The sequence below is a fragment of the Bidens hawaiensis genome, unplaced genomic scaffold, assembly GCF_021521415.1.
Source record: "Bidens hawaiensis isolate Kalapana, Puna unplaced genomic scaffold, B.hawaiensis_p1.1 tig00012479_1, whole genome shotgun sequence".
In the NCBI taxonomy this organism is placed as follows: domain Eukaryota; kingdom Viridiplantae; phylum Streptophyta; class Magnoliopsida; order Asterales; family Asteraceae; genus Bidens; species Bidens hawaiensis.
The window spans coordinates 1-54,839 of NW_027492022.1; the positions used below are offsets into that span (position 1 = coordinate 1).

Consider the following 54,839-nt stretch of genomic DNA (forward strand, 5'->3'; position numbering starts at 1 on the left):
CACGTAATGAGTCTTAACTCTAAAAACGTCAGGGCCTTAGCCCAAAACAAAGAGCCTTAGCTCAAAACACTCACAAACATCCATCTTACATCCCGCGCAGCCTGATCATAAAAATCCTTAAACACAACTAAGGCAAAGTACATGCCATATCATGTTAAGGTCTCAGGTCGAGGCCGCGCGCGGAATCATAGTGGATATCTGAGTAACACAAGCTGACATGTAATGGCTAAACTCATACTTCCATACCGCGCGACAACGACGCGCGAAAAAGAAAATAACAAAAAGTTAGCGCGCATGTCAGCATGAGCAAGATACTGCGAGAACCACAAACAAAATAGAACAGAGGTTAAGTGAATAATTTCCATACAACCTTGTTCTTATTTTAACGTGCAAGCATATCTTATATCTATACAACCAAACATGAAGAGATGAATGGAAATGCGCAAGATATGAAAACGAGAGAACAAGTTTCATTCCATTGGATCGAAATTTACAAGTATGATGAGTTACAAATTACAAGTATAAAAAATAAATATACAAAATTTGATGAAGGGCTTCTCAAGTCTCCACGTCGACGTCAGCCGCTTCATCACCCTCATCATCTCCCGCAGCATCTGGCGCGATCTGCTCCTCATCCCCGAACTGACCATAGTCAAGTTCTTCCTCCTCATTGGAGTCTTCGATCACAACGGTGTCACGAGCAGATTCTTTCGCCGCGCCAGAGCCGCTGGCAGGGGCAACATCCCCCGCGCCACCATCATCGCCACCAGCCCTCTCGCAATCATCAAGCAACTTCTTTAGCGCGCCGAGGTCGGGCTGGTCAGCAAGCGCAGCTATCTGTAAATCATTAGAAAAGTAATGAGTACAAAACACTTAGAAAAGTTAGTCAAGAAAAACTCATCATGATCAAGGTACCTGCATAAGGATGGGGATGGGAGTATTCATATACTTTTCCCCCACCGCGGCCATGTCCGCGCAGGCCGCATCGCTCTTGTAAGGGTACTCGGATGGGTTCTTCCTCAACATGCCATATTCATACCCATCCGTAAACCCTTCAGCTCGGCCCACCAAACGCGCGGCGGCATTGCAGTCCATCACAAGGGCTTGAAACTCGGCGGAATATTTCATCGCCAAAGCGCAGCGAGCCATGCCCTGTGACACCAGCCATTGGCGATCCTGCGCGAGGCCAGAGCAAACAGACGTCTCGAGGGCAGGAACCTGAGAGTTTAATAACTCAACAGTTTCCTTAGTCTTTTTTAGTTCCTCCTTATCAGACGCTGCTGCCGCCAAAATTTTTTCTTTCTCCGCCTGCGCAGCACCAAGTGCTTCCTGGCTAGACGCCGCCGTCGCTAAGGCCTCATCTCTATCGGCCTGCGCGGCCGCCCAATCCCTTTTCAGGCGCGCAACCTCGCTCTCCAGTGATGATTTCTCAGTGATACTCTGGACGATAGCTTGGTCACGCGCCTCGGCCTGCTGTTCCAAGACACGCACTCTGCGCGCGTACTTGGCAACTTCGGCCTCCGCCAACTGCTGCTTCTCCCGCGCAGCTTGGAGCTCATGCCCGCGCTTGATGTATGCGGTGTTGGCACTTGCTCTGTTTTCACTGAGCTCCGCCTGGAGTTTCTCAGCTCGCGCGGCGAGCATCAGACAGGTTCCAGGCGGCCACCTTAGCCTCTCGCTGGGCTTCCACAAGAGCGTCGCGTACTTTAACATAATCACGACGAAGCTCTTGGGAAGCAGCGAAGAAAGCCGACCCAGCGAAAACATGGTCGTTCAGCAAGTCCGCGCGGGTGCGCTCCTCCTGATACCTCCTTTCAGTAGGAGGCACGGCATGAGCCCAGAAGTCCTCGCATACGCCCATGGATTGAAAGGAACTCTCTTCATTAATATTCCATCTCGGGCGGTAAACGGGGACACCTTCCTGCAAAACACAAGAAAAGTTCTAAGTCATAAAACATACTTATATGGAGATACGCGCAGCGGACCAACAAATCAATACATACCTGCGGGGATGAAGCAGGAAAGTCAGGCAGCCCCCCACCAGAGGTCTGCGCTGCGAACACTTGCGGCATCGCAGGGCTGGCGCGGTCTCCCAAGGAGTCTTCAACTTGAACCCCCTCGTCCTCCTCGTCTTCTTCAACAGGCCTCTTCTCCTGCGACCTGGAAGGCTCCAAACCAGCCTCGCGGGGAGGGCTGCGTGCAGGAGGAGGCGAGGGAGGTCTCGACGCCGCCAGTTCGGCGCGCAATACGGTTTCCTGCTCCTTGGTAATCCCAATAAGGGGAGATTCAGCACTAGCAGGAGCAGGACCAGAACCAGCGGCGCCGGAAGTGACGCCAGGAGTATCACCAGCAACTGTTGCGCCAGCTACAACTCCTATGAACAAATAAACAAGGAAAAATTGTTTATGACTGACTCCAAAGGGAAAAATTTAGAAGACATATGTGCAAAACTTACCTTGGCGCAATTCTGTTCGCGCATCGAACATCGCCATAAAATCCATTCTACCCTTTTCAGAGGGTAGAACAGGGGACTTCGATGGAGTCCCCGGCGCAGACGTGGCACCTTGTGGCGCCTGCGGCTGATCTGTTACCGTCGCTGCCTCTGCAAACATTTAAAGGAGCAAAGGTTTAATAACAATTCAGCCAGATGAAGGTAAATAAAGTATACCTGTTGCAGGCGCGGCACTGCTTCTCTCTTCAGCCGCGCGAAAGGAGGAGGCGACGCCACCATACCTCAAGTGGACAGGAGGTCTGCCCACTCTCACAGGCAGAGAAGCTAAAGAAACCTTTGTGGTAAACACCTGGGTTTCCTTAGGTCCCTTCGTTTGAGCATGGGGATGAGCGACAGGGGTGTCCTCTTTCTTCTGTTTCTTACTGGCCCCTGCGCCAGATTTCCCCTTAGCTTTGCGCTTTAGTAGAGGCGCCTCCTCTTCCTCCTCCTCCTCTTCCGCGAGCTCTAGCTCGTAGTTTTCAAGCGCATCTACAAAAACAAGCGACAGAAATGTTAATAAACTTGGGTATTCTAAAGGAATGAGCAGCAGTGCGAAGGCTTACCAGGCGCGTCACCGTCAAAGTCAAAATCCAGATCTACTGGGATGAACAGGTCATCGAAGCGATCCGGGAAACCAACCTCCCCAGCGCCAAGTTCGACGGAGCCGCCCTCCACATGTTCATCATAAGCGGCAAGGATGTAATCCTTGGTGACTGCGCAAAGCCAAGTTAAATGATATCAGCAAAAGAACGATGTTCGCGCAAATATAAAAAAAAAAAAAAAAAAAAAAAAAAAACTTACACAACCCGTCGACTTGGATAACGGGCTCAAGCGCACTGTCGGCCCAGAGCCTGCTCATGCCGACCCCAACCAGCGCCTCCTCGCAAATTTTCTTCGCAGGGGATGGTTCGGCGGTCAGTTTCTTAACCCATGCGCCAGTTGGGTTCTTGAGGACACCCTCATCCGCAGGCGCAGAAGTGATAGAGCGCATGGTCATACGGATGGGGATCACACCGGCCTTAATGTAAAAAAACCTCTCAGACCAGTCATGAAGGCTCTTGAATGAAACAGTGGAGCACTTCACTTTCTGACTGCGAGGAATAAAAGAGATCCAATTGTCTTGGATCTTGGCCTTATAAAAATATTGAAAGCGCCGAGGAGTGGGTTCCTCGCGCTGGGATTTGCACATGAACTCAAAGTGAGTCACGCGCACGAGTCCAAACGGATGGACTTGGGATATGTGAATCCCATAGAACTTCAACAGTGCACCCACAAACCTTGTCATCGGGAGACGAAGGTTGCAGTGGGTGAAAAAGTGGCTATATAGGGATATATAGCCGGCAGGCGGGTCCGCCGCCGTTTGCCCGGACCTAGGCAACATGCAGCCAAACAGGGTGGGAAAGCCCTGAGAGGTGATCAGGTTGTCGAGATCTGCCTGCTTCAATTTGCAGGGGATTTCATTCCACCTTTTGGTGGCCTTGGTCCTCCCTACTTCCTCCGATGTGGTCTCAACAACCTTCTTCCCCTTCCCCTTTTGCTTCAATGTCGACATCACCACAGATTTCACACGGCGTCTTCGAGAGGCAACGGAGGTGATTGAAGGGCTAGACGAGTATGAACTATCAGACATACAACTGTAATAGCCGATAATCGAGGATTCGAATCGATGTAAACACTCAAATCAGAATGTGAAAGCAGAAATTTGAATTTTAGCAACAATGAAGATGAAGATAAAAATTTCCTAAGGGCCTGCTTTTATAGGCCCAGGAGAGAGAAATGTGGCAGCTGATCGGGTTTCACGCGCCCCCACTCGCAGGGGCAACCCAACGAAGGCGCGACACGTGTCCCTAACAGCTGTGTGAGGGGACAAAAAGATGTAACCGACCTGCCACGGAACAGAGACGCGCCCCCACTCGCAGGTACTAACCAATGCGAGTGCGACACGTGTTCAAGACAGCTGTGTGAGGGGACGTGAAAGGCAACTGTAGCACCTCGAGCACACGAAACGTCTGACACGTTTACGGCGCACGTCATCACCAACCAACCACGTGTTTGGACCTTTCGTTTTCAACCAAATGGATAGAACTTCGCGCGACGATGGAAACAACCAAGAAAACGACAAAACCCCCTATAAAAGGACAATTCAGTGAGTCTAATATCTATCTTACCACGCTCGCGCAAGATAAGACACACATTAGACTGGGGGGGCTTGAAGAGGTATGTACCCGCCTCAACACCAAGCAAGGCGGGTCAACCCACAAGATAAAGACATTATGAAGGCACAAAGCCAAAACCCAGGCGCATCGCGCATACAAAACATGCTCAGGCATCATATGCTCGCGCATCACATATGCGCGCGGCGCATATCGCATGCTCTTGCACATCACATATGCTCGCGCGTCACATATGCGCGTGGCGCACCAGCGCGCGGCGCATATCACACGCTCGTGCATATCACACCTGCGCATGAAATATCTGCGCGTGAGAATAAAAAGAAGACTTCGCGCATTCTCAGGATGGGCGCATATCACACGTACACATAATCAACCTCGTCCTTATCCAAATCAGGATCAGGGCAACCTTGATTGTGCACGTCAGACACTCTTCTAGAAGGCATCTTTTTAAGGAGTAAGAATATGCTGATGTTGACAGCTGCCAAATGAAAGGTCGACAACTCAGCATGACACATGTGCTACCACATGATTTCAACCAACGAGAAAGCGCCAGGTGTCCCAGAGGACACGTGGCGCAGTGCGATTGGAGGAGGCCAACGAGGCTGAGCCCAGCCAGTGGAAACCCTAGCACTATAAATACAGCATCAACTCCACTTTGATGACACATTCATTCACACTCAATCATTGACAGTTACAAGCAGTGATATCACATTCAATCATATTGAATTGTATTCACTCACAGTCAGTTACAGAAAACACACAGTCACATAATCAAGAGTATTCAGCGATTCAGCAATACTCTTGAGATTTCACTGACTCACACTTTATTATCTTCTCCACAAAGATACTGATTCTCACGCCGGAGGGTTACCCCAAAGAGGACCCCTCTGTCCCTTTCTGAGGGGTAAGTAACGGCGCTGTTCATTTTGTAGGTGGAAGAACACGGATTCAAAGGAACCATCGGTGAAACAGTTTAATCATACCCGAGAAAAGCAGATCTGCTACCAGTGAGTAGATCCACGTTTCTTCACTCTAGGTTAGATGATTATATTTGATGAGCTGTCGTTTACTTTTATCGAATGGATGGGGTTTAGGTATTAGACGAGTAAACGTCAAATATCCTTTATGGTTCCATTTAGAACCATAACTACAAAAGATGCATACAATTTCTATATATATCAGAAAGCAGAACCTGGTCAGTTTATTAGAAAAAAAGTTAGTAGGGGACCACCGACTTTAGACTTCAAGTCAACAATCCAATTACATGGATAGACATTGGAAAAAGCATTTGAGAAATATTTATTGGAACGGGTAACTGAAAACGTTTTCACAGTTCTAATTACGTGGTAATCAACTTATTGAAAACAATATTTTATAATTACATGTCTTTTAAGTGGTAAACGAACACACATTAGATATTCCAAATTTTTAAACTTAGTTGTGCAATTTAGAATTAAACATCTTTATATGACGGTTGAATAAATTAGGTGGATTAGACAATCACCTTCTAAGCTAGACAAATTTAAGATTAACAAACTTGTTAAATTTATCTTGGCTAGAAGGTGATAGTCTAATCCACATAACCATCTACCGAATGTTTAATTCCATCTTGCACCACTAAGTTTAAAATGTGGGTTAAAAGCATCTCATATGGGTCCATTTACCATTTAAGAAAGACACATGTTGGAATTATGAAATATCTGTTTCAAAAAGTCGAGTGCCACGAAATTAGAACTAGCGTTATCAACTAAAGTTGTGAAAATGTTTTTAATTCTATATTCTAGTAAACATTCATCAATTGTTTTTCCAATGTCTACCCCACGATGACTTCTCTCAAATTCTACTTGTTGTCTATGAATGTATGAAGTGGGTGTTTCACATGTAACTGAACTGTTACCTAAATTCCAAATGTCAATAGTCAAACATTTTTTTTAATCTTTACAGTGTTACACAAATGGCACACATCTTTTGTATACATGCAACTATGAAGGATGGCTGACATATGTAATACTTAAAACCCATCCTCGAAAAAACTAAATTGCAACTCATCAGGTATAATCATGTATGCTAGAGTCTTCCTAATTTATTTTTGATTAAATTTCTAGGAAGTCAATATAGTTTTTACAAAAACATTTGTGTTTAACCACTACCATTTTTGCCATGTATGCGTTTCTTTCCTTTAAATGACCACTAAGGGGGTGTTTGGCCTAGCTTATATTTTTGTGTTTATGCTTATATCTTTTTGAAGTTTATAGCTTATTTTATATCATTTGATAAGCTTTTTTTAAGTGTTTTGATTAACTTATATTCTACAAGTTGATTATACATCTTAATAAATTGTTAAATCCATCATTTTTCATTTGTTATAGTTATAAGTTATTTCAATATTATTAATCCATCACCATTTAAAGGCAAATGAGTAATTGACCCCCTTAAGCAAATAAGCTTCTTCAAATAAGCTAAAAAACCATCTTCAAATAAGCTTCTACAAATTAGCTTATATAAAGCTTATAAGCCTAAGCTAAAAAAGCTAAACCAAACACCAAATGAAGCTTATTTTATAAAAAAAAAAGCTAAAAAAGCTATAAGCTTTGCTAAAAAAGCTAGGCCAAACACCCCTTAAGATTAGTTATACCTAGAAACCTGGTTGTGAACTCTAAATCCTTAACTCTGCATATGTGCCAACTTCCTGATCTTGATTATGTGCATGATTAAGGTACGACAAGGGCATGCCAAGTGTTAACATGATCATGCCAAATCTCTTAAAAGTCCTAACTTCAGTTTTCTTCCAATTCACTTTTTTCTTTCTTTCAGCCATCATTCTATCTTGGAAACTAATTGCAAATAAACAATCAATTCACATAAACTTGCGTTTTACTTATCATTTTAATCACATCTACATCTAATTTTGTCCTAAAATGGTTGAAAGTTCAATTTAACATCAGCATCTAATTTTTTATTTTTATTGTAACATCATTTTTTTTGCTTACCATTACGAATCTAAAATGGGGTAGTTAGTTGGAATGAGTAATGGGGATGCTTTTGTTAATCTGGAGTTCACTAAGGGCAGAGGAACACGATGGGACTTTCAGTTTAGTGTAAGGATTGCTTGAAAATGACAGAAAAGTGCAGGATCATGAGCAATCTGAAGGGTTTCGAGAGGGTGGGACGAAGGCAAAACTTAACCCTATCTATCTAATCCCACATCACTTATCTTATTCAACTTTAAGCATCAAGGGCAAAACAAACCATCTATATATACCCAAGAGAAAAGTTTGATGGAAATGCAATGAGGGATCAAAAATATTATGTCACGAGTGAGCAGTGGAGACCAATAATGAAACAAATGTAACTTATATACTATACTATAATATCATACATTCGTTGTTACTATCCGTCTAATTCTTTTTTTATTTTATTACATTTGATTTCTTTAATAAAATTATAAATATTATATTATCTTCAAGTTTAATATAAGCTAAGAAAATAAATATAAAATACGATCCCCATGTGAAAAAACGAGTATGTTTATAAAGAATCTATATCTAAAATAATATATATAAACGAAGACATAAAAAATCCTACATGTCGCGATGTTGTTGCTCCCTTTTTTTTTGGAGTCACCAGATTTGCTTGATTTTTAAATGGAGGCTTCTCATGCATTTGACCCAAATTCATGGGTATGGGTCTTACCAAACCCAAATATTCCTTAAACGGGTTATAACATCTCATTAAATTAAATATTATTCTCACCAAATTATTGATATAAAAATCCTATAAAATAGGATATACTAAAAATTAATATCTTATTTATTTTAAAAAAGATATATATATATTATTTAAATTAAAAGCCAATTTGATAGTGAAACAAAGAAACGGGTCTTGGGTCTCATCAAACCATAAGTATATTATTAACTTTCATAAATATGATTTATAATTAAAAAACCAATTTTATAGTAAAAAAATTAATGGGTCTTGGGTCTCATCAAAACTATATAGCTTTTAAACCGGGTTATAGCATCTCATTTATTTGTGAAACAATTTATCATCAAATCATAAGTATATTATTAACTTTTATACAATAAAAAAAATATAAATTCAAAAAAATTAAATATTAGAACAAATAATATAAAACAACCCCCGTAATACGGGGGATAAAAACTAGTTAATTATATATAAAGATACTATATATATAGGGGTGAGATCTAGAGAGAACTCCTCTTAAAGAGAGAACTAGAGAACTACTAAAGAATTATTTTTAACTATTTTTAAAAAAATATTTTGTGATTTTTTTTCTTTCCTCCTAATAAGATGAAAAAAAAAACTTGTCAGTGTATTACTGTAGTGCATATGTGCACTAATGCCTATTTCATATATACAATAGTGTTTTATTGCATATAATACAACACAATTATATTATCCAATACACACTATTAAATATATGCAAATACGACACTAATAATTGTATGCAAAACACATTATCGCATATATGTAATACAACACTAATGCACATATGCACTATATCGATTTTTTTTTTTAATTTTTGTATATAATATAACATTATTGCAAATATACAATACAAACAACTATATATATGCTATTCAACACTATTTCAAATATCAAAATGCACACTATTGCACATATGCATTATAAAAAAAGTCGGTGTATTGCATATATGCATTACTCGTTAATTTTTTTATTTTTTTGTTTTTATATTTTTTTGTGGTGAAGAATAACAATATATAAGAAGGATGAAAGAAAAAAAAATTAAAAATATTTTTTTTAATTAAATTAAAAATACTTCATTATTAGTTCTTTAGTTCTCTCCATAAAATGGAGTTCTCTCATATATATATATATATATATATATATATATATATACCGTTTCAATGATGGTTGTCTGGCACACACAACATCCGAATAGGTTTGCATTTTTTATTTTTATCTTTACAGACGTTTTTAACAATACCACTCAAATTAAAATAACATCATCTTAACAATTAGGGTTGTTCACGAGCCGAGTTGAACCGAGTGAATGGTTGCTCGTTGCTTGGCTCGTTTACAATTGAACCGAACGAAACGGCTGAAATTCGAACCGAGAGAAAACCGAAACGAACCAAAATCGAATCGAGCATTATTCGATCGAACATCGAGCAATTTCGAGCATTATTTATTTATTTTTCATTTTAAAACTTTTAATAAGAAATAAAGTTGAAGGTTGTAAATAATATATTTTATAAATAAATTAATAGTTTTTAAGAAAAACATGTAATATATTATAAATTTTTATTAAAAATAAGTTTGAAGTAAAATATAATGATCATGTAAACAAAATTCTAGTATTCTAAAAACTTGAATCGAACAAATAAATTTATAAAATTGACGTAATATGAAAATTTTTAAGGGGTAAAAATAATTGTATGCTTATATTTATGTGTTTTGTCTATATATTTATATATTTGTTCATATATAATTATATATAAAATAGATTAAAAAAATTCGAGCTGAACCGAACCGAGCAAACATTTGCTCGTTGCTTGGCTCGTTTACAAATCGAACCGAGCATAGCGGCTCGTTTTCAACCGAGCGAGCATTTTTCAAGCAATTTCCGAGCGAGGGACGAACAAGTTCTAGCAACGAGCGGTATGGACGCCCTGTTAACAACAAACATAAATAAAAATAAAAAAAAATCAAGTGACACAAGTAGTTATTTGGCCAGAGCGACAATGAGTCACAACCGCATATATCTTAATAATAATAACCCTGGAAGGATACGTCTAGTATGTCGGCTAGTGCAGCCGCTGACGTGGTAACCACACAGCATGGGGGCCCACATGGGACGCCGCCACCCGCCACATGAATGAACGACACCCCCATCATTAATCCACACAAACCAACACACCCAACTAAATTCTCTAATCTTCTCCTCTTCTCTTCTCTTCTCTTCTCTTCTTAAAAGTTAAAACAATAAAACAACAACACGCCGCCTCCGACTACATTCCGGTTACTCTCAACTGGATTTAGTCGTCGGTGGTGAAAACTAAAAATTTAAAACCAATGGGCATGTCATCGGACGACGTCGTTTTGATCGAGGAAGGTAAGACTTCCGGTGAGCCGACTGTTGTGACGGTTAACTGTCCCGATAAGGCTGGCCTTGGGTGTGACCTCGTACGGAATGTGTTGGAATTTGGACTCTATGTCACCCGTGGAGGTTAGTTAATAGTTAGTTAGTTAAACTCTTATCTGATTTTGTGTACGTTTTTCTGTTTATTGAATCATTTGTGGATATCGGTTAAATGATTGCTTATTTTTGCATCAATATGTTTAACGATTTTGAGGGTTTAATATGTTTTGTGTTGCTTAGTTTTTACATAATTTTGGTGGCCGTCCTATGTTACATACTTCTTGTTTTATAATTTATATATTATACTTCTTTACTATTTACTTTCTTTGTCATACTGATACATGTTCACTGTTTTACTGTAATTGTTAGCTTAATAATACTATATTTTTTTAATAACTTTTGCTATCTTCAGTTTAGATTCTGTTTAGATTGAATCATGAGAATCTATATTTTTTTTAGGGAAAATTCCCAAAATAGGTATTTATGATTAGGGTTTTCAGGTTTTAAGTGCCATTTTCAACATATCCCCAAAATAGGTATTATAAACTAGTCGTGATGAATAGTTTATGATTATTCACGAGTAGTTTGTATAACCAATTAAAACTTGTCACGTGTCTATAAACTAACCGTAACGACCTGTTTCACTAATAATCTACTCGTAAAGATTAAATAAGTTTAAACCCTCGTAATCAGCGCCACACGAGTAAATAAGATATTCTTTAGTCGCGACGAGCAGATTATAAAACCTTAAGAGTCGCGAGTATTTTATCAAACTAACCACGACGATGAGTTTGATTACCAAATGCATCTAACTGGTTTGTTTTACAAAACACTAACTGGAATGGTTAGTTTGTTTGGTCAACTAGTCTTTACGAGTAGATACAGGTCAACGACTACTTTATATCCATTATACGAGTATTTTGTTGGTAACTAACACGTCTCGATAAGTTTATCTGGTAAACATTACGCTTACGAGTAGTTCATTTGTAGTTAACTCGTCGTGACTAGTTTACCTTGTTTATATTCCCAATACGAGTAATTTATTGTTAATCAACTCGTTCTGATAAGTTACCAGATTTACATTAACCATACGAGTAATTTATTGGTAGTTAACTCGTCTTGTCTATATCTTGCTATAAACTAGTCGTGACTAGAGGTGCACAAATCGGGTTTTTTAAATACCCGGGTTCGGGTATGGAACCGGGTTCGGGTATTGAGAAAACCATAGTAACGAGTTTTTTCAGGTTTTTTCCGAGGTTTTTTCGGGTATAAATTGGATTTTTTAAAAGTTTGAACTTTTTAGGGGTATTTTTAAGGTATTTTTCAGGTATACATCGGGCATTTGAAATACTTGGTTTCGGGTTTTGGAAAAACCCGGTTCCGAGTATGGAACCGGTTCAGGTTTTCGGGTATTACCGGATACAAATCAGGTCCAGTTTGGGTTCGGGTTTTAGTGCCAAAATGCATTCCCTATCAGTACCCTACTGGTAAGGTCGGGTACGGTTTAGGTATTAAAAACCCGGGTATTAAACAAAACGGTTCCGGGAACCGGGTTCGGGTTAAACTAGCCAAGATGAGTTAATTACCACTTAACTACTCGTATAGGAATGTAAACAAAGTAAAGTAGACAAGACGAGTTAACTACCCATAAATTACTCGTATGGTTAATGTAAATCTGGTAACTTATCAGAACGAGTTGAGTAACAATAAATTACTCGTATTGGGAATATAAATAAGGTAAACTAGTCACGACGAGTTAACTACAAATGAACTACTCGTAAGCGTAATGTTTACCAGATAAACTTATCGAGACGTGTTAGTTACCAACAAAATACTCGTATAATGGATATAAAGTAGTCGTTGACCTGTATCTACTCGTAAAGACTAGTTGACCAAAGAAACTAACCATTCCAGTTAGTGTTTTGTAAAACAAACCAGTTAGATGCATTTGGTAATCAAACTCATCGTCGTGGTTAGTTTGATAAAATACTCGCGACTCTTAAGGTTTTATAATCTGCTCGTCGCGACTAAAGAATATCTTATTTACTCGTGTGGCGCTGATTACGAGGGTTTAAACTTACTTAATCTTTACGAGTAGATTATTAGTGAAACAGGTCGTTACGGTTAGTTTATAGACACGTGACAAGTTTTAATTGGTTATACAAACTACTCGTGAATAATCATAAACTATTCGTCACGACTAGTTTATAATACCTATTTTAAGAATATGTTAAAAATGACACCTAAAACCTGAAAAACCTAATCATAAATACCTATTTTGAGAATTTTCCCTTTTTTTATATAATGTCCGGTTATATATGGTTTAGAGTTTACTGCATCCACCCTCCTTAGACGCCATCAATAGCTTTGGTATAAGTGAGAAAAAAATCGATTTAGTTGTTTACGTTTAGCAGTATATTTTTTATTTAAACAACTGACTCAATCCTGAACCACATGAGGAGGAATTGAACACCTTTGCTACAACTTGATACCGCAAGGCTACAAGTTCTTTGGTGTTTAACGATATATATTAGATATAATATATTAGTTAGATTTATTGTAATTATTGCGATCACAATTGTGAGAATTGATTTAGTTTGTAATAGATCTCATTGAAATTATATATAGTTGATCAATAGCATACAATAACTTATGGGGTTTTTATTATTCTATATCTGTGTTACTAGATTTCTCTACAGACGGGAAGTGGTGCTATGTCATATTGTGGGTCGTTTCACGTCCAATCTCACTGAAAGTCGACTGGGCGAGCTTGAAAAACAGGCTCTTATCTTGCTGCCCATCGTTTCTGCCCTCATTTTATTTGAACCAGTTACCCGATCGTTCTACATTACCTCCATTATATGTCTTAAAGGTCTTCTCCCTCGATCGCCAAGGCTTAATTCACGGTAAATAACTGTCAATGTTATTGTTTTGATTTCAATTTCAATTTTGAAACTTACTTCACTTATTTTAATACAAAAATGCAAATTCACAGATGTCACAAAAGTACTTTGCGAGCTCGAGTTAACAATTCAAGGTTTAAAAGTCATGACTACACCAGAAGGCAAGGTGTTGGACCTTGTCTTTATAACCGATCATTTGTAAGTCTCTTTGTATATCTGTTGGTCTTGTATATTGATTCTAAACTTATAATATAGACCCTTAAATGTAGGGACATGTTGCACACGCAAATTAGACGAGAAGAAACATGTGAGCATCTTAGTGGTGTGTTAGGGGAATGTTGTATCAGCTGTGAGCTTCAGTTAGCAGGCCCCGAGTTCAAATGCTACCAAGGGTTTTCTTCAATATCAGAAGAAATTGCTGATGAGTTGTTTAGCAAAGAAGTTTCAGATGTTAAGAAGGCGGTTATTAATGTGGATAATCTAATGAGCCCGGCTCATACGTTGCTTCAAATACAATGCCTTGATCAGAAAGCGCTCATTTATGATATTTTGAAGGTCTCCAAGGACTGCAATATTCGGGTATTCTATTCCCGCCATATAATATTTTAAATAGGTGGGGTGGACGGGTTGGGTTATGGGTCAGGTCAATATGTTGAATTTGTGGTTTGGGTCTAAATGGTTAGAGTCGAAACCAATATTTTTGGAATTAGTCGCCTTACTGGTTCACTGGTCAGACCGGTTTTAAAAACCGGAAAATGTCATGAATAATAAAAGACATAAAATGTATGCATATATCTAATAAAAATATGAAGATTATTATGTTTTGGTGTTAATTTGTAATTTTAGTAAAATATAAAGACTTGAAATTAATAAATAATAAATGATTCATAAAATGAAATTTTTATATCAGTCATATGCCTTGCACGGGATTTTGGTCATTTTTACTTTCAAATGAATAACTTCCATACTTCTTATTCAGATTGCATACGGAAGGATCTCTACTAGTGTTAAAGGGTACCGGAGTTTGGATTTATTTATCCAAAAAGATGACGGGAAAAAGATTATAGATATCGAGAACCAGGTTACATTTTGTTCCCGGTTAAAGGAGGAAATGCTACATCCACTGAGAGTCATCATCACAAACCGTGGCCCCGATACAGAACTTTTGGTCGCTAATCCCGTTGAGCTTTCGGGGAAGGGAAGACCACGTGTTTTTTATGATGTCACATTTGCACTGAAGACACTCGGAATATGCATATTCTCTGTGAGTAGTAGTTTAATCTGCATTTATAAATTAACTAAAAAAGAAACGGATATAAATTATATATTTAATGCATACCGCCTATAAATAGTTTTGTTCGAAAATTTAGATCACCATGGTAATGGCTGATGATATAATTTGTTGATCATATTAAATTTGAACACTATTACCTTTTCTGGTTACAGAAACATGTACCAAAGTTTAGGCACTGGTAGCAAAAACAATCACCACTTTGGACCGTTACCCAATTCATATAACCGCCTAATTTGCCACTTGGAACTTTGGGGTGTCCCATGAAACCAAAAATGTCTTTTCTAGGGATGTTTCAGTTTTTATGGTTACTCCATAACTTCCACGTGCCAATTTTCATGGTTGAGTAGCGTGTCAAAAACATGTATTTTGTCGGATTGGGTTGACCTTAAATACGTTCGGTCACATTTGTACAGTTTTTTTGTAAATAATTAGCGTGCCATTATCATTAGATAATTAAGTAATAATATAAACTTCGAGGGAATGCCGTTTAACATATATTATTAAATTTTCGTCAAAACCGGCCAACTGGACCATGAACACACACCCCCCTCCCCCCTATTTAGGTTTAGGAGGTTTAATAAACAATTATTGTGTCTACAATTTTTTGACTTGTTGAAAAATAACCTTTGTAGTTGTTTGGTTGTGTTACAGGCTGAGGTTGGAAGGCACTCAACATCAGATCGAGAATGGGAGGTGTACAGGTTCCGCTTGGATGAAACCCGTGGGCATCCGTTAACCAGCAACCGAGCCAAGCTGGATATAGTTGATAAAGTCAGAGGAACACTGATGGGATGGTGAATGAAACCACAAGCGTCCGTTACATGTTTTAAGTTGTCCACAAGATTTCACCTTGAAAGTTATCTTGGTCTTGCTTTATCATTTGATTTCCGCATACTGTTGAGTTTTAGTATTTTAGTGTTTAATTCTTTTGGAATATGATAATGGATGTGTAGATCACAAAGATATATTGCACGTACGACAATCAAACTTATCATTTCAGACTAAACTGAACTACAATTTGGTTTTATTTGTCAGTTTGGTAAGTATCTTAAAAAATAACCGCAAACTTTAAAATACTGCCATGAGCTAAAGTTGTTTTATCGTAAAACTCGAGATTGACATGCTTAAGCTAGACTCGTCTACTTTAAAAACTCAAGACAAACATGTCTAGTAGTGTAGAGCAATATCAATAAAGATTGATTTTGAGCTGTGAGAGTTCAAGTGTGACTTGCTTATTCAACAACGTATCCATAAAGCTAAGTTATCTGTGGATCCAGGGTATACGAGAGCTGCCTCGACTTGAATTTAGCACCAAAGTTCTATGATCAACCTTTATTCCTTATGAAATCCAAAGTTCTATGATCAACCTTTATTCCTTATGAAATGTCTAGTAAAATATAATTCTAAAATAACTGCCTGAAGATCATTTCTCAAAAATTCAATAAAAATTGAAAATTAAAGGGCCCAACCGGGTTCGAACCGGTGACCTCTTGATCTGCAGTCAAATGCTCTACCACTGAGCTATAGACCCTTGACAATATAAAATGCTGCTCCGTTACCTAGAATTTAAGTAGTTATTTGTAGTTCAAAAAGCCTTTATATGTCGTTCTTAATCTTTCTTTTGATTTGATGATTAAACAAATGTTGATCAGTAGAAGATTACAAGAATAATTAACTATCCAGAGTTATTTTTTATAAATTTATGGTGATTAAATTGTCAATATACTTGTTTTTGTTGTCAAATACAAGAACATTAGAAAAAACGTAATTAAGGTTTGCAAAGTTTTATACACTGATTGTGATACACAAAAGAAGCAGCAACAACAACAACAATAATAATAATAATAATAATAATAATAAGTGTTATCTTGTAATTTCAAAGACACTATAAATGAGAAGCGAGAAATGTGTTATTATATATATCTTTAAAAAATCTTCAATTTACTTTTAAAAAACGGATCAATATCATCTATGCCTAGACTTTGTCGTCTTTCTTAGATTAAAAACAACTTAACCCGTAAACCCTATTCTCACACAAAGTAAATGATGAGGTAGCTATTTTTGAGAAGTTCTAATGAACATACTATAATACACGTAACGCCAATAAACTATAGCTATAGTGGGAGTTTCACGTGTCTGAAGAATTGGATCTTCCTGCCCAAAATTCACTCTTTGAAAACTTAGCATAAAGTTCTCCTATTTCCTGCTCGAGAATAGCCCTTAGATGTTCCTTGTGTTCTTCCTTACTTTTCGAGTAAATCAAAATATCATTGATCAATACGATTATGAACTGTCTAAATTCAATTTATAGATTATATTAATCAAGCACATGCATAACACCGATGCATTCGTCAAATCAAAAGACATGACCAGAAACTTTTAATGGTCATATCTAACTATGAACACCATCGGTTCTTGCATCTTTGTCAAAGCTAACTGGTAAGACTATTTTTTTATAAGTGCATTGGTGTAGCACCGTACTAGTCTACTAGGTCTATTTTAAACACTTGTCTATCAAATGGCATCCGAAACAAGTATTTGGAAACACCTCAGGGCTAAAATAATGCGACAATTTAAGGAAAATAATTAACAGTTAGATTTGATACTTTTAAACTAAAAGCATTAATGCTTAGGAGATTAATTATATATTTTTGGGGATATTTGATAAAAGCACTATAAATTATTGCATAATGAGGTGAATTTCAATATATTGTTTTTCCTTGGCGTCACTGTTAAAAATTGACATATGGTTTTGGACTATTACAACCCATCACACAAAACCCGCAACATCACCTATCACATTCACCCTGTGGTCGAGTATGACTATGATATATTTGTTTTTTTTCATGACTGAAAATATTATTTATACATAAATAAATAAATACTTATATTATATATGATTCAAATACAACTCTTTTATATTATCTTAGAAGATTCATGCATCTTGTTTATCCAACATCCGACCCGAATCCATCTCACAGGGTCTATATTCTATAATCTTGGGTGGGCCAATAAACATAAAATCAAAACATACATTTTAAGAGAAATATTACTTTATTTATGAAAGTCTTAAGTCAATAAGTCTTGTAACATAAATGCAAAATTTAAATTGGTCGGCCAAGAAAATGTGTGAAACAATAAAGTGCATTATTGTCGATAAAGTCAAATAAAAACTTAAAATTGAGGATATATTTAGTAACACTAGAGCTGCACGTATAAATTCAAAGTTGAGAGCTTAATTATAATTACTTATCAACTATCAAGGATATCAAGACATATGACCAAAAATGTAATTGTTGTTAGGTTAGAGGTTGTCATCTAAAAGATTTTGAAAATCTTTTTTTAACAACATTTGGAACGACCCCTAGTATACGTGTGAGCCTTCCTGAGACGAGATGCAACCGTCCATACTGATTTTGATTACTTATGTCCGACTCACCTAGGAACACCATCGAGAAAACAAACCATTGTTGAATAACTCCCTTTAGTTATGTTTTAAACCTAAGATCATAAGATCCTAAACCTTAACCAACACCTCATATAATTTGATGAAAAAGACTCATCCTTTAAATACATTAAAGGTTGTCATTACTTGATAGAATATGATCATATTATCATCTTGTATGAAAGAATTAAAAAATTTTGGTCCATAGTAAATTGCAAATAATGCATTAATGTTTTGCTAGTCAGACATGCCTATAAAAGATATGTGCTTATATTTTTCTAATCAATTGAAACAAGTTTTGTTAATCATGTAAATGGGACTCAATAAACACATGGTTGGGGATCTTATGCTATATGTTTATGAGAGGAGGCAACGAAAGTCTCACATTAAGTTCATACAACATTATTCAATGTAAAGAATTATGCATCAAGGAATCGGGTGGCGAATTATTAACCACAAAAGTTTTGTGCAACTTTTACCGACGACACTAATCACTTAAATGATACATATTAAAATGAGGGTGAGCATTATACAAGTTGCATTCTTTTCCCGTTCTCCAAGTTTTGTGTCGTTGGTTGTTTTTAGTAAGATTTTTAATGAGACAATATACCTGATCTAGAAAATCAATGGGAGACAATACAGATTGCACTATTATCCCTTAGTTATGACTTTCTCCTATTAAGTTTTCTTGATAAGATTTTTAATGAAATAACATATCTAAGTGTATTAAGTCGATAACCAAGAGAGAGTGTGGTAGATATACTCGTGTTATCAACAAATTTATGGACAAATTGAATATTGTACTTGTCATGTTATTCAAATGGTTGTTATAGTTATAGAATGATTAGGTTTCTTACTCCAATATATACCACATCATATATCATTGACATTGTGTTGTATACTGGATCAACGAAATATTAGATCCCTTTCTCCCTATATTTCTTCTCGTTTAATTTGCTATTAAACTAGTTTTATAACAATTTCTTGATTATATAAATTACAATTAAGCATAACTATGATATTTTTGTACATGGTTTCTTTCGTAAACAATTATTTCTCAAGAAAAAGAGTGAAAAGGACATATATCTGTCTAAGTCGACCTTCTAGACGTTTTCAAATAGTTTTCCCATATACTTATAAACATGGCCATTCATAAATGTTAAGGTAAAGCTAATTATTGTAATATATTTTATATTAAAACAATGAACAATGTCCGAATAGAAAATATATTAAACAATTAAACAAACTTGATTCCGTATTAGTTAAATGAATGGACTATATAATAATTATTCCAGATTTTTCCTATGAAAAGGATTATTATATTTGACATAGGGATGCACTTGTTATGGCATCGGTAGTAATCGATACAGATCCCGAAAATCTTGATCCTGAAAATTCAAAATATTTTGTACTGGTATTGAAATGCTTGGTTCGGACCGGTAAATACCAGTATCGGTTCGGCACCGGTATTTCGTGCAAAAATCGGGACATACCGGTACCGTACCGATACCAAAAACTAAAACTTGGTACCGACGATACCAAATCGGTACCGAATTCGATACCGTTACCAATCGGTACCGTAGGGCCAGCTCCAAGAAAGTAAAAAAGTTTTGAGTCGAAGGCGGAAATTTTTTTGAGCCTTAAATAAAAGGAGTATTTTGTTATGTTTAAACTTTAATTTTTATATGGCTGTTTAATAAAAATGCCATAAAATACTCAGTTAGTTAAAATAATAATTACATAAACACACTTCGAAACAAATAAGCTAAACAAGATAAACATAACAACTTGTCAAACCATCCGGTTGACCTGCACATACGGTTGGAGGTTGTATCCCAAACTAACCCGTAAACTTACTGTTAAGGCTTTGTTTAAATATTGGTTAGATACAAAAAAAAAAAGAGTAAATTTATTGTTTTATCAACTATTAAGTTTTTCAAAACTTAGAAGTAACTTATTAGTATCGATTATCATGATCACATGATGACTGTTCTGGAAGACGATTTTTTTAATGTTAACTTAACTTGTTTAATGATAATTAAGTGTGATGTTGAAATGGAGGATATTTACAAAATATCCGATATAATATAAAAGTCAGCTTCTGATTAGTTATTACAAGAAAGGTAATATTTTATAAATGTCCATAAAGTGTACGTGGTTTTGGAAATATGTAAGAAATATGTAATAGAGATTAATGATTAACCACAGTTTTGTATAAAATAGAATCTTGGACGAATTAATTCGATAGGGGATACTGTTTTAAAACAAATCAATTTTTTTTCACGGCCGTTTGAATCACTGACGGGATAGTAACCCACCTAGTTATTACCATTCCACTATCGAAAGGAAACCCATCAAAAATAAATAAAAAAACCTTATGACCCAACCTGAAACCCCCTAATTTTTGTCACGAGTAGGTGTTTTAACTAGCCACCTTAAATTTGAAGTATTTGGGCGCCTCACATAAACAATTTGGTTTTGTGTAACAATTTGGTTTTACACAAAAGATCTTTAATGTTTGATACTAAAAAGATCATTTTCAAAATTTTAAGTGTTATAAGACTTTTATGTATCACTATAAACTTTAGGTTATTAGAAAGCAACAACTTGCCTAAATTGTCCCAGCCACCATGTCCAACAATGTTAAATCACATTATCCACACATACATACATGCAATATACCTACATATATGTACAAATACAGTAAAATGACTAGTGATATAATTATGAATGATAGTGATGTCTTATAACTAATACATATCTAAATATCTAAACAAGGATGCAATCCGTTGCATTCAAACACAAACAGAAACTAAAACAACACGGCACTTTTACGAGTAAGCCATGATGTGTTTACAATAACCTCCCAAAAGCAACTAGAACGTATTTATAAACTAAATCATAATATATTTCAATATAAAGAAAAGAAAAAACTACTTCAAAGTACCCTCTTTATATCAAATTGTGCTAGGCACGGGGTAATATCTTCTTCATCACCCCCTTACCTTTGGTTGGCAAGCTTTGTGGTTTTATAGGATTTAGTAGGAGCCTCATTTGACGGTGATGATAGTGGTGGAGAGATGACATTGTTGGAGGATGTTGCGGTTTCCGAAGAAGGTGGTGGTGTACAAGTTATAGGAGATGGTGATCGTGATAGAGGAGATGGTGGTTGAATAGATAAGCGACGTTATGTCCAATGACGGCACCTAGCCTGTTACTATTATAATATATATCATAAGCTGACAGTTATATCATTCTAAACTAGACGGGCCAAAAATGAAACACACCTTCTACCTATCCCACATACACATTTCCTTAAGAGGACAATGGTGTTAGCGATTTGAAGACTGGTGTGATCTCAATGATTTGCACACCGTCGTTGCGAGAAATGATGAATGTGTTAGGTATTACGTGTACGCGGCTGACCCGAAAGGAGTCGGATAGGGCAACAGAAATCAATACAATACAACGGTATTTCTAAAACGAAAATGTGCAGCGGAAACAAACGAGAAGTATAACGGAACAGAAATTAATAACCCCAAAAATAATCAAAACACGAACCTGAAACAAGCGACGACTTCTGTTTCTATTAACTGACTTGTTCCTGTCGAATGATGATGATGGGTGGTTGACTTTTGCAATACACTATTGCAAAATTAATTGATTAATCGGTGGTGACAGTAGACCTTTTTGCAAACAAATATCAAAACTCCACTATGTAATAATGATTGATGGCAGTAGACTCACGAGCTAATCACCAAAAAAACAATCACTACTGTTGCAATATATTAAATAATTATGGTAGCAGTGGCAGTGGGTTTCACGAACACACAATTACAATTGTAAACAAAACAATAATTATAATAATCGTAAAGCAGAGAGAAAAAGATACGAACACGGGATTTACGTGGTTCGGTCACGGTGTGTAACCTACGTCCACGGGCAACGAACAGGGTCTCTTCTTTTATTGAGGTGCTCAAGAAATTACAAGATACAACATTGTTTATATAGGGAGGCTAACTAGGGTTTTATTTCTTCCTCCATAAGTTACAAGAAATAATATAAAAACGGGCCATTAAAGTTGAGTGGGTGGCCAGCCCATTCAACCCTTCTAGTCTTCAACTGCCCAACCCAAGACGGGCCGGGGCTACACCCGTATAGAACCCAACAATCTCCCACTTGGAGCCTCGGAACGTCTTCACTTGCTCCACCTGTAAACACACCAGTACATGTAATCTTTTGTCTTCAATATAAACCATGTCTTCTACCTGTTCGTCGCCACCTCCTCAACACTATTCCTGGAGACCAACTGAAGCTACACATAGCTTCAGTTTGTCCAAGGTCACAACCTTGGTAAACATATCCGCCGGATTCCTGTCTCCCCTAATGTTGTCCAACCGAATAGTCCCATCACTGACTAAACCCCGAATGTAATGATAACGCATATGAATGTGCTTTGTTTTACCATGATACACAGGATTCTTGGCTAATTTCACAGCACTTTCATTATCGCAGTACAATGGATAATCTGTTTGTTCCCTGCCTAACTCCTCTAAGAAAGTCCTCAACCAAACAGGCTCTTTACTCGCTTCAGCAGCTGCCATATACTCAGCTTCTGTGGTTGAGAGTGCCACACTCTTTTGCAGTCTAGACTTCCAACAGATTGCAGTATCCCCCATAGTGAACACATATCCCGTAGTACTCTTATAAGTCTCCTTACATCCGCCCAAGTCAGCATCTGAAAACCCTTTAAGAATTGCATTCTTGCCTTTAAAGCATAACGCCATCTTTGAAGTTCCCTTTAGGTACCTAAGCAGCCACTTCACTGCTTCCCAATGTGCTTTCCCTGGATTTGACATGAACCTGCTAATAACTCCCACTGCGTGAGCGATATCAGGTCTCGTGCATACCATTGCATACATAAGACTACCCACTGCAGATGCATAAGGAATCTTTGCCATATCTGCCTTTTCTCCATCAGTACTAGGAGACTGATCCTTAGAAAGTTTAATATGACTACCCACAGGTGTACTTCGAGTAGCGGTTTTCTCATCGCTTATGTTAAACTTCTCTAAAATCTTCCATATGTATTTCTCCTGAGATAAAGTTAGAGAACTGTCCTTCTTGTTTCTGGTGATGCTCATGCCAAGAATTTGCTTGGCTGGACCTAAATCTTTCATTTCAAATTCTTCAGACATCTGTCGCTTCAACTTATTAATCTCTGACATGTCTGAACCGGCAATCAACATATCATCTACATACAACAGTAGAATGATATAAGAACTGGCGAATTTCTTGAGATAACAACAGTGGTCCATCTCACATCTTTTGTATCCATCCTGCCCATAAAATCATCAAACTTGATATACCACTGCCTGGGCGCCTGCTTCAACCCATGAAGACTCTTCTTTAACTTGCACACCATGCTTTCTTTACCAACTGTTTGAAACCCCTCTGGCTGTGCCATGTAGATATCCACCTCAAGGTCACCATGCAGAAAAGCTGTCTTCACATCCATCTGCTCCAGATGTAAGTTTTCTGCAGCCACAATACTAAGCACCAGTCTGATTGTAGTCATTTTTACCACAGGGGAAAATATCTCATTATAATCAACCCCATGCTTTTGTTGGAACCCTTTCACTACCAATCGTGCTTTGTATCTCTTTGTATCATCACTTTCATCCTTGATCCTGAATACCCATCGGTTCTGAAGAGCTTTCTTCCCGGCCGGAAGCTTTGTAAGAACCCAAGTCTCGTTCTTGTTAAGTGAATCCATCTCTTCTCTCATCGCTTTCTCCCACTGAGACGAGTCTTTCAAGCTCATTACTTCAGAGTAACACTGTGGTTCACCATTCTCTGTCAGTAGAAGGTAATTAACAGAAGGAGAATATCTCTTAGGAGGTCTAATGGTTCTGGAAGACCTCCTAACCTCTAGCTGAGGTGTAATCATTTCTTGTTCTAGTGGAGACTGTTCAGTATTAGGCTCTGAACTCCCACTGTCAGATAAATCCTCAAATTCATCTGCATTTTCTTCCAAAACCTCTTCTGATGTTTCGGAGTTCTGACTATCAACCTTCTCACTTGAATCTTCAAACTCTACATGTTCTTTGTCAACTTCTTGTGTGAATGACTTTCTATCTTTGTAAAGTCTTGCTTCATTAAAAACCGGATCACGAGCCCGACATACCTTTCTGGCCTCTGGATCCCAAAGCCTATAGCCCATCTTTGCATCTCCATAGCCTATAAAAGTACACTTCTTCGCCTTAGGGTCAAGCTTGTCCCTCTCAGTATCTTTTATCCCAATGTAAGCATCACAACCGAACACTTTAAGATGTTTGAATTTAACCTCTTTTCCACTCCATACTTCCTCTGGAAGTCTGAATCCAAGAGGAACTGACGGTCCTCTATTTATAAGATATGCAGTGGTGTTGACTGCATCTGCCCAGAAGGTCTTTGGAAGCCCTGCATTTAACCTCATTGCCCTAGCTCTTTCATTCAGTGTCCTATTAATTCTTTCGGCTACTCCATTCTGCTGTGGCGTACCGGGAACGGTATTAATCATCTTTATACCCCTCTCAGCACAGTAATTAACGAATTCCTTGCTGATGTACTCCCCACCATTGTCAGACTTTAAACACTTCACTTTCAGATTCGTTTCCATCTCCACGGCTGCCCTCTATTTCTTAAAAATCTCAAATACCTCGAACTTGTTTTTGAGAAAATAGACCCATAGCTTCCGTGTAGCGTCATCAATGAAAGTAACGTAGTAGTTGGAGCCTCCTAATGATGATACTGGTGTTGGTCCATACACATCAGTATGAACGAGCTCAAGTTTCTTTGCTTTAAGTGTTTTTCCTGATTTTATGAAGGTGACCCGTTTCTTCTTGCCAAGCACACAAGGTTCACAGAACCCTGTATCAAGTTCCACCTTTTTCAAATCAGGGAATCTTCCTTTCTCTGCCAGTATCTTCAAACCTTTCTCACTCATGTGGCCGAGTCGTTGATGCCACAAACATGACGGACTCGGTCCACTAGCCACTGAATTCACCTCTCCCGCTGAGATTTCTGCCATGTACAACGTACCCTTTTTCTTCCCGCGAGCAATTACCAAGTTACCTTTTATGACCTTCCATTGCCCTCCTCTGAAAGTAACACTATAACCTTCAACATCAAGCTGCCCAATAGAAATCAGCATCTTCCTTAACCCAGGAATTATTCTGACATCTTTCAGAGTCCATGTAGTTCCTAAAGAAGTCTTCAAGTCGATATCCCCCATCCCGGTAATATCTAGAGCCTCATTATTCGCCAAACGGACTTTACCAAAGTTTCCTGTTCTAACATTCATTAGGCTCTTTGTGCTAAACGTGGCATGGAAAGACGCACCAGAGTCCATGATCCAAGACTCAACTGTGTTCTCAACACAACAGACTAGGGCTTCATCATCTGAAACTTCATTTGTAGCAGCATTTACTTCCGAAGTAGATTTTACTTCCTTTTTCTGTTGAGGTACTGGAGGGTTGGTACATTGACTTCTGAAATGCCCATTCTCCTGGCAATTCCAGCAGGTAATATCTTTTCTTGGTCTAGACTTGCTTCTTTTCTTAGATTTTGATCTACCCCTGTTGCCTCCTTTGTTCTTGCTTCTCCCTCTACCTTCAGCACTTAGCAAAGTGCTTGATGATTCTCCATTATTCCTCCTTCTAGAATCTTCATTCAAAATCAGGTCACGAACTTTGTTGAAAGTCAAGGCATCTGAACCAACTGAACTGGTGACTGCAGTGATAGTTCCTGACCAGCTGTCAGGTAATGAAGACAAAAGTAGGCAAGCTTGCAATTCATCATCAATCTTGAACTTCACCGATGATAAACGTCTCAGGTGAGAATTGAAGGTGTATATGTGTTCGGTAACAGAACCTCCCTCTTTCATGCGTGTGTTTACCAACTCCCGGATTAGGAACACCTTATTTGCAGATGATGGCTTCTCATACATGTTTGACAACGCCTCCATGATTCCACGCGCTGTGGTTTCGTCTAAGATGTTGTACGCCACGTTCATAGACAAGGCAAACCTAATTGTTGACTTCGCCTTCTTGTCAATAGCTTTCCACTCATCTGTAATCTTTTCTGGCGGTTCCTCCAAAGCCACATCTAGATCTTTCTGTATTAGCAAATCCGTGATTTGCATCTTCCACCATCCAAAGTTTTGTCCATCGAACTTCTCGATTTTCGTTTTACCCTCATCAGCCATAATACCGGAGATCAAAGAGTGAGAGCCAACACTGGCTCTGATACCACTTGTTAGGTATCACGTGTACGCGGCTGACCCGAAAGGAGTCGGATAGGGCAACAGAAATCAATACAATACAACGGTATTTCTAAAACGAAAATGTGCAGCGGAAGCAAACGAGAAGTATAACGGAACAGAAATTAATAACCCCAAAAATAATCAAAACACGAACCTGAAACAAGCGACGACTTCTGTTTCTATTAACTGACTTGTTCCTGTCGAATGATGATGATGGGTGGTTGACTTTTGCAATACACTATTGCAAAATTAATTGATTAATCGGTGGTGACAGTAGACCTTTTTGCAAACAAATATCAAAACTCCACTATGTAATAATGATTGATGGCAGTAGACTCACGAGCTAATCACCAAAAAAACAATCACTACTGTTGCAATATATTAAATAATTATGGTAGCAGTGGCAGTGGGTTTTACGAACACACAATTACAATTGTAAACAAAACAATAATTATAATAATCGTAAAGCAGAGAGAAAAAGATACGAACACGGGATTTACGTGGTTCGGTCACGGTGTGTAACCTACGTCCACGGGCAACGAACAGGGTCTCTTCTTTTATTGAGGTGCTCAAGAAATTACAAGATACAACATTGTTTATATAGGGAGGCTAACTAGGGTTTTATTTCTTCCTCCATAAGTTACAAGAAATAATATAAAAACGAGCCACTAAAGTTGAGTGGGTGGCCAGCCCATTCAACCCTTCTAGTCTTCAACTGCCCAACCCAAGACGGGCCGGGGCTACACCCGTATAGAACCCAACAGAATGTTGAGTTTATGTATATTGACTCTTATAAAAACTTTGATTTATGGTAAAAGTTTTAGCAAAATATGAAAATTTGGGACGGGATTCAAACCCATAAGTCCATAACTTAGGATTTAACCATATAAACACATAATCACTCTATCTACTTGTTTCTTTATAATTAATCCATAACTTATGTATATATGTAGAATTTGTTGATGATAATGGTACAAACTTTCAAAATAAACTATTATTAATATAATATATTGTTATTATTATTTGGCTGTAAATGAACCAAACGTTCAGCGAATAGTTCGTGAACCATTCGACGGAAAGTTCGTTTATGTTTGTTTGTTTAATAAATGAATGAACGTGAACAAAGCTCCCTTCAATTGTGTTCGTGAACGGTCGGTAGTGTTCATGAACGTTCGTTAATGTTTGTTTGCATATGTTGTTCATAAAACTTTTTTGTATAGTTATTTATCTCATATTCTTTAATTTATTATCATATCATAAAATAGGAAACCATATTCTCGCATTGTTTTTGCATTGCTCCAATTTCCTTTTTCGTAATTCACATTAATGAATGCGTCGATTTCAATCATTAGGCTCCGTCGTTTTATTTGTTTTCGTTTGTGTTCGCGAACCGTACATGAACACACTCATTACCTTAATGAACGAACACGAACATAAAATCTCATTTGATAAGTGTTCGTGAATCATTCATGAACACGTTATTTTCTTAACAAACGAACATGCGCATGGTCGTGTTCGTGATCGTTCGATACGTTTTGCCGCCCTAATTATTGTTCATGTGTCTTCGAAGTTACAAGATTTGGGTTACCAAGTCAATCACGAAGAAGATTGGCCCCTACTTGCTATTTATATCAACACTCCACCCATACACTTGGAACATCATCCAAAAACAATGGACGTAGAAGATAACACCCGACCCGTATCCATTCCCCATGATCTCATATCCGAAATCCTCCAACGACTCCCCGTAAAATCCTTAACCCGGTTCCGGTCCGTTTCGACTCGATGGAACTCCACCATCATCCACCCATCATTCTCCAAATCCCACTTCTCCCACTCCGCCACTGCCGGAGCTTCCACCACCCTCGTTCTCACCTTCATCAACCGCTTCAATTCCGAACGTACAATCTTCTCGGTCACAATTCCGTCTAACGAAACGAAATCTGTTCCAAACCCGACCCATGTCCTTACTATCCCCGGGTTCGCCCACCCGTTTGTCTCGCAGTCGGTTAACGGGCTGATTTGCTTCAATTTAGGATCCATGTGTGTTTGCAATCCTTCCACTCGTAAATTCGTTAAGCTTCCATGGACGCAACCGGAGATGAACGCGTCGTCGCCAGCGTGTACACATCACCGTACAAACGTCTTCGGGTATTGCTTATTATTGATCAAACTATTTATAAGAGTATAAATAGTTAAATACTAATATAAGAGTATAAAGAGAATAATATTAATACTATAAATGGTGCAAAAGACCTTAGCTTTTTTCCAACCAATTATATTCACGCATTCATATTTCTATATCAATAAAACAGTAAATTATAATTGCGTTATTAGTTGATATTAGTTAGACAAATATGTTTTTAATTGAAAATTGTTAGACAAATATGTTTTTAATTGAAAATTGTCATAGCACTTGTGAATACATGGCACTCAAGTTTTCACTTTTTTTTAATTAAACCATTATACATAGTCTTATGCTAAAGATAATAATCTAAATCATAACTAATATCTTTTATTTGACAGGTATGACCCAGTGTCCAACGCACACAAGGTGCTGGACAGCTGGATCACATGTCACGAAAACGATGAGATAATCGTGGAGCACCGAATTTTCACCATCGGGTCCCGCTCCAACAAGTGGCGAAGAATCACCGGCGGCCCGCTGTTCTTCCCATTTAACGAGAGCGTGTGTATTAATGGACAGGTCTATTTTAGGGCTTTTCCGAGTATGTTAGCTTTAGATAAACCCGTCATGGTCGCTTTCGACCTTGATCGTGAAGAATTCCAGTTAATCGAGATGCCCGATAATGCGATTTTGGAATCGGAAGAAAGTGTTCTAATGGAACATGATGGACGTTTGACCATCGTTGACCATCAAGGTAATGTTTTTCTGATGTGGATATTAATGAACAAGACGTGGGTTAAGAAGCGTGTAGAAATTCCGGTGATGTATAGTGAGATAAAAGATCGCCGGAGGTGTAAGCTCGCGGGGACCACATTTTCCGGCGAGTTGATATTTGCGGAGAAGAGTTTGGTGAGTCCGTTTTTTGTGTACTTGTATGATGTTAAGAAGAATGAAGTGAAGAAGGTGGGGATTTGTGGGCTGACGGATTTTGAGTTTAAGTTCGGACATGTTTTCATGAATGTTACGAGTGTGAACGAACATGTGGAAAGTATTATGTCTTTGTCTTAGGTGGTCCGATGGTACATGTTTTACTTTATGACTTAGAGATATTATAAAAGTTTTTAGAGATATTTTATAACCCTTTTAAGATACGTGTCATTCACTATTTGATGCTAAATCGCAATATGTGACAGATGTGGTAGAAAAATTCAGGGTTATTTAAAAATAAAAAAAATTAGACCTAAATCTATGTTAATATTTATTCAAGGGTATCTGATATATAAAGCAAATACAAAAAAAAACTGAATTAATTTTGCATTTCGTTAAGAAGGTTAAGAGGCATCTCGTAATATACCCCTGCTTGTATACTACATCCGCCACTAACCACACTACTTAAAATATGAAATTGTGAATTAAGTTTCATAACTATTTTTCTAATTTATTGTTATTTTTGTAAGAAACTGATGTTATATAAAGAGAAGATGCATAATGGTTATAAGCTGAAGTCAAGCTACACACGTGAGCTTGGTTGCTAAGACCCAACGAAGTTGTAGCATATAATATGTTGAATTAGGTTTAGAAACACCTAAAAGAACAAAAATAAAGGTTTTAAAGAATCACTATTTTAAAATCAAAAGAAGTATATGTTTTTTCATCGGGTAAGTTAGTGTTCTATATCGGTTCTTATTTATATGTGTTTTTGTTTATATATAACTATTCATAAATTTCTTCAATTGAAAATTAAAAGAGAAAAAGTTGTCTTAAGATTTTCTAAACCGCAATTTGCAAACAAAAGCAAAACAATGTTGTTAAGAAAGGGCTCTCATATTCAATATCAACTTTGAGCCTCTAAAATGGTAGTGTTCCCTAACACGAGAGACCTTATAGGTAATAATTGAAAAACCTAGTCTAGATCCATACCCAAATCCGACCCAAAATATGTGGAACATGATGCATGAAATGTGGGACAAAGACTTATAGGGAGTATTTTAATTTGAATGTTTCTTTTAGTTGCATGATTGTTTTATTAGTTTCTCTATTTTTTTTATTAATTGTCACTATCTCTAAGTTTTACATACCTAAAAATACGGTGGGATTAATTGTTGAGAGGGACTTGATATTTTATACTGGATATTATTTGCATAAAATTTTAGGTTTTAAAGCTTCCGTGAACAAAAGATCTCCGGTTATTGATGTATTTCAGTGATTCGGTATTAGTTCTTGATCCTCCTTCGACATCTCAATGATTTTAGAGTTGGTAATATATGACATAACATATTAACACGACATTACTTAAATGCAATGTTCAATAAGTTTAAGTTAAAAGGGTTCGGGTTATAACCAAGTCTTATATATTAATTTCATGATTGAAAAGATGTCTAAGTGAGTTAAATCCGGCTAAACATCTATACTGTTTATGATCATCGTAAGTTGTCTAAGTAACCACGTTAAATAGTTTGCTTATGCTTATTATACTTCACCATTTCACAGTTTTCACTTTTCACTAGTCTAACTTGATTTCAGTCGACAATAATCACTTTGTGTCACGTTTCAATGGTATTAAAATAAAAGCCAACTTCACCACAGAACCGAATTCCTTTATCCAACAACTTTGGGTCTTGGGCTTCCCTAACAAATAAAATAAAATAAAAAGAGACCAGATTTTATTTAAAAGCCCACTTCACCACAAAACCGAATTTAACATCTTCATTCTTCAATATTATGTTTCACCATACCGAATAAAATCCCATATACTAAAACGCAAAAGGTACAAAATATGAGCAGATTCCTAACGATCAAAAACTAATCCTACATCACATAACCGAAAAGATAGCCGAATCACCCTAACTAAATAATTTGAAAATTAACATAAGGTTATTTGAAAAGAAACGAGCCCTTCCATTATCAGCATCAGATCGACATCCTCAATAACATAATTCCGATTCAATGCGGTGTTTTATAAAAAACTGAAGGAGTTGTATAAGTACAACTTAGTTTTGTTTTTTGCAAGCTTTTGTAAATTTTAAATAGAATTGCCATTGTTATGTTTTCAGTGATCATACATGTACTGGATTATGAATCCTGTAATTAGAATTGCCAACTTCGTATTCTAGTTTGCTGGCTGTTGATCGTGTGAATGACCAATTTTTTGATATTATGTTTAACCAAACGCATTGTCGTAGCATATATAGGTAATAAAATTAATATATTAAAACATCAATATGGCTGTAGTTTAGTGGTAAGAATTCCATGTTGTGGCCGTGGTTACCTGGGCTCGAATCCCAGCACCCTCATATATGTTTTAAATTTTGGCATTTTTTTTTCAAATTTGATTGCACATGCATTCTGGATCAAGTTTTGCATATCACTTTTTAAAATTTTTATTGTCTTGTAAAAATTAAGATTCTTTTACTCAATTTTGTGTTAAAATGGCTTGTACGCAAAATCAATTTTTATTGAATGATGAAGATTGATTGTATGTTATATATATTATATTTACTCTATCAAGTAGTTAATAGGAAGTGGGCAGTTAATTTATCAGTTAAAGTTGTTGGATGTATTTACAAGAGCTTATCATTTCAATTCGTTTGTAGGAATTTTTGTTACATTGTAAGATTTGGGCCATTACAAAATAATTAGGTATAAAGAACCATAGACTATGATAAAACAAAATTAAAACGTTAATTACAACTAAAATCCGCTACCGATTAGATAGGTCACACGAGATCAATCATTGTTGAATTACCCTCACATGATCATAGCCATTACTTATGAGCTCTGCCATCTCCCATGTCAAGATTGACATGAGATTTTGGCGTTACAAACATTTCCATTATTAACGATAAAGTCTGCTCCAATTCTCATTAGAGATGTTGGATTCGTCTAAAGCGTTTCAAGCACCCTGAGGACTCATTGATACTACAAAATTGATACTACAAAATTCTATGCTTTGTCCATTGACAATTCTCAACTTGTTCTATAGCCTGGGTCGAGACTTTCAAAGAGGTCAGGTCACTCATTGTAGGATTACCGAAGCCTAATTAACCTTAAATTTCTCCTTCATCCAAAATCAATACGTTCAAAACACGCTTTACTTTCTCTCATGTCCACAAACAGATTGTGTAAATGTGTAATATTAAGATATCTATAAAACATAAAACTTATTTTATTTTACCCACTTTTATGCAAAATCCTTTTAGATTTTAAAATTATTCGGTTCTTGTGTTTCCAAGGCTGCTTTGTTAAAGAGTCAAATCAACTGTTCTTTAAATTTATAATTTATTTAGTTAGCAGTGGTTTAGATTCTGTAAATGGGAATAGCATAACCAATTATATTATATATATATACAATTTGCAACTTTCTGTTGCATTGATTGTTGTACATAATGCTTCATGCTTTGTGCATTTGTTTCCATGCACTCTCACTTATATTTTCCAGACCACAACTTCCACAATCTTCCCACCGCTTCTACCCTTTGGTCTCTTGAAATTGATGACCACTTTACAATCTCCATCAAGCCTTCTTAACCAAGACACAAGATCGAGTAAGTGTGTAACCTAGAACTTTCAAATTTGAGAAAAATAGTATGTTTGTGAAGAAACACTAACCGGATCCCGGGCAGATTACGGATAACCTGGGGGTTAGATAGATGTTTCCCACGAGGGGTTAGATCCGGCAAAGATGGTTCTTCTGATAACCTGCAAAACAGACACCGTGAGCTCGTCACTGAGAAGGGGGGGGGGTTCCTCCTTGTGACCACCCTCCGGCGTGAGAATCAGACTAGATTGCTCTTGAATATAAATGTATATTAAGAGATTGCTAGAGCAGATATCAGGTATAATATGTAATACGAGATAGTATATGATGATAATGTGATAAGATGAGATGATCATACCATTTGGGGTATTTATAGCCGAAGGTAGGTTTCCAAGAAGGTGTGGCCGGCTGAATAGTATTCCTGTTCTACCAACTGTGGCCTACGCACGTGCCCTGCTGGTAGTTGGTGGGTAGGCAGCGGCTGACAGTGACCAGGCCTGCTGTGTACTATTCCTTTTCCACCAACTGCCGGCTATGCACGTGGTATGACAGGAGTTGGTGAGTAGACAGCGGCTAATAGTGACATACAATACAAGAGCATGCTGCTCGCCATACTGTTGTCAATAAGCTGTCGTATCTTTGGTCAGATCTTTTGCCCATACCTCGTCAGGTACAGTACAGAAGATCTTCCCGTATCGTACGGACTGGCTTATTTGGGCGGGAGTATTCCCCCTCCCGCCTTTGTGCGGGATTGCTCCCGGCTTTGCTCATTCCTTCAGGTGACAACTGAATTATTGAGAGCTAAGTGCCTTGTGTGTGTAGCCTTGCTGCGCGGGTGGCCTTCCCTGATGGCTTGTATCCGCAGCTGCGGGAACAGGCGGAGTACTTCACCATTGGGAGGCATTTCCTGCGGGAACAGCTTGCGTACTGCGCGTAAGGACGTCACGTCTCTGAGCATGGTGGGTCCTGCGGATCCAGTTGGTTTCTGCGCAGACGTCTCTCTTCAAGGTGAGTCTTGCGGGTCCAACTGGGCTCTGCTGGGACCTACCTCTTCAGTTTGGTTAATAAATATGCAATATATGACATATGGTTGGTAATCACCATACACGTGTGTATGAAATAAACAGAGAACACTATTATGTTTAATCTGGATTTTAGGTTTGAAGTGGGTATATGAGTTTCTATGAATTCCGTCAAATTAGTGAAACTTGATGTCAGGTACAAGTGATTTGGAGTTAAGTAACGTTTATATAGAAACCCATGAATTTCATCACTGTATATGAAATTTGTATGCATCAAATGTCAAATTAAGCGTATTGCATATATATAAAAATATAGCACACCGAGTGTTTGATGAAATGACCCAAACAAGTCAAGTTTGATAGAATTGATGATTTCATGATGAATCTCTCCTTCTTCATAGCAGCTAGGCAATTTCAACAACTGCTTATTGTACGACTTTTTTTTTGTTGCTTTAAATACTAATTCTCAGTTGTTTCTTCTAACTATAGTGACTAAATTTTGACTTTGATATAGATGAGTGATATATCGCTTGATGATTAATGTTTTCCCCCAACCTATCTGTATAACAAATTGATGATCCACTTATGTTGCAAGAGTAACTTAAACGATAATCTTTATTGTACTAGCTTAATGTTGGTCAAAGGTAATGTCAACCGCGCCGCAACGCGCGGGGACTGCTTTCTAGTTAACCATACAAATCCGAAACGAAAGGAATATAACTTCACTGAAAAACAACTAAACAAACAAACCAACTATTTCATTTAATTTAATTTTAGGAAAATAAGGAATCAAAAAACCACAAAATAAAACCAAAAAGAATAACAATGGCACTGTCAATGTTGATTCTACAACTAGTGCTTGTCACACCAGTTTCCAAATCATGTATATGAGCAGCGCCTTTACACGAATTCTTGCGATTTCCTTACGCATCGCCCCACTTTCTTCCTGAATTCATCTCTTCTTTCTCTCCATTGTTTCTGCAATCACACCAAAATCCCGCTTTTACTTTTGAACTAAAAGATTTAATATCTTAAACCTAAAAAAGCCCATTTCAACTGAGCTTATTTCGGTCAGATGTTGTTTTGACCCTTATTCAATTTATATATTCTTTAAATGACATTCTGACCCGATCCAGCTTTGACCCGTTAGCCTGTCTGACTCCCCGCCCGTTTTGCCAAGGTTAACATTAGGCATGTAAACGCACATGAACAAATTTTTTGGTTCACTTAGTTAAACTAACGAACATCAACATGTCTGGTTTGTTCATTTTTGTTCATGAACGTTCAATCATTTAAATCCGTTATGTGCTGTTAAAAAAAAATATTTAAATCCGTTATGTTTGTTTATGTTCTAGCCCTGTTTGCGGTGCGCACATATGATGTATATATGTGTGAACCCTCGGGTGGGCAAAAGTGAAATTGCACTAATTTTGACGTTATTTTACTAATCTCGTGAAAATAACGTTAAAAGTGACGGACGGTTAATCAGGCATCATGTAGTGGCGTTGATAGCCGAAAGACAAGGGTACATGCACCGATCAGCCGGTGTCCCGATGATTGAGTGCTATGTGCCTTATGTCCAAGGCTTGATGCAAAACTACTATCGAGCCGGGGGTCTCACCGGAAGCAGCCTCTCTATCCTTATGGGGTAGAGGTAAGGCTGTCTACATCTTACCCTCCTCAGACCCTACTATAGCTTTGCTATTGGTGGGATATACTGAGTACGATGATGATGATGATGATGATGTTTGTTTATGTTCATTTATGTTTGTTTGTTTATTTGCGTGTGTTTAAGTTTGTTCATATTCTTTTAAATTTTTTAGGCTTATTACAATTTAATCTAGTTTTAATAAATTATTGGCCCGACATATTGTTGTTCACACTTACTTGATTTAGCTCAGCTACCTTGGTTCATCTATGTTCAATTATGTTCATTTGTTTATACTGTCAACGAACGAACGTAAATTAATGAACACTAGCATGTTTATTTTCTTAATGAACGAACACGAACAACAGACCCTCTTGTGATAACATAAATCAAGGAACGATAGAAAAATGTGGTTGTTACCGCAGCTTCGACATTCGCAGGGGATTCATCGTTGGGACTTGAAAGCATTGAAATAATGCTCAACACTATGCTTTCAACCTGTTATATAAAATAAATTTGAATTAAAAAAAACTAAACTAAAAGATGACAAATAAGATTCAAATTGTCATAATTTCTAAATGAAATCATCCTTCATAAACTTTTATGAAGATGACGACGTGAAACTTCTAGGAGTACATTAGCAGTTAAATTGGTTTTCTATCTAGGTTATATAAAACGGAGGCGATAGCTTCATGTATGGATGATGCTTGGTTTAAAACAGCGGGAGGCAATCAGAAACATTTTATCCCAAAAGCCGAGGTGCAAGGCACGCGTCTATGTACAACAAATAATCGTATCTATAACTCAACGTCTGTCTCGTTTGTTTTACATATCATTAAATCAACTTGTTTATCAAGTAAACCTTTCATAATTTTTTTGTTTATTCGTACAAATAACTCAAGCGCGCTCTTTTTAAACCAAGGAGAGGCGTTGCTCTACTTACAACCATGAATATTGAAATAATATCACACCGTATGTACAGGCGTCCAACGCTCACTCGCAAGCTCATAACCGTTAGGATCATCACCAGGAGGATGAAGAATCGATATACAAACCTTACCATCAGTATAAACTACAAAACACCAAAAAACTTAAAAAAATCAAGTCAAAGAATACAAATGCTTTAATAGTAACTAACTAATTAACTAAGTAACTAACCATTAGGATGCCAAATCTCAGAAGTAAACCTGACAGTTGGAGGGCTATTAGGGTAATTTTGAGGAAAAGTCATAATAGCATTAAAGAAACCACCTTCACTGCAACATTATTAATTAAACCCAAGTCAAATCACTAAATAAATAAATAGTCAACGGATCCTATAATTCAATAATTGATCAACAACAACAACATAATAATAATAATAATAATAATAATAATAATAATATAACGTATCAGGTGGTCCGATAATAGTGACGCTCCATTCGAATAGGTTGCCTTCGTCGACGAGACCCGCGGAGAATCCATCAACAGGGTTTTTACAGAGATCTGGAAATTAAATAATAATAATAATATGATGATGAAGAAATTGTAATGAAAAGGAAAGTAAAAAAGAGACCTTTGAGCTGTTTTTGAAGGAGGAGACTTGCTTGAGATGAATTGGACGCCATGGATTTGATGAATTGCTTAATGTATGGATTGAATTGAAGGTAAGATTGAGATGTAAATAAATAAAAAGAAGGAAGAATCAACAAGATATAGCCTGTATCTATGTTCCAAACTTAATTAGTACTTTCACTGTTTTTACTCCTACGTTGCTAAATTATAGGTGAAGCATAATAGAGTTCATAAGTTTATAAATATATTTATTACGTAACCAACATTCTATAAGATAAACTTTATTTTATATTGGAAAATTGGATGTTAAGAATATCTATAATGTTATTGGTTATTAATACTTCCAATTCAGAATATTAATGATGGTGGTTCTAAATTTTAATAAATCTACTTTTATTGGTTCTAAATTTTAAAGAAAAACTAAACATTTCAAACTGATGTTTTAGAGTTTTTAATCAAAAGAAATATTTGAGTCGATTGATGTAAACTTAGCCCAATGTGCTACAAACGACGAAACATTACTTTGATTCAGGTGTGTGAACTTTCAATTAACAAAAATAAAGTCGTTTGAATCACCGTTTCGAGATAAGGTTTATATCAGTCGACTCATATCCGTGTTTCGATCAAAATCCCTAAAACATCAGTTTAAAGTTTGGAAAAACTTAACGCCGTTAAGTTTATTTAAGTTGGGATTATTATCAACAAATGTTATTTTTTATTTTATTTTATTTTATTTTTTGAACGACCAACAAACATAGAATTGCCTAGGTACTCCGTATGGGGTGACCCAATGACAAAAGATCATCGCCAGCTGCCCGAACCAACCGTACGGAGCCTTTAAGCGCCTCCAAGTTATCTTCAATTTCGGGGAAAACTCACCGTCAGAAGACCCAGTGGTGGTAAAACCCGGACGCTCTCAGGATCGAACTGAATATTACAAAGATCTCAGGTCTTCCTTCATTGAGCCACTCATGCCCCCTCCAAAGTATTGTTAGTGGGGTTTGAACCTGAGTCTCCGTTGAGAAACTCGGGATTCTTACCACTACACCACATTAGAAAATACATCCACAAATATTATTTAAGTTGGGATTATAAAATCTAATTTGCCTTTTATATTTAAAACTTTTATTAAAATTATTGTTATGAATTATAGATAAATTTCATTTCTTAAGATACATTTCATTTCCTCTTTTCATATTGTGTTGCTATGAAATTAAAGTCTTATGAGACGCTATCCATGTGAATTACTTTTATAGTTGGATCGTACAAATAAATGGATACATGTAAAAATCTCTAAATTATTTCAACATTGTTTAATTAACTTATTATTGTTCTCTCTTATCTTAAACATAAGCTATATTCAAATTCATACCATTAAAGGTTGATTTAAAATCTTGTTTTGTACTGTAGAATATGTCTGGATTAATAATCAAAGGTCAAAGATTATAAGAAAATTAAAGCTTTAAATCGTGTCGTGATATTAATGGTTGGTTTTACCTTGGGTTGTTGCTAATTTGCTATAGGATATCATGAACCATTATATGCCGGCCACCTCCTTAACGTTGAAAGCCTTTTTTTTCCTTTTCCTACTGGTGAGACCCACCTTCATAGTCAAGACAATTTGTTAGATAGCTAACATAGAAGTTGTGATCAATGGCAATATTATTATTAAAAGTTGAGTAGTTATGAATTAACCAGTTAGGTTTGTTGATCTGTTTTTTTCTTCTATGATTTCGCTATAGTCAACAAATCAATTTGTGATAATTTTAAATTGTAAACCAAAAATTGTTGACATTTGAGCAGCATATTTATAGATAGTATGTGATTAAGTAAAACTATAAGATGTATTTTAAATATAAAAAAATGGTTAATCGTGCTATTTGAACTTAATAAATTAATTTTCGAACTTTTTTTTTATCAACTTGAGGGACATTAATCCACTATGAAGTTCACGTTTAATATGGATTGTATGATTTAATGATTGTTAATCAGGAATATAACTTGTTCATTATTTCAGTTTAGAAAAAAGAATAAAATAATGTTTGTTTTGATTTATTTTATTTTCAAGGTATGGCAAAGACTTGAAGGGGTTTTTGAATGTGACTATGGAGATTACTGAATACTAACCATAATCAAATTTGAGTTAATTAACATCTGACATAATCAGGATTCAGGAATATAATGTTTTCATATAAGAAACTAATTCAAATCAATGTTTGTGTTATAAACGAAACTAGTTACATACTTAAATTATCAGTAAACAATAAATTAACTTATTTTGATTTCATTGTTTCATTTACTATTCCATGTTACTGTATTCTAACTCTTCAAGTTTATACTTTAAACAAAGCTTACTACACGCATTCTAGGTTAAAACGGCTTATAATCTACATTAACAAGTTCAATAATAAAACAGAGCGATTAAAATTGTTCTCGTATTTCTCAATTCCCATCATACCATTGGTTCCGAAATGAGTATCACTGCATATAACATGGAAAATAGTCACATGCAAATTATAATTATCAACAATACATTACAAAGCATACAATAAACTCAAACCACCATCTCTGCTTCCCTAACACTACTAGGAATCCCAACATCCAACCTCATAGTAGGCTTATACTGTTCCGGCACAGCAGCACCACCTTGAACACAAATCTCCACCACCGCCGGGGCCTGCCCATAAAACGCCCTCAATTCCTTCTGCAACTCCGGTTCCTCCAAATTTGGAACATGCCACACATACCTCGGTGGTATCAAATCATCAAGCACCGCCGCCTGCCACCCGTGCTGCCCATTCCTCTGTTGGTGCTTGAAGGCCCCGCAATTCTGCGCTTTATGCCCTGTGGGGCCTACATGCACCTCAGGGCAGTACCCACAAACCCTCACAGGGTACATCTTCATCAATCTCTGGGCCCCACTTCTCATTTTCTCCCACGCTCGTAATGTTTCCTCCGCAAGTAAAACTACTTCTTCTTCTTTTGGAATAATGATTTCTGAATCAGGTATTTCGGCTAATAAAACGGGTTTTGGATCTTGTGGGGGTAAATCAGGTAATTCACTTTCGTCTGCATCGATGAACTCACTTTTACTTATTCGGATTATGGGTTTTCTTCGTCGTTTTGTTGGGAATTCGGGTATGTCGACTCCGGCTTGGATGCATAGTTCGGTTAGGGCTGGGATTCGAGGGACGGAGAATCGTTCTTCGTGTGGGATGCGTTTTCCTAAACGGTCATATAGATGATAGGCTTCGACTTGGACTATTATGTCGTCTATAACCGCATCTACCCACTCGTGTTTTCCTTTTCGGGTTGAGGAATTTGGGCCTTGACATGATCTAAACGGGTGGCCCACAGGGCCTACATGAATTTCATTACAATACCTGTGAAAAAACAAGTCACATATACGTTTTTTCACAATGGGTGTAGAGTAGAGGATACATAATGGGTGGTTAAAAACTTAAAACAGGTAAAATATGAACACACAACCATATAATGAAAATACTAATCTAATCTTTTTATTTAATAAAGCAATATTCGCATTTAATCTCATTTCAGGCCACCATCGACCCATTTAAACTGCTCAACTTCGCCCAAAAAAATGATGTTTCGATTTATCAATTAGAGGTGGCAAAATATGTGGCTTGTGTAATGGTAGGGGAGTAAACAAGCCAAGCCACTTGTGAACTACTCAAGATAGGCTCGCTAAAAGCTCAAATCGAGCCGAGCTTAAACGAGCCCGAGCTCGAGCTCGAACCTAATAAGTCCGTTTAGTAAACAAGCTAAGCTTCCCTTATCAAGATCAAGTAGGCTCGCGGGCCTATTACTTATATAGTTATACGTATAAAAATACGATAAAAGTACCTAAACAATTTTATTATTTTTTAATAAAAATAATAATTATCAATACATATAAAAATAATTATTAAGTATATATAAAAAAGTTATAATATATAAAAAAAATTAGAAATTTAAGAAGTAAATATGAGCTGAGCTTGAGCTCTCATAAGTTAAACGAGCCAAGCTTGGGCTCGGCTCGGCTCGGCTCGTTTACATCCCTGACCCTAAGTAATGGGTCATTTTTTTTGTGTTAAACATGAAACATGACAGTTGCAATGGCTCACATTATCATTTTTCCTATATCTATAACTTGCTATAACTAATTATTCTCACATATGACTATAAAAATTATAATATCTGAATAATAATCTACTTTTTTTTCTAATTAAATGGCATAGAAAAGGTATATACATTAGCAACACACTTTGTGCAACTCTTACATCCATTCCTTTTAAGCTAAATTTTACTCATTTGACTCGTTTGAGTAAAAACATAACCCAAGCCGACCCATTCCCAACTAAATGGGTCAAACTGTCATCACCTTGGAAAATATAGCCCGAACCAATGGTAAAACTAGCAATCAATTAGGATTCGAACAAACAAACTTACTTGCAGGCTTGTACAGGAACTACTTTTAGTAGCCTTTTAAGACTATTAATCAATCTTGTTCGTGCATTCAACACGGCATATGCAAGAGGAATCATCTTTTGAACCAGCAACCCATTTTTTGGAGGTGGCGCAGGTCTTTTGGGTTGACTTTTTCTGCTTTTCATTCTTTCTCGGGCCGCTCGCCGGAGCTCCAAAATGGGTACAGGAAACGGCTTCTTTTCTTTCTTGGAATAGCGACGTGGCAAATCAACATTTTGAGGGTTATTATTGCAATTAATCACCAATGATTGTTGCCTGCATTGGTTTCTAGAATTCTTGCCGCTAAACTATAACAAAACATTCCAATTATCATCAGTTTGGTTCACTTAGAGAGGCCAATCCATAAATTAAGCAAATAGGTTCATCTTAACAAACCATGGTGCTATTTTTAGCATTTTGAAAAAAAAAAAAAACAGTTAGTTTGCAACTGTAGAGTATACCCCTAGCTGGGCTGGCCCAAGGGATTGAGGCAGGCCTACTTAAGGGTATGTGACTATGCTCTAGGGTGTGCATGAAACCAAAAAATAAACAAAACAAAACAAAACAAAAACAAACAGTTTGGTTTTATGTTTTTGGAAAAACTAAACCAAACTTGTGGTTCGGTTTCGAATTTGTGTGTAATTAAAACTGAAAAAACCTACCCGAACTTATAAATTTTCATTTTTTATTTTGAACTTTAAGTAATTAATAATAATAATAATAACAATAATAATAATAATAACAACAATATTACTAATTTAATATTCGGTGTAACCCAAATATTTTAGCCTAAATGTATAATAACAAATTAACTATTAACTAACAAAAAAACTTTGGCCCAAACTTATTAAATTTGGCCAAAACTTTTTTCGGGCCAAAATTTTCAAGCCTAAATGGCAAAACCTAACTAAACCCAAACTAAAAATCGAAAAATGGAAACTGAACTGTTTTAAAAAACTCAAAAACCGAAAATTCAGTTTTTGGTTTTATTTGAGCCCCAAACCGACCTATCTCTACAAGTATGGGGTTTGGGTTTGCCGGTTTGGTATTGATGTTCAGGTCAGTTTCAAGTTGAACATGTAACCCCTTTCAGCTACACGAGTCGTGTTAAGGTCAGCCCGGTGCATTTGCAGGTTGGCCCGTTCAACCCATTTCTATTTTATTTTTTATTTTCTTTTAAAATGTGTTTTCTGTATAAATTAAATTGGTTATGTTACGCAAAATTTAAACTCAAAGAAAATTAACATAAGATTTTATATTTATAAAGTAACAGTCTTATATAACTTAGTATCTTTCAGGTCAACCCACGAATACGTGTGTTGCGTTCAAGTTCACGTGTCTAACATCATTCCCATGTTCGGGTCATTTTTGGTTAAACCCGCCACCCCTGAACACGACCCGTTTAGCACCCCTATCTACAAGTTAGGTCAAACCAAATGCTAATGCATCATCATCATCATCGTACTCAGTATATCCCACCAATAGCAAAGCTATGGTAGGGTCTGAGGAGGGTAAGATGTAGGCAGCCTTACCTCTACCCCATAGGGATAGAGAGGCTGCTTCCGGTGAGACCCCCGGCTCGATAGTAGTTTTGCATCAAGCCTTGGACATAAGGCACATAGCACTCAATCATCGGGACACCGGCTGATCGGTGCATGTACCCTTATCTTTCAGCTATCAACGCCACTACATGATGCCTAATTAACCGTCCGTCACTTTTAACGTTATTTTCACGAGATTAGTAAAATAACGTCAAAATTAGTGCAATTTCACTTTGGCCCACCCGAGGGTTCACACATATATACATCATATGTGCGCACCGCAAAATGTCAATCAACAAACCTTTAACGTATCAAAGAACTCCCGGTCCGGACATGAATTGAATCTCAAAATGCCAACTTTGGGAGGTAAAAATCTTTGTTTACATAAGAATGAAGTGGTTGTGGTTCTCAATTCAAGAGAAATCAAATTGGAACTCATACCTGCTATAAAAAGTATGCAAATCAAAATCAAAACCTATACATATACAAAACATATTGTGTTACATGAATACAATTTGAGAAAAATTTAGCCCACACAAACGATTACTAGTGGATAAGTAAAAAAATACGCACGCAATTGAACACATAAGCTGTTCAAATGTCATTTGGGAGTTTCGTCGAACACTTGGTGGGCAGAAAAAGAACGAAAGGTGTATATCTTATACCCCTATCAAATTCCAGAAAAATAGTTGGTTTTGTAAACAATTGACGTTAAGAGTTGCAAACCGAACTATAATTGAAGAAAATGGAAAGAATCATTCATAAATTACTGAACGTACCAGGAGATGTATCGAGAAGTAGTATAGTATAAGATGTCGGGCACACGGCAATAGCCGATGGAAGCCTTGAAAGTTGAAACCTATCGATGGTCGGAGTTGATAAAAGGATAGGGGTAATGTGGTCTTGTCGCTTTTTTTTTTTTTTTTTTAACGGGTTTCTAATCTGTATACGTGTATTGCAGGATTTGAACCCTTGAACTATTAAGTTAAAGGGAAGCTGCTTACCATGATAACTTGGGGACTATAGTGAAACTAGCTAACTACCTATAGCATTAGTCGGTTTGATCATCTTATATCGTCATGTAAATCATCTATCAAAGTTTGGAATTTGATACAAGATTTGTGTAAAACATATATGTGATAATATGCTACTAGGTGGCAATTCAAAGAAGTTACATTTGGATCCAAGGCTTATTTATTATTATGGTTAATATGGATGTAACTCCCACTCATCCAAATACTTAATAAAGAATTGAATGATCAAGTGCAACTGGTTGTTGGGGACTCTAAAAGGCTTAACACATGTATACAATCCACCCTGTCCGAGTTCGAAACCCTTTTATAGAGTTACATTAGTGTTGTCTCTTTTCAGAACGTGCATATGAGCGGATTCAAACTTGAGACTACCTGGACAGGAACCTCATGTTAGTGAGTAATCCTTCCCACCTTTGGACATCACTAGCATCCAAACACTAAACTAGTTTATTTTAAATTCTAATTAAATTGAAACAATCGTTGAAATTTTAATATTTATAAGTAAGACGAGTATTTGTTGTATCCCAATTCCATAAATATAAAGAAAACTGATCAAAATCGATGTTATGAGTACCGCCTAATGTTTATTAACTGGAAACATAAATCTAGGGTGTTATACATACACTTTTAAAAAGGAGGGTTTATGGAATGTATACCTCTATTGCCATATAAGTCATATCGGTTATGCTGATTCAACCTATTGGCTGTTAAACCATGCCTAAAGTACTTAAGTTCATTTAAACGTGCCTAAACACACTATACAACCGTTTAACTATCCCTAAAACTTCTATGTGGCCTTCTAACCATGCATAAAATATTTTACATGGTCGTTTAACCATGTTTGCACCTATCTATATGGCCATTTAACCTTCAACATGGGTTGCGATTAGCGAACTAAGTGGTGTGCGTATTGCCTCAATCTAAATTCTGCATTACTAAAATTGTTTATTATATATATTAGATATTGGATATGTTATGATATAGTAAGAATAACTCATTTTGGCAAAATATATAGTTTCATTGATATGCAACCAATTTTGTTACAACAAAAGTTGACAAGACTTCAAAAATATTTTCAGGTTTTTTTTCCTGTTTAATTTGAAACTATCGTTTGATATATCATTTTTTATTAATATAATTATAAGGATATACTATGAATTATATAAAGGTTGTGGGTGTCATGAGATGAAGGTGGGGAAATGATGAACATGCCTCCTTGGACATAAAGGCAAGATTGACAACTATGAGATTGGAGAAAGAAAAAGGTTTTCTCACTACCAGCCTGTAAGCAGTTTTTTCTTTTAAATATCAACAATAAAATGCTATTTTATTTTAACAATTTTCTCAATAATAACTTGATTTAAATTATAAAAAAAATTATGACATCATATATTCATACCTATTATTTATTTATTTTAAACGACAAACTATCATGCTTCTACATATTCTTATAAACCACGTATGCCTATATTTTTTGCTTGAAAAATTTGATTTATGATGTTCGATATATTGTTCTCCTCTTTCACATTTGCTTAATGCTTGTGTGTTATGAGGATTAAAGGTGGACTCAAGAGAGAAAATCAGTATTTGTGTTTTATTTCATAATTTTCTACATATTGTGTTTTTATTTACGATGCTCAACATATTGAAGATTTAAGAGAGAAATCAACATATCGTGCTAGCTAAAGATGTTTGCTTATGAATGTTTGTTGTGTTTTAGTTCACAATTTAGCTTAAATAAGTATTTTATATTTGTTGTGTTAGTTGTTCATAGTTTAAATTAAGTATTACCAAATATAAATGTTACATTTAGGTATTATCAATTTTTATGCCTTGTCATTCTCTACTTAAAATACATGCCATAGATTTAGAACAACTTTCAGTCCGATTCATAACACCTATCCAATGACTTAAATCTCAAACAACAATCGCTTTAATTTTAGCCTACCTTCACACTATATACATATAATAATAACAATAATAGTAATACTTATTATTATTATTGTTATTATTATTATTATTATTATTGTTTTTGTGGCCGCCCAAAAATTATGAAACACAGTGTCAAAAGCAATTATCAATGACAGTTACATAAAGTTCTTTGCTACCGACCAAAGGACATCAAAGCTCAATCTAGTCACTTCCCATTTCAAATAAACGTTATTGTTTTTGTAAAAATATTATAACCGTATCTTTAAAATAAATGTTAGATTAACAAGTCAAAGTTTTAGGATCTAAAGTAAAGCAACATGTCCACACTCGATGTCACAGTTTAACCGTGGAACATCGATAAAACGCAATATCGATTAATGTTTGTAGGTATATGATAAAGAATCATAAAATTTTAGGAAATTTATAAACAAAGTCTTATGAAATAAATGAAGTTCAAACAAAGGTTTGTTACCTTATGTTTATATAATTTAACGGATTCAAGGGTAGGAAAATATTTATAAAACAAATGTGGCTTTTTATAAAACCGGTAGATCTTTTATATAAACAAGTCAAAGTCAAAATCTGAATGGCCGCATTCATAAAATAAATGGTATGTTGAGATTTTGTATACCAAGGTATACAACTTTATAAAACCATTTTCATCAAATAGATGGTATGTTGGGATCATCCGATGGGGTGTAATGGTGTTGTAGCCCCATATATATACACGCATATATATATCACACACACACACACTCATAGGGGTGTTCTTCGGGTTTGTTTTTCGAGTCGGGTTATTCGGGTTTCAAAGTTTTAAATCTTAACCCGAAACCCAACCCGAATCTCTCACGGGTTTTTGGGTTCGAGTTTTTCGGGTTGGGTTAATCGGGTTTCAAGTATCCGAGAAAACAAAACAAAATACAAAAAATTTTAAAAACTATAATGCTAAATTTAAAACAACATATTATTATTTGCTTGTAAGCAAATAATCAAACAATAAACCAACATAATTTGATAAAACAATCCAAAAGAAAAGTAAAACTAAGTCGAACCATATATGTCTTCAATCGGGTCTGATTTGGTTTTTCGATTACGATTGTTATTAGTAATAAACGGAAAACATAAATTAACAATAAACAATCGATCTTTAATAGTTGTAATAACAACAATCGATTATGACCAGATTTTGATGACACAAAGGGTTAAAACTAAGCCTATTATACCTAAAAATATATTTAATTTCAAAACTAAAAGTTTATTTGGGTTGATCCGAAACTTATAAACCAAACCCGAATTACTTCGGTTCGGGTTCGGGTTAGTCTTTTTTCGGGTTCAGGTTTTTTGGGTCGGGTTAGTTCGGGTTCGGGTACGTGTTTTTTCGGGTTGGGTTTCGGGTTTCGAGTAAAAGTAACAGCCCTACACACACACACCATATTATAATAATATATCCCAAACACAATCAGGCGACAAAAACCTCGCCCCCCTCTATCGCCCCACAAATCTCCCGGGGGGGGGGGGGGGGTGCGCCCCATATCGCCGGATTTCACCCATTACATATGGCCTAAAGATGATGAGAATTTTTTTGGGGTGTTCCGTAAGTGACATTCACATAAATGTCTTGCATGGCGAAACATGTCAGGTTTCGTGAATGAGATTTGCAGATCCGTAAATGCATCAGCACGTCCGACATCTCCACAAATACCATTTACGGATCTGCAAATTCCATTCACGAAACCTGACACGTATCACCACGTCAGGCCCTTCTGTAAATACCATTTACCCCAAAATAAAAATAAAAAAATTCATCTTTTACCCATAATCCATTAACTAACACCAAAATCTATATTTTCAAAATAATAATAATAATAATAATAATAAGAAATCAATGGGAACCATTGTATTAGATATCGTATTATACAAAAAATATACATCTTGAATAAACTAAAAATAATATTGAAGAAAATATAAAAAGTAAAGTGATGAAATGAAATGAGTGGAGAGCCGGATCCAGATGCGGGACCCATGACAACAAAGACGTGTGACCCACCTCGTACACCAAAGATCCAACGGCCCAGATCAAATCTGTTTCTGCATATAAGTCGTCTTTCATTTCTCACTTCTCTCACAATTTCAATTAAATCAAAAACACTTCCGCTAATATCTCCCCAAATTGCAGCCTGTTTTCTAGGGTTTCATCAGGTAATAATAATCATCCTTCAATTAACTGTTTTTACAGCTACATTCTTGCATATAATTCGGTTTCACAACTTTAATTTTAGTAATTTCTAGTTTTAATAGGTAAACCGGTAAATGATGCTCTGTTTTTTAAATTAAATTGAAGTGTTTGATCATCCAACAGGTTAAATGGCTTATAATCTGTGTTAATTTATTTTTTTTTAAAACCTTAAATATCCCTTTATATATAACACAAACCGAACTACATCTGGATAATGGGTAAGCGAGCAACAACCTGCGCCGCTATCCCCTTTTGAATCGCAAAGCCTATTCTACTAAATATAAATCCTTGGTTCCTCGGGCTCTGCGAAGAAGCGAACCGCCTCGGGAGCTAGGGATCCAAAAGTGTCGAAGGCAAATGGAATGAACACGTGCTGATTCTCCAAACTCGATGTTAATTTATTTGGTTATTTGGAATTCAATTAACTGCTTTGCTACTTGAATCGTTTGTTTGTTTTTATTAAAGTGTAAATAGTGTGGATCATGAATATTATACGTATGCACAATTAGCTGACTTACTTCAGAAAGGACGGTTGTTCGTTTACCGTATTATTGATACCCCTATAACTCATTACACTATGCGAAACTTTCTCATTCTTGCATTTGTATAACATAATATCAACTAAATTTGAAGCTAAGCAGATGCTGTTTATTAGGGGTGTGCATGGGTCGGTTTGGTTTTTGGCTATAACCGAACCAGAAACCGATAATTAATTATCGGTTTTTGAGTTTTGAAAACCATTCGTTTCGGTTTTATCATTTATACTTGAAACTTCTTGGCTGAAAAAAAACTGTCCCAAAATAAATGAAGTTTGGATCTTAATTGTTCTGTTAATCGATAATTAATTGATTATTATACATTTGGGCTAATTATTTAGGTTACGCTATTTACTAAATTCTTATAAATCACATAAAATTCAAAATTGAAATGAAAATCCATAAATTTGGTTCGGTTTTTATGAAAACGTAAAACCAAGCTGTCGGTTTTTGTTTGGGTTCGATATTTTTGGTTACGGATCGGTAGCCTGTATGGAATGTTACTTATGTTTTTTATTTGGCTGTGGTATGTTGTTAAAATCTGGTGTAATTTAAGATATCAAGAGTTATGCTTTATTTTATTCTGCAGGTAACATAAGATGGCAGAAAATGAAGACATTCAGCCACTCGTATGCGACAACGGAACTGGAATGGTTAAGGTATGTTTATATCCGATTCATTGATTAGTAGGGTATTGGTGGGGTCCACAGAGTTTTTCTGTAACGGATTCTCACAGTTACAAAAAATAATAAAAATTCAAGCACACATGTAATTATAATATAATTGTGTTTATTACAGGCCGGATTTGCAGGTGATGATGCTCCACGGGCCGTGTTCCCAAGTATTGTGGGCCGTCCCCGACACACGGGTGTGATGGTCGGAATGGGTCAAAAAGATGCATATGTTGGAGACGAGGCCCAGTCAAAGAGGGGTATTTTAACCTTAAAATACCCGATTGAACATGGGATTGTAAGCAACTGGGATGATATGGAGAAGATTTGGCATCATACTTTTTATAATGAGCTTCGTGTTGCACCTGAAGAACACCCGGTTCTTCTAACCGAAGCACCATTGAACCCGAAAGCGAATCGTGAGAAGATGACTCAAATCATGTTTGAGACGTTCAATACCCCTGCGATGTATGTGGCTATACAAGCTGTTTTGTCTCTTTATGCCAGTGGTCGAACAACCGGTAAGTTTATTATTATTGATGCTAAATGTGTTGTGTTCATGGGTTGGCGTGTAAAACTCGGCACAATGGGCTCAGTTCGGTTTTGGTTTTACCATTTGATCTTGAAAGTTTTGGGCTGAAAAAATGACCCAAATTAATGAATTTGGGCTTGAAACTTTGAGTCGAATTCGCTTTTGTTAAATAATGATTAATTGATTATCACTACAACCTAAAATTGTTGGTTTGCATCATGTTTTAGTTTCTTGCAAATTACTTAGAAATCAATATTTTCGGCTCAATGAAGTTTTACAGTTTTCGTTTGATACAAAACCAAATTGAAAAATCAATTTTTTTGTAAAACATAAAACCAAACCGTTTGTTTTTATTTGGTTTTTTCATTTTCCCTTTCTGTTACATCAGTTATTTCAGTTTCCATACATCATTACTTTTTATCTTTCTAACGTTTAAACCACGTATGCACCTTTGCTGTAGGTATCGTCCTGGATTCCGGGGACGGTGTGAGCCACACAGTCCCAATATACGAAGGATACGCCCTCCCACACGCAATCCTCCGTCTAGACCTAGCCGGACGCGACCTAACTGACGCGTTAATGAAAATCCTAACCGAACGCGGGTACATGTTCACCACAACCGCCGAGCGGGAAATTGTTAGAGACATGAAGGAAAAACTAGCCTACATAGCCCTCGATTACGAACAAGAGCTCGAAATTGCAAACTCGGGGTCCACAATCGAGAAAAACTATGAGCTGCCCGACGGGCAGGTGATCACAATTGGGGCAGAGCGGTTCAGGTGCCCAGAGGTTTTGTTCCAACCGTCAATGATTGGAATGGAAGCAGCGGGTATTCACGAGACGACATATAATAGTATCATGAAGTGTGACGTGGATATTAGGAAAGATTTGTATGGGAATATTGTTCTTAGTGGTGGATCCACCATGTTTCCGGGTATTGCGGATAGGATGAGTAAGGAAATTACTGCTTTAGCCCCGAGTAGTATGAAGATTAAGGTTGTTGCGCCTCCTGAGAGGAAGTATAGTGTTTGGATTGGAGGGTCAATTTTGGCATCTCTTAGCACATTTCAACAGGTTTGTTTTTTAATGCTTAAATACTGTTATATCTATGTAAAAAATTGAGTAATTGTTAAAACCGGTTGTTATATATGCTGTAAATGCAGATGTGGATCTCGAAGGCTGAGTATGACGAGTCGGGCCCGTCAATCGTTCATAGGAAATGTTTCTGATTTGTGCCTTGCGACGTTTACTTTTGGTTTTGTTTATTCGTGTTGGTTATTATAATTATATATGATGTTTTTCAAGAGTGCGGTAATGATATTGAGTGAGCGCGAAGATGATTGTTGTAACTTGTAAGCTCTACAATTCTTTTATTTTAATTCGATTTTAGAAACTATATGAAATGTTTTGTCTTCATATATATGTGTTTTGAGAAAATGTTGAAAGTAGTTGGTTTTATGAGTGTATGATCATGTTTGAACAAATCAATATCTATAGCCATGAGATATGTTATAGTTGTGTATATTCGTTTACCATATGGTCGATGGTAAGTAAATAAACATGCGTTAAGAAAGTACAAACATCTTATACTTGAATCTGATTCATGTAAACATTCATTATGACAAATTGTTCGCAGCATTTTGTGTAGCACTTACTACAGTTTCATGTTCCAAAAGTAGATTTACCATAATGTGGCAACAAGACGTAAGTAATTGTATTCGTGCGGCAACAAGACCGCATATTTATCTCATTACTACATATCAGAAAAATGACTACTTTGTTGATTAATCTTTACCCTTAAGTCAAGCATAGTGAAATATGCCATAACACATTATTGTGACATTGCTTTAAGATAACATGATGAAAAAGTGAACTCCCAACTTTTGTGGATAATGATGTAGTCTTGCATTTTGCTTTAAAGCTTTAATGAAATGATGGCACATGATTGTGTAGTTGTTAGGTATGCCAATTTGTTGTTTCTTTTTCATCTTTACAACTGCTATTACTCAGATATCCAGATCCAACTTTATATTTTATTAGAACTGAAATGGAGATGGTGGATGGCATGATCCTGATTCTTTGACATTTCTAAGTCAAACATCTTAATTTTCAATTTCAATATTTACATAAATCTTGAAACTTTCTTGGTTTGTTTCTTTCCTGTGCCATCATCATGGCATATACTAGAAATAGAAGTAAAAAATTTGCATGAAATATTTAACAAACATGTATTAATTCACCATTCTAGACAATCAGGTTGACTTTCAAAAGTCAAACACACCAAAAGTACGTGTCGATAGTTCTATACTATTTCATTGCTACATGTCTATATTCCACAAGAGTATGCGAAACATGCATAGTTGATAATTTTTATCTTCTAGGTCATGAAACGAGCGGGACTCTGTCTCGATGCTCATCCTTGGTCAAAGGGTGATCAAGAAAGTCTAAATCATTGTTTTCATCTTCGACATGATGATCATGGTTGTAACTACTTTTGATATACATTTGTGATCTTGATTTAGCTAATCTTTTACCAACATTTCTTTTAGTAAAGCTACCGAAACCTTTGATCCCACTCGTGAGCTTACGGGCCCTAGATCGCTCTTCTTTTAAAAAAGTTTGGTCTTCTTCAAGCAACTTCAAAATTCTTTCTGATTTCTCTCTTACCCTTAATCCCCAGTTGAATCTGTATTTAGATAAAGATTAATTCAAGTTGTCTCAATTACAAATATATAGTTGCATATACTGTATATAGGGGTTTAGTTTCGCAGGTTTAGTTTTAGTCTAAACAGGTTTGGGTTAGTTTCGGGAGTAACCCACGAACACGTCTAGTTAAACATGTCATGTTTAGAATGATCTAATGGGTTCACATGTTTGCCTTTATGATTTCATACTTAATTTTTCAAAATGTGTTTTTTTTTGTCATTTTTAAACTAATTAAGTCTTTTATGCCAAACAAAAATACACGAGATACATAAGCATAAATTTTATAAAACCTAATCAATATATATAAATTCACATTTTCTTTTGTATATTTGTAGGTTTAAAGTAGAGACTTGCATTCAGGTTAAATGGAGAACATTTGTATCAACCCGTGAAAATTCATGTTGTATTCGGGTGCGTTCCAAAATTTTGGCCCGGGGTTGAACTAACGAAGGGTTCACGGGTGACCTGTTTCTTCTGTAATTTATCTTTTTTTTAAAAAATTATGTCATAATTTAAATCAATTAAGTATTTTATTTGCAAAATATAAAGGACAAAAGATAAATATGCATCAAGTTTATAAAAGTAACTATTTTATACAAATTCACATTTTTCTAAAACTTGTAGCTTTAGACTACAAATTTGTATTCAGGTTACACATGTCATCTTCGTGTCAACCCGTGAAAATTCATGTCATGTTTGGTTTATGTGTTTGACATGATTTTAGGGCATGTGCCAAATTTTCAGTTCATGTTAGTTCGAGCTACTATCCCATAAACACGACCCATTTAACCCCCTATGCGTACCTTTCTTGATGAAGATGTTGGAAAATAGTCATCTCCTTGATAACCACTTTATCACATTGAAATTCTTCCCATATTCTGTTTGGGCCATGTGTGAGCAAATGATCCAATAAAAGAAGAGCCTTATAAGAGCCTCTCCAATTCTCTTTATCAAACTTACATAACCTAAAAAACCCATCAAAAACTTGCAAATTCATTTCATAAATAATAAATAAACCCACTTTTATACAAAAATATCACTAGATTAAACACCTTTTGTGAAGAATGTCGACAATTCTCCAATAATCATCGACTTCAAAAGCCGCACGTGATATTAATCCCATCGTTCGTGTGTCGGGTGGCCATGCATCTTCATCAGTTGCTTCTTCAGTCAATCTAAATATCAAAAATAAAATTTTAAATTATAAACGTAAAAATATTTAAAAAGCGCACGTTAAAAACACAATATTACAGATGTGCGGGCGTGACATCCATTAAGGCCAATCGAGCGGTTTTGATCTTCTCTTTGAAAAAGAAAGAAGCTTTTTTTTTGAGTTCTTGGAAGGAAGGAGAACCCATTTTTTTTTTGCTTGCTTTTTGGTCTTAAAGTTTGTAAATATCATTATATGTACTAATTATAAGTAATAAATTAATGTTTTTTTGAGTTGAATATACCTAAACTTATAAGGGTTTGCAACTACTCCATTACCAAATACACCCAATAGATAAGAAGTGGATTTGGCATATGTAATAAGAATGACAAATGTTGAGTTTAAAACA

At 36.2% G+C, this 54,839-nt stretch overlaps 5 protein-coding genes and 1 non-coding gene across 8 annotated transcripts; 3 read left to right on the forward strand and 3 right to left on the reverse strand.

Annotated features, from left to right (window-relative positions):
• Positions 1 to 10,616: 10,616 nt before the first annotated feature.
• LOC143541240 (ACT domain-containing protein ACR9-like) lies at positions 10,617 to 15,880 on the forward strand. The gene is made up of 6 exons (XM_077034114.1): positions 10,617 to 10,876; positions 13,477 to 13,695; positions 13,785 to 13,890; positions 13,962 to 14,271; positions 14,672 to 14,956; positions 15,638 to 15,880. Exons 1-6 carry the CDS (start codon positions 10,723 to 10,725, stop codon positions 15,782 to 15,784), a joined length of 1,221 nt encoding a protein of 406 aa, XP_076890229.1. The 5' UTR covers positions 10,617 to 10,722; the 3' UTR covers positions 15,785 to 15,880.
• A 565-nt stretch (positions 15,881 to 16,445) lies between these two features.
• Positions 16,446 to 16,517, reverse strand: TRNAC-GCA (transfer RNA cysteine (anticodon GCA)). Its single transcript has one exon. It is a non-coding gene; the product is annotated as a tRNA-Cys (tRNA).
• An 11,828-nt stretch (positions 16,518 to 28,345) lies between these two features.
• On the forward strand, positions 28,346 to 30,015 carry LOC143541241 (F-box protein At1g30790-like). Its single transcript, XM_077034115.1, has 2 exons — positions 28,346 to 28,887; positions 29,263 to 30,015. Exons 1-2 carry the CDS (start codon positions 28,409 to 28,411, stop codon positions 29,930 to 29,932), a joined length of 1,149 nt encoding a protein of 382 aa, XP_076890230.1. The 5' UTR covers positions 28,346 to 28,408; the 3' UTR covers positions 29,933 to 30,015.
• Positions 30,016 to 35,140: 5,125 nt separating this feature from the next.
• LOC143541246 (ubiquitin-conjugating enzyme E2 7-like) lies at positions 35,141 to 37,690 on the reverse strand. Its single transcript, XM_077034123.1, has 6 exons — positions 37,627 to 37,690; positions 37,454 to 37,556; positions 37,230 to 37,327; positions 37,043 to 37,143; positions 36,492 to 36,569; positions 35,141 to 35,401 (listed from the first exon to the last, which is right to left on the reverse strand). Exons 1-6 carry the CDS (start codon positions 37,676 to 37,678, stop codon positions 35,324 to 35,326), a joined length of 510 nt encoding a protein of 169 aa, XP_076890238.1. The 5' UTR covers positions 37,679 to 37,690; the 3' UTR covers positions 35,141 to 35,323.
• A 2,340-nt stretch (positions 37,691 to 40,030) lies between these two features.
• LOC143541242 (APO protein 2, chloroplastic-like) lies at positions 40,031 to 44,487 on the reverse strand. 2 transcript variants are annotated; one of them, XM_077034116.1, is made up of 4 exons: positions 44,413 to 44,487; positions 43,935 to 44,074; positions 42,075 to 42,400; positions 40,031 to 41,008 (listed from the first exon to the last, which is right to left on the reverse strand). In XM_077034116.1, the coding sequence occupies exons 2-4, from the start codon at positions 44,070 to 44,072 to the stop codon at positions 40,180 to 40,182; spliced, it is 1,293 nt and encodes a 430-aa protein (XP_076890231.1). In that variant the 5' UTR covers positions 44,073 to 44,074; positions 44,413 to 44,487; the 3' UTR covers positions 40,031 to 40,179. The 2 variants fall into 2 exon arrangements, with proteins under 2 accessions (XP_076890231.1, XP_076890232.1); XM_077034117.1 differs by having other exon boundaries at positions 43,935 to 44,077; positions 44,413 to 44,478.
• A 4,237-nt stretch (positions 44,488 to 48,724) lies between these two features.
• On the forward strand, positions 48,725 to 52,058 carry LOC143541243 (actin-7-like). 2 transcript variants are annotated; one of them, XM_077034120.1, is made up of 5 exons: positions 48,725 to 48,798; positions 49,961 to 50,030; positions 50,170 to 50,563; positions 51,035 to 51,648; positions 51,738 to 52,058. In XM_077034120.1, exons 2-5 carry the CDS (start codon positions 49,971 to 49,973, stop codon positions 51,801 to 51,803), a joined length of 1,134 nt encoding a protein of 377 aa, XP_076890235.1. In that variant the 5' UTR covers positions 48,725 to 48,798; positions 49,961 to 49,970; the 3' UTR covers positions 51,804 to 52,058. The 2 variants fall into 2 exon arrangements, with proteins under 2 accessions (XP_076890235.1, XP_076890234.1); XM_077034119.1 differs by lacking the exon at positions 48,725 to 48,798 and having other exon boundaries at positions 49,929 to 50,030.
• The last annotated feature ends 2,781 nt before the right edge of the window (positions 52,059 to 54,839 follow it).

Bases quoted from the DNA above. Each gene is read 5' to 3' on its own strand.
- LOC143541240 (XM_077034114.1), top strand. From the start codon at position 10,723: ATGGGCATGTCATCGGACGACGTCGTTTTGATCGAGGAAGGTAAGACT. The intron at 13,891-13,961 runs GTAAGTCTCTTT...CCTTAAATGTAG, and splicing joins GTCTTTATAACCGATCATTT to GGACATGTTGCACACGCAAA. The intron at 14,272-14,671 runs GTATTCTATTCC...CTTCTTATTCAG, and splicing joins CCAAGGACTGCAATATTCGG to ATTGCATACGGAAGGATCTC.
- LOC143541241 (XM_077034115.1), top strand. From the start codon at position 28,409: ATGGACGTAGAAGATAACACCCGACCCGTATCCATTCCCCATGATCTC. The intron at 28,888-29,262 runs GTATTGCTTATT...TTTATTTGACAG, and splicing joins CACCGTACAAACGTCTTCGG to GTATGACCCAGTGTCCAACG.
- LOC143541246 (XM_077034123.1), bottom strand. From the start codon at position 37,678: ATGGCGTCCAATTCATCTCAAGCAAGTCTCCTCCTTCAAAAACAGCTC. The intron at 36,570-37,042 runs GTGTGATATTAT...TTTATATAACAG, and splicing joins GTTGGACGCCTGTACATACG to GTTGAAAGCATAGTGTTGAG. The intron at 35,402-36,491 runs GTAACAACCACA...GTGTGATTGCAG, and splicing joins CTGCGAATGTCGAAGCTGCG to AAACAATGGAGAGAAAGAAG.
- LOC143541242 (XM_077034116.1), bottom strand. From the start codon at position 44,072: ATGAGTTCCAATTTGATTTCTCTTGAATTGAGAACCACAACCACTTCA. The intron at 42,401-43,934 runs GTTTGTTGATTG...GTTTTGTTATAG, and splicing joins AGTTCTTTGATACGTTAAAG to TTTAGCGGCAAGAATTCTAG. The intron at 41,009-42,074 runs GTAAGTTTGTTT...GTTTTTTCACAG, and splicing joins GTTCCTGTACAAGCCTGCAA to GTATTGTAATGAAATTCATG.
- LOC143541243 (XM_077034120.1), top strand. From the start codon at position 49,971: ATGGCAGAAAATGAAGACATTCAGCCACTCGTATGCGACAACGGAACT. The intron at 50,031-50,169 runs GTATGTTTATAT...TGTTTATTACAG, and splicing joins ACGGAACTGGAATGGTTAAG to GCCGGATTTGCAGGTGATGA. The intron at 50,564-51,034 runs GTAAGTTTATTA...CCTTTGCTGTAG, and splicing joins TGCCAGTGGTCGAACAACCG to GTATCGTCCTGGATTCCGGG.